Source organism: Phragmites australis, chromosome 1 (assembly GCF_958298935.1).
Source record: "Phragmites australis chromosome 1, lpPhrAust1.1, whole genome shotgun sequence".
NCBI lineage: Eukaryota > Viridiplantae > Streptophyta > Magnoliopsida > Poales > Poaceae > Phragmites > Phragmites australis.
The window spans coordinates 30,015,350-30,087,438 of record NC_084921.1 but is presented as its reverse complement, the minus strand read 5'-3'; the positions used below and the strand labels follow the sequence as shown (position 1 = coordinate 30,087,438).

Here is a 72,089-nt window from a genome sequence, read left to right as displayed (position 1 = left end):
CAAATATACCTAGAACAATTCTAGATCATCATGAAAAAATCTAGATCTAGATATTGTAGATCTAGCTATCTTTTAAAGACCAAATTAGAACACAAATCTAGATCTTAATTAAATTATAACATAATGCTCACCTAGAATAATAATGCCAACGAATCTTCAAGTTCTACCAAAATCTACCGATAGTTTGGTCAAAATTGTCAGCTTCTTCTCCAAACAGCACAGTACATGGTCAAGCTCTTCTATTTCAAACATGCTCGAGCTCGAGGTGGGAGATGATATAGACACAGCACAGACAGTTCAGTAGGAATTACTCGTTATTATTCTCTCAGACAATTTTTATTTAAAGCCATATGCGATATGGTCTGCACGAATAAATTCTATAGTAGTGTTGAGCACTGCTTTGACAAAAAAATAACACGTGCGTGCCAACCATATCTGCAACAGAATCCGCTTTTCTTCTGGAGCGGTCGCATGGCAGAAACAGTCGTAGTACTGCAGCACGTTCTCCTCGTATATTGCAGAGTGGCACAAACAGCAGCGGGATCGGGAGCAAATCTGCTATCCATTCGGTTGGGGTCCCCACCAAATTTTGCGCGGATCCCCTTGAAAAGCCGGTCTGCGGTACGTACGCACCCATCGGAGGCTCGCAGCCGAGGGCGACATCACCGACACATGCACCACGTTGTGATGTGCACTCCACTGCGTCCTGTGAGCGTGACGCCTCCCGCCTGACAGACTCGACTACGCCTGCTGCACCGCAACCGCTGCCTGCATGCTCTTCTCCGATGATCGTGTTGGGTTATCACAGGTTCACAACGCGTGCAGATATCACATCAGAAACCCAGAAATGCCTAACTATCCAATAGGATCGAATTTTGTAACAAGCCAGCGGTATATATAGGAATGTGCAGAAGAAAATCGTCTGCCGTTGTAACAGTAAAGGCACAGCCGTGCCGTTTCTTATTCTGGTCATTACATCAAACTTCGACGATGATGATGTCCCCCTTCAGAATTGCAACTACGTCCAAGCCCACGATAGATGCTCATTTCTTTGTGTCTTCCTAGCCCAGGATAGATTCGATACATACACGATGCCGCCATTCATGTTGTCACTTTCCCTACGCAGATCGCTCTCTACACCAACGCAACATTGGCCGATTTGGTGTCTGGGTCTATCAATCTTGCTGTCGGTGCTCACAGTTTTGTTCATGAGCTCATCCTAGTTTGCTTCCCATCGTTTCCCACTTCTGATTTGATCCCTCGAGCCAGCAGCAAGTAGGCATGGAGGCAGGCGAGCATGAGTAGCAGGTGTGCGAAGCTATGACAACGGGCACGCACCAGCGGCGAGTCGGGGGGAGCATGACCAGCGTGGCAGTGCGTCATGCGGCATTAGGCGAGCGGAGGTCGTTAAGCGACATGGTGGCCGCAAACAAGACGACAAGCATTGAGTTTATAGTGCTGTCTAGAGATGGCGATTTTACCCGTGGATTCGGGTACCCATGGGTATCGTGCCGATGAGCACGGGCATAGGTCCACGATTTTGCCCACAGACACAACGGGTCGGGTATCCACAAAGTCATGGGTCAGGTATGGGTATTATATTGCGTTCATAGGTACCCACGAATATACCCGTTAGAACTAGCCCAGCACAAGTCTCTACTCTATCTAACCAGTAACCCTAGCCTCCACCACTCGCCCGCTCCCCAATTCCCTATTCCCCAAGCCGCAGCCGCCTAGCCGTACGCACAGTGCCACAACCATCCCCAGCCGGCCATCACAACCTACCGCACGTCCATGCGTAGTCCCTGAGCGCCACCCTTGGCCAACTGCCACCCTCATCTGGCCGACAGGTCCGGGCGCCGCCTCCACCCGGTTGCCGTCCACAATCGGCTATTGTCCTCGCCTCCCCAGGCATCGCCTCAGCTAGCCGCCACTCCTTGTCGCTGTCGCCCAAATCCATCGTACTGGTGCCTAGATTCGCCCAGCCCAAGGCCGAAGGAGTAAGGAAGAAGACCGAGCGATGTCTCCCCTAGCTTCCCTTGCCAAATGCCATCAGTTTCCCCGCGAATTTTGCATACCACCTTCTTCACCAAGCTCGATGACCATCTTCCATCCCTCACCATCGACACGCCGCCACTGCACGCCTTCCGATCATTTTAGCGCACAATGAGCTCCAGCTGACCTCGTACATGCTTTTCTTTTTCGATTGAAATGGATTTGTTGCTTATGTGTGAATCATCGCCTCGTCAATCATGTTCCTTCAATGTGGCACGAGTTGCTTTGAAGGATGTTCATTTGAGGGTGTATGGCTGTCTATTGTGAATTGTGATATGCGAATACTACTGCAGCGTTGCTGCTGAGTGCTGACAAATAATTCGTGAGTGACCCGTGGGTATTAGATACCCGACGGGCATAGGTTGAGTTATCGAATTGGGTCTCGTGTGGAGCGCAGTTATGCTTCACCTACATTCGATCTGACCCGATACCATCTGTTGTCGTTAGCTCTATGGCAGCAAGAAATACACCTTTTCTCTTGCAGAATCGTGGCTTCATTGCCACCAGCCAACGTAATAATTTTTAATGGGCCTAATGACGGGCCTTCAAGGCCTAGGACTAGTAACAATCTCAGAGTGAATCGAGTAAACCATCGGTTTGGATGCAGAGTAATGGCACCTATGTGCCCTTGCTCATGTAACGGCAGACGATTTTCTTCCAGGGATGTGCATGTGTCATTGACTAGTTAAGTTAATTAAGTTAAATTAGAGTGGATTTATGGATACTCACGCATCGATCTATGCCCATCTCTAGTTATATGTAACAACTATGATTAGACAGGTATGATGATCTGATCTGCATAATCTAATCCACTAGTAATCATTATCTCCACTGGTTCTGGGCTTCTGGCCAGCTATATGCGTGGGATCTTCACCAAGTCAATTATCTATGGGGCTACCTGCAGGTGCTGGAACCTCCAATCCTTTTCCATGAAGCATCGGGCAGGAATCTTCGGCTCCCTTTTGCAGCTCCACTAACAGCAAAACTCGCGCGCAGAACCGGTCAATCAATCGGTAGATCTCATCAGCTTTTCCTCCTCCACCACCATCACCTGAAAAAGACAAAAGAAAAGGAGATCCTGTTTATTGCCGGACATGACCAGTACAGTGCTGCAGCCTGAAATTAAAGCAGAGGCGACTGCAGCAGCATTAGTACCATTTCTATGTTCAGAAGTACTACTGATTATGCATTAGTACCATTTCTATGTTCAGAAGTACTACTGCTAATCAATCAAACATAAAGGGAACAATTACTTCCATACCAGCATAAACTTCTCATATTTTGAATATATCATTGAAAACTTGCTAATCCTATAGATACCATGATTTTTAAACTTGATAACCAGAAATGTCACTGTCGTCAGATCTAAGTAGGTTAGACCGTTAGTCAAACTTAAAAATACCTATTCTACCCCTGACTATTCTTCTTCTTCCTCATTTTGAACTAACCCAACACAAATTGAGAGGGAGAGGGATACGGAGAGGGGGGGAGGGCTCAGCCACTGTCAAGTTCGACCTCTCCGCGATGATGAGTGGCGCTGATGCATTCGAGAAGGCGGCGTGCTACTGCTACGGCGCCAACTTTGAGATAACCGCGTGTGTTCCTCGACATGCAGCAGTCGACGAACCGCCCTGGCGTGGCACGCGGAGGAGTTCCTCATGCAGGCAGGGTTCCTCATGCTATCGAGCATCGTGGCTGTACGTGGGCATCGCAGTCAGGGAGGGCGCTAGACACAGGCGTGTTCGCGAGGCACGTGGCGCGGTGGGTGCTGAGCGTGCGGCTGTCACAAGAGATCATTTACGAGAACATGACACTGCTATTTGCAGAGCTGGCCATGGGGCGTGGCAGCACGACACCTGGTTGACCATCTCCTTCCCCTCCATTTTCCTCACACCCGAGCTCCCCTTCCTTCCCCACTGCAACCGAGCAATGCCGCTAGATCATGTGCTAATGAACAATCTTAATCAATTTAAGATTTTTTCCAATGAGTTTTACAATGATATGTATTCTCGCATGAATATGTTTATTGAGGAAATTAATTCTCTTGAACTTACTCAATTATCTCAATAAGACATTATTTGTAGGATCTTGATGGTGCTTCCCAAACTGCAATACAACATCTCCATGGCGCCCCAGGCCACAAGACGAAGAAGGAGGATGAAGATGTACCTTCTACTTCTAATTCACACACCTCCATGGTGCCCCAAGTTGATCAAGATGATGACAAACATGATCAACTGCTTCCATCACATGATGTACACATATCTCAAGAGGATGCTTAAGCTCAAGATGTTGGACCACCTCAAGATACATCTCAAGAACCACAAGTGAAGCAAACGCATATTTCCAAGGATCACCCTATTGACTTGATCATTGGGAGTCCATCTAGGGGAGTAAGAACATGTTCTCGTCAATATGCTTCATTTTATGAATATTACTTGTTTGTCTCTTGTTTGGAACCCATACATGTAGATAAGGCTTTTAAGGATCCGGATTGGGTGATTACAAAGAAAGAAGAACTAAACAACTTTACTTGTAATGAAGTATAGATTTTTGAAGAGAGACCTCAAGATAAGAACGAGATTGGAACCAAGTGGGTCTTCCACAACAAGCAAGATGAATATGATGTGGTGGTACGCAGAAAGGCAAGACTTGTCACACAAGGTTTTGCACAAGTTGAAGGTTTGGATTTTGGGAAAACATTTGCTCTCATGGCAAGGCTTGAAGCCATTCATATCATTCTTTCATTTGTTTCACATCATAATATTAAACTTTATCAAATGGATGTAAAGAGTAAATTCTTAAATGGCTTCATTAATGAACTAGTTTATGTTGAACAACCCCCTAGTTTTGAAGATCCTAGATATCCTAATCATGTTTATAGGTTGCACAAGTCATTTTATGGACTCAAGCAAGCCCCAAGAGCTTGGTATGAACGTCTACGTGACTTCCTCGTCAATCGAGGATTCAAGATCATAATGGTGGACACTACATTGTTCATAGATATCATCGATAATGAGATTTTCTTATGCCAAATTTATATTGATGATATAATATTTAGTTCAACTAACAAAGAGTTTTGCAAGGAATTTGGTGACATGATGTCTAGTGAGTTCGAGATGTCGATGATTAGCGAGCTCAACTACTTCCTTGGATTTAAAAACAAGCAATTAAAGGAAGGGATGTTCATCCATCAAGAGAAGTACACAAAGGACATTCTCAAGAAATTCAAGATGGATGATAGCAAGCCAATCCATACTCCCATGCCTACAAATGGACATTTCGACATGAATGAAATGGGTAAACCAATTGACCAAAAGCTTTATTGTTCTATGATTGGGTCATTTATTTATCTTACTGCATCTAGGTCTAATATTATGTTTAGTGTATGCATGTACACTCGTTTTCAAGCTAATCCTAAGAAGTCACATCTTAGCGCGGTTAAGAAGATCCTTAGGCACCTAAAGCATACACCTAGCATAGGCTTGTGGTACCCCAAAGACGCTAGTTTCTTACTCTTAGGATACTCGGATTTGGACTTTGCCGGATGCCGTGTGGATCGTAAGAGTATTTCAGGTGGGTGCCACTTGCTAGGGTAGTCTCTAGTTTCATGGTGTTCTGAGAAGCAAAATTTCGTAGCCGTATTCACTGTGGAAGCTGAATATATAGCCATCGAAGTATCTTGTGCTCAAATTCTTTATATGAAGCAAATCCTATTAGGCTTTGGTGTTCATCTAGAGAAGGTTTCACTCCTTTGTGACAACGAGAGTGCCGTAAAACTTAGAAATAATCCCGTTGAATACTCTTGCACAAAGCACATTGATATCTGTCATCACTTCCTTAGAGATCATGTGGCTAAAATGATATTTCTCATAGTAGTGTAAGGTCAGAAGATCAATTGACAGATATCTTCATAAAACCTCTAGATGAAGCCACATTTTGTAGATTGTGAAGTGAGTTGAACGTGATAGATACTTCTAATGTCATGTGATGCCTTTTCATATAAATGCATTCATGATAGGTGCTTGTCTAACCTTCTCATTATAGTGTTGAACATGGGTTTTGCTTGAGTTGGTGGTCTCCTAGTTTCACTCAATGCATGTTGTCGGGTTCACCATGATGAAACTTGAGGAGAAAAGTAATATGATAAGATAGATTTATTTTATGATAAGCATTCACATGTCATATAGCTTGCACTCATGTTTACTTTCATGCACTTGTTTTGCATTGCATGTGCATTGGCGGTAGAGAGATCACAAAGAAGGATATCACTCTTTGAGATTGTTGTTCACTCTCAATGTGGACATACACCTTTATAAGTGTGATTAAAAAGATATATGTGTTTAGTGCCTATTGAGTCGTGTCCTAGCAAATTTAAAGCTTTAATCTTTGAATTCACAGGCAATATGGCTCATATATTTCCTTAGAGTTTTCTTCCTCCTTTCTTATTGGTTCTTATTTCCTATTTTGAAAATTATGTATGGTATAGCCTTTTTAGGCAAATATTTGAAAATGAGTGTTTGAGAGGGTAAGATCTTCACTTGAACTGGTCCAAACATGTGTTTTTCATGTGTGTTCATTTGAAGTTTGGACTTAGTGAGAGATTTTAGTTTAGCAAAATGTTTCTCTTCTCACTGGATGGTCTGGTGTTTCCTGTTTTCTTCTCAGTGGATCAATCGGCACTTAGTGCTTTGTCAGATCTGCAGTATCCCTGGAAAAGGTTCGATGTTTGCTTAGAGTTCTTCACCAGACCTTCTGGCATTTGAATATCGGTTTTGGCTCAGTTTGGAAAGTGCTCTGGAAATATTTGTCTGGCGTAACTCTCTGGCATTCAGATGGTTAGCAGTGGATCATTCGACACTCACATGTTTCATGGGTCCCACCTGCCATATATGCTTTCAGGCTAGGCTACATCTCTCTTGTCCTCGATCTGTTGCATTGCCACCCGTCCCTCGAGCTTTTTGCCAACTCGCCTCACCGCCGCCGCTTCACCATAGCACCATGCCCTCTGCTGCCGTGTTGCCCAATGCACCACACTAGCCAACTCCACCACAACTGCTCGCCGCTGTCGAACCTTCTGCAGCCTATCACATAGAGCCACCGTGCCGCCGCCGTGCCCCTGCACCACCTCTGCTCCTCCGCGTCGCCGCCACCAGAGTCATCGCCTCCAGTTCTTTGACCATCACATCTCTCCTTAGCCTAGGGCCACCCAACGCTGTGCTGCACCGTAGTTCCCAGTGCCACCAAAGCCGCCAATCGATGTGTCTTCCTCCCTCACCCCCAGTTCCTCTGCAGATCCTTTGTGATGGGTCATGAGCGCCACGACAAGGGCAAGATAGTTGAGCAGCCTAAGAAAAAGAAGACAAAGGCACACAAGGAATGTGATCGAGCGATAGCTGCTACAGATGCATATGATGCTCAGTGAGGTTTTCAGATCAAAGACTGTTCTCAGCCACATCATGCCACCCACACTTGGTCTGCTGTGGGATTAGGCTTAACACCTTCTGGCCAGTCTGGCAGCTGGAAGTGGGCTCATCAGGAGCCAGCAACAGAGGAGGAGGAGCAGACAGAGCAGCCTCAGGTATAGGCAGATGTTCATTTGCATGACTTGACGTCTTTCAAGTCACCAAAGATCAAGAAATTGAGGTTTGTGCCAGTTAGAGAGTGGTTTACCCCGTAGAGTGATGAGGGGGTAAAAATCCAAGGTTCTGAACTCTTCTATAGGAGAGATTTCACACGTCTTACTTGAGGAGGAGGGTTAGTCTAAGCGAGCACAAGACACTCAACTGGCATTACATGCAGTTGGCTTTAGGAGGAGTGGACATCGGACCACCCTTTTATGTCTTCCCTAGATTATCAGCCTGCTCATGGATGTGGATAGATATGTTGAGGAGTGGATCAAAGTTTTCTATGCTACCGTTTGGATCTCACAGTAGAGGGATTTATTTAGTTGTTTCTAGGAGAGTAGTTCAGACTCTACAGGACAAACATCTTGGCAGCATTAAGGGTTCAGGCGAGTTCCAGGTACCTTCACGAGGTTGTTCACCCAGATGTCGCACCCTCATGCCATACTCTTCTTGGAGGCATCTTTCTGACATATGATGAGATCAGCCCTTTGTCCCAGGTTCACCTTGTTTGCCAGACGTTCTCACACATGAGGCAAAGACTATTCATATGGCCATGATACGAAGTTTGCTAGCTAGGATTTGCTATGCAGAGTCGATCACCAGTTTACAGCAGTGGCTGATCCTCTCCATCCTCACTCACCACAGTTTGACATTGTAGATCTTCTTCTTTGTGAGATAGAGGATGTTGTAGCAAACATGGCCCTCTTTGGGCATGTATGTAATTTTGCTAATTAATGACAACATAGTCAATGAAACTGTTAAGTATATGCTTTAGTAGGTTTCATGGATGCAACAAAAGAAAAGTCACCGCAGTCGAGACAAAACGATAAATGAATTGGATTTGTTCTACGAATTTTTTATGCGATTAAATTGGATGAATTTCTATACAATCTTGTAGATCCCTTCACAAGCTTTCCATAGAGCCCAAGTTCATCAAAATCGAAGTTCGGAACGAAAAGTTATGCTCAAAATACATATTGTTGTTTCTGCTAAAATTGTACAGGTTGGATATTCCAGTGCTCACAAAGAAAAAGCTCTTGGCGTTCACAATGAAGAATACTCCGACATTCACAAAAAGTCTACAGTGAAGTTTAATACACGCTGGATGTTTCGGTGTTCACAAAATAAACATGCCAGACCATTTTTTTCCAGAGAGGTTGCAAATTGCTTGGTTGGCATCGTATGCATGCCGGATGTTTCAGTGTTCAAAGAGGACAGTATGCCGAACCTTCCGGTGTTCACAAGAAAGAAAGTGGAGTTTCAATAGCTAGCTCAAACAGAGTACACTCCAGATGTTCGGCACTTGTAATGTTGCACAAGCCGAACCATCCGGTGAGTACAACGAAATGTAACCATTGAGGTAACAGCCACTCCGCAGGGTTGAGGCTACAAATACCCCTCCACTCGATCATTTGAAGGTGCTAGAGTCCAGAGAAGCTCACATACACTTGAGAAGACATCCAAACCATCAAAGTGCTTAAAGTGATCATTCAAGGTAATTAAGCACATGATTAGGGAGTGATTAGTACTAATAGACCTAGAGAGAGTCGTGTCAAGGTGTTGCTGCCTAGAGAGGGGGTCAAGGAGTGATCATAGCTTGTACCAAGTGGTACGTAGGCTCCCTAGTGTCTTGGTGACTCATCGGCACCTTGGGCCTTGATGACTCAAGCTTCTTAACCCTCTGACTTAGTGTGCAGTGGCGAAAATACTCTTGTACGGAGACGTAGAGACCCTTGCCTTGGCGGCTCATACTCCGAAGTGAAGACAGTGGCAAGTGACTAGAAGAGAGGCATATGGTGAGGCCTTGCCTTGGTGGCTCTACCCACTTGAGGCCTTGGTGGCTCAAGGGATGTGACCGGGTGCCGTCCGGGAGCTATAGCCTAGGTGGCTGCTTCAACGTGGATTAGGAGTGATGTTTATGCCCTTGATACCATGGGATAAAAAATCCCTTATGCCGAGTTTCCTCTCTCTCTACCATCTTTACGTTTCCGCATTTACTTCTTGCATTCTATCCTTATATATTTACCTTCATAGAGTAGTTTGCTAGGATTGGCTATAGGTTTCAAGCCTTTGAACGGTAAAATTGACACGCTAGATGAACCTAGAGCATATTTTGATATAAGTTTATCTTGTGATGTTGTTGGAGACGATTAGTTTTAAGTGTCCCAATTCACCCCTCTCTTAGGACGTCATCGATCCCTTCAGATGTGATAGCTGATGGGTGACTATGGTTAGACAGCAGTCGTCTGCACATTTTATTTCACATATGCTTGCACACTCGATCATGTTTCCTTAGTTTCTTCAGACTTACGAGCAGTCTCCCACTCACTTCAAGTAGTACTCACCTACTGCACATTCAGATAGACGTCGTGGTCAATATGCCATGTTTCACACTCAGGAGCAGATTCCTGTTGATGAGAGAGAGGGGGCAGCTACTAAGGACCAGGCCCTAGCTGAGGCCGAGGCAGAGTTATCACACGCCTTCTTTGATGTGGATAGTGACTCGGATTCTGACGACATTGAGTTCTTCCCTACAGTCGCTAGGTCACACGATACCGAGGCAGGAGGATCTTCTTAGACAGTACCACAACCATTAGTGCCACAGTCTTCAGTACATGAGATAACACCTCCAGTAGTTCCTATTGCATCACCTTCAGAGTTGATAGCTATACTTCAGCAGTTGCAGCGGCAGTAGGCCATTCATGCACAGACATGGGCCATTCATGCACATATACAAAGACTTCATGAGGAGGCTCAGATGAAGCTTTAGGTAGATCTTGTGCGCCAATAAGAGCAGCACATGGTGCTCATGCAGTCTCTTTAGTAGCAGTAGCAGGCTATGTTTGTAACAATTCAGTCTGACAGAGGAGGTTTAGTTTCATCTCAGGTTGTTTGGGATCTTTATTTCAGGCTTCAGTCCTTCAGCTGCCAGCTGGACCTCGAGCACCTGTTCTAGCCCTGAGTCCTCTCGAAGGCATTGTCAGCGGTCTTTTGGGTACTCTAGTGTCAGGCTTCCGGCTCTCAGCACTCTTCTCCACCAGAGTCTTCTCTCAGCCTACCAGGACTTCTTAGAGACTAGTGTTTACTCTGTTGATGACTCCTTTGACCACTAGGCCTCTCAGCTTCAAGGATTCACCATAGTTGACCATCCCTATTCAGCAGTCGCCAGTTGTGCCTCCCGCTGTCTCATAGCCTATGTTTGATGAGATAGATCCTACGCTTCAAGCAGTGCAGAGCCAGATCATTCAAAAGAAGACAACTCAAGGTCATGGTACTTCCAGCTTTGATCATCGTCCCGATGTAGTGTCATCAGAGTTTCCTCCTCTGTCCCTCTCTATCCAGCCTTCAGCAGGATCCCTCTCTCCTATCATCAACGCCGCTACCATCGAGCTCGATTCTTCTACATCCGACTCTAAGTCAGATACCGACTATTAGTTCATGGTGCGCCCTTCTTCGGTAGCGTCGACTCCTCCGTCTCCTCTGGCCTCGGGTGTTTAGTTGTGCTCTCTTTTTCGTACTTGATGCCAAAGGGGGAGAGTGTTTAGGAGTCTAGGGGGAGAGAGTGTTAGAGTTAGGGGGAGTCCTAGTTTTCACGAGGAGCTTGCGTAGTTAGGTTTGGAATGTTAGATCTTATTGGATTTTGATGTAGTGACGGGCTATTTGGCTCTCTCTATTGATGTGTTTCACTTGTCATCACATTGTGTTCCCTTTCGTGCATGTTTAATTCATATTCATCTTGCGTGATAGGGTATTGTAGTGCTAGGCTTTCTCTTGCTTAATCGTTATATGTCGTTAATTGCCTAATATGATAGGGTGTGTTTCAATTCATATCTTTATCTTCTTATTTGTGTTGTTATAAATCACAAAAAAGTGGGAGATTGTAGCATCTAGGCCCCTAGGTAAGTGATAAGTATTTCGGTAATTAATTACAACCGTATCATTATGACTAACAAGTTTATTTTGAAGAGTATCAAAAATTTAGTTCACAGTGATGCTTGGTCAATCTTGGTCCCTAAAATTGATTTCATAGATGATTAAAGAATATGAGTATCAATATTAAGGATCTTCTAGCTCTAAGTGTCACAAGGAAATAAAGGACACTTAGAGTATCGTAGTTTTTGTAGTTCTTTGACCATATTATAAAGAGGGTCTAAGAGTAGTAGCTTGAGCTAGTTAGATCTAGAATTGGTTAGATGCACACTTGTGAAATTCTACCATTAGGTAGCTCAGAGAAGCCAAGGGATAAGTTGCCAAGAAGACAGAACTCAACAAAGCTTGAATTGGATGATTTCAGGAAAGATCGCAAATGTTGGATTGTCCGACGCTCTGCAAATTGTACTCGCAGGAGTGTTTTGACTCAGCAGAGGTGCTTTAAGTCTACATGCTGGATGGTCCGGTGTTGAGGTTGAAACACGCCGGAGCATTCGTACAGAATTCAAATTTCTGCAGAAGAAGTGGTTGTACACGCCGGATAGTCCAACGTACCCATGGTGACTTCAGCGGAGCAATTTTTCTAGAGAAGATGTAATCATCCTGTCTGGCATGGTTGTGCACAACGGATGGTCCGGCTTATGAACAGCAGGCTTCGCCGGAGTATTTCAGAACAATAACAGCTAGTCATAGCTTATATTGGCTAGCTTTTGGAAAAGGTACACGCTGGATGGTCCGACGTATGCGAGCAAGTGCACGCTAGATCATTCGACGTTCACATGATACATGTGTGGTTAGGCACCGACTACATTTGGACCTCTAGCCTATAAATACCCCTCACTTCATCTCACTTCTATCTCTTGCTAACCTAGAGAAGCCTATATACTATTTGTGTCATCAAGAAGCAAGAGAATGCACTAGAGTGAATTTCAAAGTTCTTAATTGAAGATTAAGGGCATTTTTAGTGCATAGAGAGTAGCAAGTGTGCATCTAGCTATAATTTATCCTTGATCATAGTTATGTGAAGCTATTGTCTTGTTACTTTTGGTAGTTGGCAACAACTAGCCGGTCTTTGTTGATTTGAGGTGTCTTTGTGAGCTCTTGGAGTTCTTGTGGGAGCCCTAGGAAGATCATTGTATTTGGTTTGATACTTGTCAATCCGGAGATCATGATTGAGCACTTGAGTTTTAGTGGCTCAAGGGGAGCTATATCTTGGTTGATGCTCTAATGAGGACTAGGGGGAGTGACAACTCCTCGATATCCCAAGAAAAATCAGTGTCTTCTTGCCCATCTCGTTTATATTCCTGCATTTTTTTCAACCATTTACATTCATACAAGTTTTCAATTCTGCATTTACTTAGTGTTTTCGCTTACTTGTTTTGTTTTCCTTCTTCTAGCTTGTTCGTGTAACCGTATTATCTTTCTTATAGGATAAGGTTGCTACTTGTTCTATAAATTGATACAAGTAAGTTTTTATTTAAAGCCCAATCCACCCACTCTTAGGTTATTCGATCCTTTCAGTAGTAGTTGGTGATGATAAGGCGGTGGCGCGGAGCTAGGAATGGCATATGCCTGCAGCGGCATCCCAGTCAAAGGCGGTGTGGAGGAAGTAGAATGCATGATGAGGCCGTCAGATGTGGGGGAGCATCTGGCTACTGAAGCTGGAATAGGGAAGGGCATATTGGTCTTTTTCAATGCAGTTCACGGCTTGACTAGCGGCAGTTAGTCAAAAAATGGCAATTTTAACGTAAAGTGATGGTGGAGAGGTGAGGCACAATATGAAGACATCGTACTGTCATACACTATCGATGGACAAGAGGACTTATACAGGGGAGAAAGGGCATGTAATCCTATCCTCAGTTGTGATTAATTCTCTGATCAGTAATTCAGAAGAAGGTCCATCTTAATTGTCAATCTCAATAGCTTGTAAGTATGTCTTCCATCATCCTAAAATTAAACCTAGGTCCATAATATAGAGGAAACTCGACCAAACAACCTGACACTTTTAGAGTCAGTTTGCAGTTGCTATGCTGTGGTGCGCTGTTTTTTAGCTGCTACAGACATACAACTTAGAAAAACAAATTAAGATTTGATAGATTCTTTACATGATTGTTGTTCCTCACACATTCGTTTTGTGATTCGAAGCGTGTCAATATCTCAGTTTGCAATCTAGATTAAAAGAAAAGCTAGTCAAATTCTTAAAATTCTTAAAAACAGTCCCACCAAGCGAGATTATCATAATCCACATAGCTACCAAATGAAGCCTTGGTTTGAGCATTCATAACAAAAAGTCGCGGTTTGGTAAAGTTGGAGCACGGTGCCCTCCATAACCTCATAGAAGGATTAATGAGGTTGAACTAATAGGTACAATTAATACGAGCATCTTGGTGAATTAAAACTCACCACAGGAATAGAGAAATCTATATTTTTATATCTATATTCATATATAATTCACCAATTATGGCAGATTCAGATGATCTCCACCGTCCACCCGTGTTGATCAAACGATTACCATGCAAAGTTAGACCGTGTTTTCTTTTCAAAAATACTACCAATTACCTATTATTTGTATTCCATACTAGATATCCCCTTTCATCTGTTAATTCATCTCCTTCTATTTCAATAGACACAATTTTCTCACGACAATCGCTTTGAGCTGCTGCGCGGCTCCTCCGATCTCGCAAGCGATGAGGCGGCCATGGTCGGGAGGTCGATGCCCATACCGCCACCATGCACCACACCAACGAAGGGGACGACGGGGAGGTTGCCATGCCCGGTTTTTCAAAAGAATAACCAGGTGCATTCCAAGTGTATGCCAGGATCAGTTTCATCATACATGTCGTGACATATTAGCGATATACAGTTCTATATCGAACAAAAATAACTTTATTGAAATAAATACCAGAGTTTATAAAATAATAGCAGAAAAACACAGCACAGACAGTCGACTGGGGCAACACGACCTAGGACGCTTTATCTCCAATCAATGGTCTTCAGCTTCCTTGATCTCCTTGTAGTCTTCTTCAACTGAGCAGCATTTATTATTAGAAATAGCAAGTATGAGTACATATTGTACTCCACAAGTGTGAGAAAGTATGACATGCGGCTTAAGTCAAGAAATGATGAGACACTAGTTTACTGTACTAAGCAATCTTAACCTATAACTCCAACAACAGGCATCCTAATTACTACGTGTGAAGACACAACTTAAACAAGTGGAACATCTCATTGGATTCCATCCGACTACCAAACTCAGCAGATATTCCATATTCAGCTCCCAAAACTCACCATGTAATCCCATTACCTGGCTACCCAACCATCCATACCAAAACCCTGATCCCAACTAATCAAGAAGAAGTCCAAGCCACTCTTGACCGTGAGCACGGTTGGTCGATTAGTTTTATACTCTGTAAAGTTTGCACACTTTACCCATGAGTCATAATTTCATCACCCACATCAGCAGATGACAGTCTCCATGTTACCGTACCGACCAAGCACTTACACACTTCCAAGGTGTGCACCAAAAAATTACTACAAGGCCTTTACAAAGCTCCCGCCGACCTGCAAGCACCCACTAAGGTTTCACCGCTAACAGTGATTCCATCATTGCAGAAGCCCCCTCTTGTGCCACTCAACCGTCCACTGGTGCCTATAGAACTGAAGGGTGGCTAATTAATTGGTCAGGCTGTACCCATATAGGCCTCGTGGTTGCGCTGTTTAGCCAGGGTCAAGCTTCAAGAACCGGTTCTTAGGATCCCACACAGGAACAACCACAAACCAACTGTGCAGCACAACACATGCGCTTTGTCGCACCATTCTCAAACCAACCATCCTGTTAGAATCTCTAAACTCCATGTTGCTACAAAATTACCATTCCCGGTTCAGGTTGTATAGACATTAGTCATGTTTAAATTATAACCTAACCATGTCAGCAACTAGCATATCTACCCTTTATTCCTAGGACTCATCAAAGACGACAAGGAAAATGATACAAATACTAGTAAACCCTAATCATGGGATTCCAATTTATACAAGCATGCATGAAGGTTAAACAACTAACACAAAACCCTAAGTTAGGTGCAAAATGAGCAACGACACTTGCCTTCAAGATGTTGCTTAGTTATCTCAAGCTGTTGCTCTTGAAGATCCTCGTACTGCTTTGGAACATCGTCGTCTACTCGTAGGAACAACCGACAAAAGAGAAAACACAAACAACTAAGAACAGTACATCAAATAGGAGCATCACATCATAAAAACTCTATGGTTAGATAGGTCATGAGATTAGATGAACCAAGGAGTGCTTCTTGGATTTGAATGAAATTCACTGAACAAGATCTGAAAAGATGAATTCTATTCAAATTATAAGGGCTAGAATAGAATTAACTATAGAAGACAGGGGCTAACGTGTAAGCATCCTAAATAGGAAAGTAAATATATAAATAAAGGATTTCTGGAGGGGTTATTTGGGATTCTCACCAAGAGAGAGAGAGAGAGAGAGAGATCAGAGAGCAGAGCAGGGGAGTTCAGCGTGGAGGAGTCCGCCGATGGTGGGCTCTCGGTGTCGTCGGTGGGGCAAAAGGCTCGAGGTTGACGGAGGTGGTGCAGACGGGGTCGTACCACAGCATGAACTCATGAAGGGCTCAGCTTGACATGTGGTAGAAAAGGACACGTACACCGACGAGCTGAAGGCGGGTGCATGATGGGAAGCAATGGTGTTTAAACAAATAAAGGAGAGCACAGTGTAGAACATGAGAAGACAACCTCAGTTTTATGGTTGGTTTTGGTAGAGAGGTTCCGAGATAGCGGCAAAACAACAGCAAACACTCCCAGGTTCGGTGGTGGTCGCGCATAGACACATCAAAGAATATGTGCGCGTTACCGAAGATTGGTTGTGTTTTATGGAACCATCTGCACAAAAGTGTTTTCCTTGGAACACGATGCCACAGTGGTGGTTCGAACAGATCATCCCCATAGAGGGAGATCAATCGGGGACTTTAGCAAGATTGTACAATGACGTTGGAGGTTGGGACCGCATTCCTAGTGGCGTCACTGCAGAGCCGAGGGGACCCTCATGTGTACATGAAGAAGATGTGATGTAACACACCGTGATGCAGTCAGTGCACCAAAACCACTGCTAGATTGACGGGGAACACAATGCATGCACAGAACTTATCCAGACATAGCAGCGGCAACGCCGACATCGAGAACGGTGGCTGTGGTGTAGATTTGGACAACCCAAATTGGGAGGATGTTAAGGACTATCACAGGCATGTCTCGGCCAAAAGACTCAGGGATTGGAGTTTCGGTTCACCCGGGAATGCGATTTGAACCCACTGCACGCACAGAAATCATCTGGATGAGGGCAGTAGGCACAATGATCGTGATCCTGGTGACGTCAAGGCTCTAACAGCCGATCTGGTTGGTGAGGGCATGGGTAACATCTAGGGACATGTGCTGGTCAAAGGGCATGGCAATCCGAGCTCTGATCGGCCAGGGAACACCAATGCTATCCGCTATGGTGACGACCGTGGTGGCGCGATGATGGATTCGATGGGATGGGGTTCAGTTAGGGATCACCAATGGCGTCCTTACAGGGTAAAAGAGGAGGGGAAGGGGTTGGTTCAGGGTTTCTCACCTTGTTGTGATGATCGACTAAAGAAGATCCGTGGAGACGATGATGGCACCGGTGGTGGTGGCGACGGTACTAGCAGCACGACAATGCGGCCATGGTTGCATCGAAGAGCTCTGGCCAAAGGTGCTTTAGCCGGCCGATGGAGAGGATGGGGGCTCAGTGGTAACCTCCTCAGCAAGCTCCTCTTAAGGGTGGCATCCAAGTGCGGGGCATGCAGCACGCACCGCACGGAGCAGAGGTCGCCGTGTGGTTGCCGCTTGGGGTTGACGATGACGGTGAGCTTGACACGGCCTTACTGCTCCAAATGCCGGAGGCGGCAGCAGGATGTTGGGGCATGGAAACAGGACATTGGTGACACGTGAGTGGGGTCAGCGGCCATCATAAGGGTGGCGTCCAGCAAGGCTTCGTTGATCTGCTTTGGTAAGAATAGCGAGAGGATGAAAGAGAGATGAGCTAGGAGAGAGAGATCGGTGGGAGGAGGTGGTGCTGCAATGGTTTGGGGGAAGGGGAAGGGGCAAAGGAGGCTGTGAAGCTCCTATTTATGTGGTTGGGTGCTACTGGACACAAGGGGGGGGGAGGAAGAGTCCGGAGTTGGAAGATGAAGCGAACTGGTGCAGGAAGATAAAACAGACAGCTCGGTTGGAGGATGATATCTTCACCATCTGAGCTCCAAATTGGACGTTGTTTGATTCTATCTTGTAGTACTCGAAAAGATATACAACTTTAGTATTCATTGGAACTTCTGGAAATACCATCTTGATTTTCAAAAATGTGTCACAAGATAAACTATTTGAATTCAGTCTTATCTGCGTAACACTGATCTTGGGGGCAATAACTCCTAGATCCATTATCCAGATGGGGATTTCATAGGTGCAAATCTAAGCTCTCGACGAGACCTACTACTTTGGTATTGTCAAGATTTGCATTTGAGGCTGTATTGAACTCCGAAACTACATGAGAAAATGAGGCTATCCATGAGGACTAACGGCGGCCGGCTTCAATTGCCATTATTGCCATTAAAGCGGCAGTTTCCACTCTGAATTGTTGGGAATTAAAAGAGTATAGAGTGGCCACTGGTTTTTCTTACTTGATGGATGTCAATACGTTTTGATTGAGCACTTACTTGAGTTTAGTTGACCGGCCATGGCTACTATACAAAGGGACAATGTCGTTTGGAGGTGGATGGAAATGATCAGATACATGCATATGCAAATGAGCTAGTTTGGGCTGACTTTAGCACGCATGTGGGCCTTCCTACTATCAATCCAACGTGATTTAAGGTTGATGGCATGCTGCTAGTTTGGAGTTGCAGGCTAGAGAGAAAAACATTGAGGAAAGGCAGTGCATGTTGGGTTGGATCAAAAGGATGTGAGATGAGATTGTCCACAGAGGATTTTTGGATGATATGGGGAAAATGGAACAAGAATTTTTCCAACCTTGAAATCCTTAACCTATTATAATATTTTATAAATATATTTTTATCACACAAAACAAATTCTTTTTAAACTCAATTTTTTTGGAAAAGCTTTTAAATTTAAGGAAAAATGTTATTTTATTGTTTTAAAATGCTCACAACCCAAAATCAAAATTTTGGGGTGTGACAGAGGTCAAATTCGAAGGTGAGTACGGCGGATCATTAACGACCACCTACACGTCGACCATCTCCTCAAATCAGCTCACTGCAACTTACATAATGCCAGCCACCTCCGCGGATCTGCTCGCGCCTACCTACTCAATGTCGAGCACCTCCGCGTATGGCTCGCTGCCACCTCCGCGGATCTATGTGTGGGCACCTCCTCAACACCATGCCTTCCGTGCCTCCTGCCTCTATGTCCCACCTGGATCAATCTACGAAGCAGATGGTGGGCATCATACGGTGGCGGGAACGCTCCTCGCGGCGTCTGCAGACCACAGCCCATTTTATCTTGCCCTAGCATTCATTGGGTAAGATTTGTATTGCAAGTGTTTTCAAGGGAATTGTGGTTTACATTAAGCGAATTGGCTATCTGGATATGCACTTTTTTATAATTACAATGATATATAATGCACTTACAGGATGGACACAAACTAAGAAAGAAGTTATTGGATAACCTGCTAAAATATAATGGAAATAAATCTAAAGATAGCATCCCTGAAGTTGTACAAAAATTTATTAAACATAGCAAATTAGTTGTGCTATTGTTTTTGCTCATGACTATTGTACCGTTTATTTATCTCCTTTACATATTTAAAATCGTCTATGTATATGCTTGTTAGCTTACAAAATAATATAATCATATCGGTCATTTGACTTCAGTTTTGTACAATTGTAATAGGTGACCATAAACTTCTACACCGTAGTTTGTTTAAAATTTTGACTCCTGTTGCAATGTTACTAATTTCCTGTTGGTACTTTGACTTTGGGCACAGGACGGCAGTCAGACCTCAGACCCTTTCGGTCGGACCGCAGACCCTTTTGGTCAGACCGCAAACCCGTTCGGTTGGACCATCATAGCCCAAGAGCTTCTGCGCTAGGGCGGTTGGACCAAGCTACTCGGCCGGTCAGAACGCCGAGCAGGAACTGTTGTCATCGCTATACAGCGGTCAGATCGGCTGGAGGCCTGGTCAGACCGCCACACTGAGATACAGTGGTCAGACTGCCCTCAGGCCGGTTAGACTGCCAACAACCAGAGACACTCAGGCAGCCTTTTCATGGGGTTCTCACAAGCTAAGAGTTTTTATCTCTATATGAATGCAAGTTTGAGCAAATTGGTACTATAGAGACCTCAAGTGAACATACACCAACCCCTCTTTATAATACGGCGTTTATCCTACCAATCCGGTTATTTTCTTCTCTAGACACCTTTACCGGCAAAAATAAAATGCCCTACTAAAATACCTTTACTTTGAGCTAGCCTTTCCATGCCTTCCACTCATGCACTCTTCTAGCTCCGCAACATCTTTGTGACTAACCTTTTTACAACTCAATTAACCAAGTTAGTCCACAAAGATATATGCTCATTAATTACCAAAACATAATTTAGGGGCCTAGATGCTTTCAATTTCCCCCTTTTTGGTAATTGATGACAATAACTCAAAAAAGTGTTGTGTATAAGGTTTTGAGTCTACTTTTAGCACAAGCCATCAAGAAGACTCGAAGGTGAGTTTTCATAGCAAGAATTTCAAAGAAGTGAAATTTAAAGGAAATTACATGCTATTAAAACTCATGTAAGGTAAGCTCCCCCATATATGTGTCCATAAGAGTAAAAGAGAATAAATGGCACATGACATATATTAAATGAAATTTTGGCGGAGTTTACCTTACTATCTTGGATCCGAGAAAGAGAATATAACCAATATAACCAAGATATGTCCAATAAAAGTCATTTCAAATCATTCTTCCTCAAGATAACCAATAACCAATAAAGTAGGACATATGACAATAAACATAGTTTAAAAGTTCATCACATATGACAATAAACATAGTTTAAACATAGTATTTATGCAACACAAACAAATAAATAAAGATGTAATGCAACACATAGTTTATCACATAAAGTTCCCATACATAGATGACACTTCTTCATATCTTCCTTCTCCCCCTTTGGCATCAAATACCAAAAAGAGTTAGTCATCCTGTGGAGGAGGTGGAGGAGGCCTTGGATAGATATTATAGAAATCCTGGGAGAAGGAGTCAAAGCGACTAGAGAAACTGTCAAACTGTCGGTGTAGATTCTGCTGCTCAAGAGATACATTATTAAACATCTCAGTCAATTCTCGGTTCTGAGCTGCAATGTCCACTCTAGCAAGAGCAATAGCACTCTGATTGGCTTGAATGACCAGGTGAAAGAAGGATGGAGGAGGATTTTCCTGAAAATCTGTAAATTGCTGATGAAGCCCTGCAAACTGCTGCTGAATAGTGGCCATATATGGGTCAAACCACCTTGTTGGAGGTGTCCACTATGGAGGAACTGCCTCTAGAGCTGCCTGTGCTGGAGGAGGGACATAATGCTGAGGCTCATCATCTTGTCATCCCTGAGCTGCACCCTGACCTTTCGGACCTCTGTGCAGGATACTTGGATTCACTTTGAAAGGTTGATATCCCAAATTCTTGCAAGTACAAGATGATCGTTGAAAATTTGTCTTCATAAGCACAAGATACATAATGTATGGAGCAAAATAAAGATTGGGCAGGATGCTCACAGTGACATAATCAATTTCTTTTAAAATGAACTTGACAATATCAATTCGGTGTCTATTCATGACATGATGAATGATGTTCCAATAAACATCCCGAATAGCGTCATTGTTTCCACTCTTTGGGGCAAAAGTGGCTCGTACAATCTTATTGATAGCAGCAGGCAACACTTTCAGACCTGTCACTGTTCCAAGAGTAACTCTAGGAACAACCCCTACGAGTTCATAGAAAGAACTCCACATATTTTCACCCAAATGTTCTTCATCGTGCACATTGATGGATCCAAAAATATCATCAAAAGGAATTCTAAGAGCATTGGCAAAATCCATAAAAGAAGCCTCATACATCCAAGTCCTAGTCATCCACTCAATTCTCCTATTTTCATGAGAAATATTTCAACGGTTGCATAGAATTGTCTAATGACTCCTTCATCCCAATCACATTTGAGATTCATAAATTCATAAAGACCCAGCACTTGAAAGATATTAGCTAACTCAGTCGTGCTAGGTTGATTTCGTACATAAGCCCAATCAATCCATTTCTGTTTAAATATTGGCTTATTCATAATATGCCCGAAGAATGCATCTTGTTGTGTCATAGTATGAAATTGAGGTAGATTTGCATCATTATCCAAATCATACTGATAAACATTTCTGGCCCTAGTATATGCAGTTGGAGTCCATGATTTTCTATGACCAGTGTATGCTTGAAAATTAAATTCATGATCTTCATCACTAGCATTGTCAATCAAATCATCATCACCAAAATTACGAGCAAAGGACGATGCTTCCTCACCAAATGTGCCTTGAGAAGGAATACAATCTGATCCCTGATCATCATCATCAGAATCCGAGTTTACATGTCTCCTTTTTTATTTACTGGCCAACACCTTCTTCCACCTCTTTACAAAGCCACTTCCACCTCCACTGAGCATATAACATGTCACAATGCATTAGACAAAAGAAATTAAATTAAAACATGCTAAAACATAGAGTAATTAGCCATTTATCTTGTTGGCGGTCAAACCAAAACACACCTCACGGTCTGACCGTGAGCGTATGAACAGCCCCCTATTGGAGGAAATCGATGAGATTTGAAGCAATTCGTGATTTCAACCAACCAAAATATGAGAATACCATAGAATAGACACTAGCAACATAACTCCTCAAAGTTCTCTTCAAATCCATGCCTCAAAGATGAATCCCCATTCTCAAACCCTAGGCACCAAAATCCTTTAAAATCCATGGTGAAATGAGAGGGATTTGAGAAAATACCGAGATGCCATAGGAGAGAAGTCCGAGGTTAGACCGGAGAACCTCGCGGTTAGACCGGGGACCAAGGATTTGGAGTTCTTGAGTTTCTCACGGTGAGAGCTTTTGTGTGGAGAGAGAGAGAAAGGATGCTCGGTTGGAAAGTATGGAGATGGGGATCGAAGAGGATAGGGCTCGGTCAGACTTATCCTGTTGTGGCGGTCAGACCGATGCCATATGCGGTCAGACCATGGTGACTCAAAGAGATTTCTTCTCTGGAGGTCAGACCGACACCATATGCGGTCAGACCGTGGTGACTCAGAGAGATTTCCTCTCTGGCGGTCAGACCGACACCACACGTGGTCAGACCATGATGACTCAGAGAGTTTTCCCCTCTGGCAGTCAGACCGAAGAATCCCTGGCGGTCAGACCGCTGTCACTTGACTTTGCTGAAAAATGAAAATTGATCAGGGAAATAATATTCGATATAGCATATAAACTTAATACATGATATATGTGATAAAATCTATGCAGAAGATATAAACAAGTTCATTAAATATGTAAACTTGAATTTAAATAGCAACAAATTTAACATACAAAAGAGAATAAACAAGGACAAAAATAAGCATGTGAGACATTGTAAACAAGTTACTCGAACATGTTAATGCCCAAACTTCATGTGTCCAATGTTTCAAGCAACATTTGAGAAGTCGATGATGTTAAGCTCATTTCGCAATTTGCAAAAACAACTCTCATCTAGTGGTTTGGTAAAGATATCCACTAATTGGTCTTCGGTCCGAACACTATCAACTAGGATATCGCCTGTGCTAACATGATCTCTAAAAAAATGATGGCGAATATCTATATGATTGGTTCTAGAGTGTTGGACTGGATTTATGGCTATTTTCACGGCACTCTCATTGTCGCACAAAAGAGACACTATTTTGAAAATAACACCATAATCTAGCAAAGTTTGCCTCATCCATAGCAATTAAGCACAACAACTACCCGCGAAAATATATTCCACTTCGGCGGTAGAAAGTGGTACGGAGTTCTGTTTCTTGGATGACCATGAAACTAGCGATATACCAAGGAATTGGCAACTACCGGAGGTGTTCTTTCTATCAACTTTGCAACCCGCATAATCGGAATCTGAATATCCGATTAGCTCAAACTTAGCACCTTTAGGATACCAAAGCCCTATACTAGGAGAGAATTTTAAATATCTCAAAATGCGCTTAACGGCCATCAAATAACATTCTTTAGGGGATGCTTGAAACCTTACACACATGCAAACACTAAACATGATATTAGGCCTAGATGCTGTAAGGTAAAGCAAACTACCTATCATTGATCTATAAAGCTTTAAATCTACCGGTTTACCTCCCTCATCAAGATCAAGATGACCATTTATTGTCGTAGGAGTCTTGATAGGCTTCGCATCTTCCATACCAAACTTTTTCAATAAATCCTTCAAATAATTTGATTGACTAATAAAAGTCCCATATTTGAGTTGCTTGATTTGTAGTCCGAGAAAGAAACTCAATTCATCAATCATGGACATTTCAAATTCCCTTGACATCATTTATCCAAATTCATCACAAAAATCTTTGTTGGTGGATCCAAATATAATGTCATCAACATAAATTTGACAAACAAAGAGATCATTGCCAATAGATTTAGTGAACAAAGTAGTGTCAACTTTCCCAATATTGAAACCCTTTGAAACAAGAAAATTTTCTAAATCTCTTATACCACGCACGTGGAGCTTGTTTAAAGCCATAGAGAGCTTTAGAGAGTTTATAAACATGATTGGGTTTCTTAGGATCTTCAAAACTGGGAGGTTGTTCAACAAATACAAGTTCACTAATTCTATTATTCAAAAAGGCACTTTTAACATCCATTTGATATAACTTGATATTATGAGATGAAGCAAAAGCAAGTAAAATTCTAATAGCCTCAAGTCTAGCTACGGGAGCAAAAGTTTCTCCGAAATCCAAACTTTCGACTTGAGTATATCCTTGTACAACCAATCTTGCTTTGTTTCTCACAACAATTCCATCTTCATCTTGCTAATTCCGAAAAAAACCCATTTAGTGCCAATAACATTATGATCCCTTGGTCTCTCCACTAATTCCCATACATCATTGCGGGTGAAATTATTTAATTCCTCATGCATTGCATTCACCCAATCTAGATCACTTAGAGCTTCTTCTACATGGTTAGGTTTAATAGAGGAAATAAAAGAATAGTGTTCACAAAATGAATCAATGCAAGAACGAGTTTGAACACCCTTACTAAGATCACCAACAATTTGATCAATAGGATGATCTTTGGAAATAGTATGATGAACCCTTGGATGAACTACCGACTCTTGAGATGGAGTTGATGAAGTGGTAGCTTTTTTAATTGATCATCCAAGTCTTCCACATTTTGAACTAGAGCCTGATCATTTGTAGAAAAAGATGGAATAGCTTGAATAGGAATAGATGGATCATCCTCTTATTCATCTTCTTCTTTTGGCTTGATGCCACCAATAGACATATTTTTTATAGCACTTCTCAAGCATTCATTACCTACATCATCCAAATTTTCTTGCTCTTCTTGAGCCATTAGTTTCATTAAATTCAATATCACGTGTCTTTTCAACCAAATTGGAATTTTGGTTATAGACACAATAAGCTTTACTATTAGAAGAATAACCAAGTAAAAAACCTTCACCATATTTTCTTTGAAATTTTGATAAACGAGTACCTTTCTGTAGAATATAGCACTTGCATCCGAATACCCGAAAATATGAAATATTTGGCTTCCTTCCAATAAGAAGTTCATATGGAGTCTTCTTTAATAACCGGTGACAATATAATCGATTAGATGAATGGCAAGTCGTATTAATAGCTTTGGCCCAAAAATTATCCGAAACATTATAATCCAAAAGCATTGACCTTGCCATATCAATGAGAGTCCGATTCTTCCTTTCAACTACTCCATTTTGCTCCAAAGTATATTTAGCCAAAAATTCATGTTTGATACCCTTATCATCACAAAAATCCTCAACCTTTGTGTTCTTGAACTCGGAGCTATTATCACTTCTCATTTTCTTGACCTTGAACTCAAACTCATTTTTGGCCCTTTTTGCAAAACTTTTGAAGATGTTAAACACAATGGACTTATCATGCAAAAAGAATACCCAAGTATATCGAGAGAAGTCATCGACAATGACAAGACAATAGCTATTATCTTCAATACTTACATATGTAGTAGGACCAAATAAATCCATATGCAATAATTCCAATGGTCTTGAGGTTGACATAGAGCTCTTGTAAGGATGAGAATTCCCCACTTGTTTTCCAGCTTGACAAGCACTACATAGCTTGTTCTTCTCAAATTTCACATCCTTTAAACCAACTACAAGATCATGCTTCAACAAACAGTTTAGTTGATTCATACCAACATGACCAATCCTTCTATGCCAAAGCTATCCTTTAGATGTCTTTGTAAACAGACATGTACTAAGGCTTACATCATTAGAAGAGAAATCAACTAAATAAAGATTACCATATCTAAAACCTTTGAAATGACACTATTATCCTTCATGCTAGATATAATCATATCATTTGGAGAAAATGTGCATGTGAGATCAAGATCACATAGTTAGCAACGAATAGTAAGTTGAAATTCAAAGATTCAACTAGTAAGACATTTGAGATAGCAATTTTACCTAACCCTTTTACCTTTCCTTTGCTATTATCATAAAATATAATCTTGTCATACTCTGATCCATCATTGCTCATAGAAGAGAACATCCTTTGATTTCCGGTCATATGTTGAGTGCAACCACTATCTAGCACCCAATGTCCTCCACTAGACTTGTAGTTTACCTACAAAACAAAGTTAAGTTCTTTTAGGTACCCAAACTTGTTTGGGTCCTTGGATGTTAGTCACCAAGGCTTTAGGCACCCAAATGGCATTCTTTTTAGCATTGATTATAGGAGTACCAACAAATCTAGCTTTGACTATACCATTAGAACATATTTTAAGAACATAGCATGAGTCAAAAGAAGCATATGAATTATCCTTAACATTTTTGCACTCTTTTTCAACATGCCCGGTTTTCTTGCACTTCATGCAATAACCTCTACCTTTCACAAAAATAGTTTTGTGATGCACAAATGCTTTCTTACCCTTCTTAGGAATATACCCAAGGCTTTCCTTCTTGATGGAGAACCTTTGACTATCCAAAACTTGCCTAATTTTGGATTCTCCAACATAACATCTTGCAAGATCATGAATTAGCTTTTCAACCTTTTCTTTCAACATGATATTCTCATCAATAATCAAAGAATCATTGCAAGATATGACTTTAGACAAGGTAAGTAAATAGTCATGCATGATAGATGAACTCATACAAGGCAAAGTTGATGCATCATCTAGAATATTACAAGATGTGCTCATATCTACTTTTATTTTGTTGGTTTCATGCGCAATAAGAGGGTCATGAGCTTCCTTAAGCAACTCATGAGGTTCTTTTAGACCCTCATGAGTCGTCCTTAGCTCTTCATAGGATTCTTTAAACTTAGCTCTTTCTTTGCCCATGAAATCATCAAAACCATTTATAAGTTCAACAAGATCATCATATTAATATTCATCTTCATCATTTAATACCTTTGAATCACCTTTTGCCATGAGGCAATGTGGAGTGGAGAAGAGAGAATGTGATTCCTTGATGGCAACACCGGTAAGACCCTTTTGAGATGGCTTCTCATCGTCAGAGTCGGAGCTTGAGCTTGCATCCGAGTCCCACTCAACATAGCAAGCTTGGCCATCTTTCTTGTTTTTGTAGTATTTCTTGAATACCTTCTTGCCATCACCTTCCTTCTTCTTCTTGGAATGTTTTTCTTCCTTGTTCTTGCAATTTGTGGCAATGTGACCCTTTTCACCACATTCAAAGCATCTTCTTTCTTTGAAGCGATTCCCTTTGGATGATTGTCCCTTCTTGTTAAATCCACCTTGATATTTCTTTTTCTTCATGAATCTCTTAAATATTCTCACAAAGAGAGCCATTTCTTCATCACTTTCATTATCATTATCACTCTCTCCGTGATCATTCTTGTCTTTTGATGCTTGAGCCTCGAATGCGACATTCTTCTTCTTGGCATCAATAGCATCATCATGAAGGTCCTCTTGAGACTTCTTGAAGATATCATGAGTGAGAATTTCACTCAAAATTTGCATTGGAGTCGTCTCCTTTAAGTTGGACCTCACAAGCAAAGTAACAATTGTATCATATTTGTTAGGCAAAGCTCTAAGAAACTAGTGAGAGAAATCAACATCAGAAACATCCATGACAAGCCTCTTGAGCTCATTTATTATGTTGTTTAAACGATTGAACACTTCTTCAATGCTCTCGTTTTGCAACATAGTAAATTTCTCAAGTTGCCCTTTATAAACAAAAAGTTTTGCATCCTTAACCATGGTTGTGCCTTCATGAATCTCTTTAAGCCTTTCCCAAATTTCATGAGCGGTCTCAATCTTGCAAATGCGATTAAACTCATTAAGATCTAAAGCACTATAAAGAACATTCATAGCTTGAGCATTTGCAAGAGTATTCTCCCTATCTTCATAGGTAAGATTAGTGGGATCAATAATTGTATAATCCTTGTCCACTATATCCCATAACTTACCACCCATAGCCTTAAGCTAAACGGTTATTCTAACCTTCCAATAGGCATAGTTTGACCCCTCAAAGAACGGAGGCTTCCCCACATTGACATGAGCGTCACTAGCCATAATCCTACTCTCGGATGGTTAAATTCGCGATAAAAAGGAGTCTTAGTCTCTGATACCAATTGTAGGATCAAGGATACCGACTAGAGAGGGGTGAATAGACGGTTTTAAAACTAATTGTCACGCGATCAAGAAAACTTACGAAATTAAACTTATGAGCACTATAGCAATAAAAAAGGGACAACTAAGAGCTATGTCGAAGGTTTGCAAATTAGGGTGATATGCAACAACTTAAAGTTTAGGAATATAAATTGCTTGAAGTAAATTGCATGAAACATAAATAGCTCAATAATAAAGTAAATGCTCAAGGAAACACAAAGGATTTTTCCTGTGGTATCGGTGATTTGCCGATCACCTCTAATCCACGTTGAGGTGAGTTCAATCTACAATCCGCTTCTCTATCAAGTATTCAATTCTCTAAGGAGAAAGGACTCACAACGAGCAACTTGATCTTAAGCCGGAATTGACAAGAACTACTCAAACCTCGATTCCACTAGCGATGCACTTCGCGGCTCCTGCAAGGCGTGCTCAAACCTCTCACAACTACCACTGCGGCTCCTTCACAATCTCCTCGAAGGCCTCAACGGTGCCACAACCTCTGAGCCTTCTAGGAGGCGACAACCTCCAAGAGTAAAAAGCCGATGCCGCTTGCTTGAAGAATCACTAGTGCCTAATTGCTCAAACTCTTGAAATTATGCACTAGATGCTCTCAAACCTCTCAAAGATGAAACACTAAATCAAGAGAGCGAGAGGAGGAAGTCAAGAACTCCAAGTATGTGTATTGAATAGCTAGAGTGCAAGAGAGAGCTCACAAGGACCAGCCAACCTCATATTTATAGCCTTCCCATTAAATTCGACCGTTACTGTGGTTCTGACACGCGAGCGACTCTGGCGGTCTGACCGCAGGCAACCTGCCGGTCAGACCACCGTCTTTCCAACGGCTACTTTGACTTTGGGCACAGGACGACGGTCGGACCGCAGACCCTTTCGGTCGGACCGCAGACCCGTTCGATCGGACCGTCACAGCCCAAGAGCTTCTGCGCCAGGGCGGTTGGACCAAGCTACTCGACCGGTCAGACCGCCGAGCAAGAACTGCTGTCATCGCTATACAACGGTCAGACCGGTAGGAGGCCCGGTCGGACCGCCACACTGAGATACAGCGGTCAGACCGCCCTCAGGCCGGTCAGACTACCAAGAACCAGAGACACTCAGGCAGCCTTTTCATGGGGTTCTCACAAGCTAAGAGTTTTTATCTCTATATGAATGCAAGTTTGAGCAAACTGGCACTATAGAGACCTTAAGTGAACATACACCAACCCCTCTTTATAGTACGGCATTTATCATATCAATCCAGTTATTTTCTTCTCTAGACACCTTTGACTGGCAAAAATAAAATGCCCTACGAAAATACTTTGCCTTGAGCTAGCCTTTTCATGCCTTCCACTCATGCACTCTTCTAGCTCTGCAACATCTTCGTGACTAACCTTTTTACAACTCAATTAACCAAGTTAGTCCACAAAGATATATTATCATTAATTACCAAAACACAAATTAGGAGCCTAGATGCTTTCAGGCAGGGACCTAAACCCCCTTCCCCCTAAAAAAGAAGGACTCTCTCTTTCTCTCGGCTATTGGAGGCAGGCATCAGGACCTTAGCATAGGAGGAACTCGGCGACTTTAGTCCTAGGTTAGACTAGATCCGACTACTCCTTATAATAAGTTAGCCACATTACCTATACTCGAGTAAATACATACACATAATCATCCACATAGGACGTAGGGTATTACTCCAACCGAAGGCCCGAACCTACATACATCGTATGTGTCTCGCTTCATGTTCAATCTTTGATACACAAAGGTAAAGATACATTATAAGGAGCAAATCCTCGATAGTTGATGCGCCAGGTAGTGGCTTCTTCTTTTCAGAATCGACTATGTCTTGAGTGCACATCGACACTGGATTCTTCGACGTCGGCTTCTATGATCACTTTGGGTCAATAGAGATCATCCTCGAATCGCCCCTAGCCGGATCGGAGATTATATTCAGAACTATGATATTCCACTAGGACCATCAAAGTGAACTGATCTGCACCAGTATTGTTGAGTCTAGGTCATTGGACGCATATCGCAAGGTGGGACATCTCGAGTGGGATCCCAAGGAGCCTAATGTTCTGAAGTGCATGGACACTGACACCGACGAGGGTGGCAACGACAACTCCGCCACCAGCCAGAGAAATCGAATAGGTCGATTCATGTTCATGGCCAGAGGAGTCAATATCCCACCTGCTAACCCAATGGTGATAGATCCAAACACCATGGTAAATTATGGCACAGGAATTCCCGAGGATCTAGCAGTGGTAGCCGTCGCTCATGGTACCCACGTTGCTGGTGATATACAGCCAGAGACATCTACAGCTAGAGCCTTATGTGTCCCTGACACAACTCTCTTTCAATGGATCGTAGGAGGTCAGGTACCTCTTGGTCTTCAACGACAACTTTCGGTGGGCACACCTCCACCGCCAATGGCTCAAGCATCGAGGAACAAGCTCCCTCAGAATAGCAACCGCGAAGTAGCATCATCTTGACCACAGCCAAGTCTGGGCAGTGGTGTTTTCAGCACTCTGGATGCTAATATCCAAGGAGCTCATCTGATTCTAAGATCTCTTCTAGAGTTGGATCCAACAAATCCTTTTAACCTCTGTGGTTAATCAGGTCAGGATCCTACTCGATGCGGTATAGATCCAAGCTGCTCGAGTGAACAATTCTAGCAACTCTAGGCGCCCCAGTAGGCAAGGCACCAGCTTGAGGAGCCATGAACGCAAGCATCCCTAAGTCGAGGGATCCCAGGCGAGAAGCTCAGGTGATCGATCTCGAGCATCACTTTGCGAGCCAAACTGTAACTGTCCTACCCACAGGTGTAGGAACCAGGAAGACCAGAGGAATCGCATTCCTCATAATCGGCATGATCTATGTACAATAATAGACAGCCATCATGAGGAACGCCACAAGGATGACCGCCGTTATTACGACTACAGATCTCTAAGACAAGATGGTCGATGTGACTCCCCTACTCTAAGGAACAGGCATGATAGTCCTCCCCCACATCCTATTGAAGAATTCGATAGAGGCTGTGAAGCTTTCGTACACGAGATTTAGTCGATATGGTGGCCCGAGAAGTTCAAGGCAGGTCCGATCTAGAAGTATGATGTTTTAGTTGATTCATCTCTAAGATGGGCGAGCAAGGGATGTCTTTCTTCAAGCTGTTGAAGAAACATGACCGGTTCGAGTGGATAGAAGAAACAGAGCGTGGCTTCTAGGATTTAAAAAGCTACCCCACAAGTTGTAAGCATGGTCCCGATGGTCGAATGGGAAAATCTTGAGAGAAAGGCCAAGTTACCATATGCAATCTTGATGTCTTCCCGGAAGCTATAGCACTATTTTTAAGCACACAAGATCACCATCATGATGACGTATTCGCTGCAAGATGTCATATGCAATAGGGAGGCTACTGGACAAATCGTGTAATGGGCGGTCGAGCTCAATGAGTTTGACGTTGGATATGTGCCACGCATAAGTGTGAACTCAGGAGTACTAGCGGAATTCATCGTCGAATGGAGAAGTGTTGAAGAAACAAGGCCAAGTGTGACCGAAGACCACTCGACGCTCTTCTTCGATGGATCGCTCACGCTTCAAGACTCGGGAGCTGGCATTGTACTTAAATCTACAATAGACGATGAACTCAAGTACGTTGTTCAATTTGATTTTAAAGCTTCTTACAATGTAGTAGAATGTGAGAGACTGGTAAATGGGCTCCGCATAGCTGAATGACTTGGAATCAGTGACTTCCCGTGAAAGAGGACTCATAGCTAGTTTGGAACCAAATACAAAAGGAGTACCAGTGCTCAGACGACAACACATCAGCTTACTTGAACGAGGTGTGAAAACTCAAACAGAAGTTCGAAGGGTTAGAAGTAACACACATCAAGAAGAGTGACAACTCCGGTGCAGATGAACTTACGAGACCCGTTTCTTGCCGAGCTCCAATACTCATAGAAATTTTTATTGAGAAACTTCTCAAACATATAGTTTACATCCCTACACTCGGTGATGAATAACGTGGCAGCCTGAAAAAAAAAATGAGCTGCTCCAGCCAGAGTGGAAAACGAGACCACGGTCTCGCGATCACGCTAGCGGTGTCCAACAAATGGAGACCCACGAGGGGCGGCACAAGCATCCAACAAGAAGGTCAGCAAGAGTGGAAAACACCTCACATGCAGCAGTACTACTCGGAAGCAGAGCTTGTCAGATGTCTACTCCGATAGAATTGACCAAGGGATTCATGCTCATGCATGTCTGTGCAGTCACACCAGCGACTTCTGACCGGTCTCAACACTTGTTGCCCAAGTTCAGCCCAGCACAAGCATCCTCCAGAGCATTTTTTTCTTTTCTTTTGTGGCAAAGCTGGCAGGTGCTCAGTTCTCTCTGCCTTCGACATTAGGTGAGTAAAATGACTCTGACCAGAACGATTGAACAAGCTATATATGATGTGCGAGAGATTCTGTACCGCAGATTACATCGCATCTTTTTTCACTATCATAATATCGAGGAGTTGTCGCAGAGAGATCGAGAATAACCCACGTTCTGTTGCAAGATGAGGCGTACAATCAGCTGCAGTTGCAGTGCACCCGTCCTCCACCGATGGTGACACAGCATACTCAGATGAAATGAAATGAAATGTTCCTCAAATTAATCTTCTCTCTCAGCTTCTTTTTATGCAAATTGAACTGTACACATAAGTATCTTGCAACAATGGAGCTTGGAACAACAGCTGCCCAAATTTTCCACAAGATGTTTACATCACATCGCTTTAATTACACCACACTGTCTTGTGTTTGTTTCCCATATAGATCAATCAAGTGATTGTGATTGATCTGCATGCTAACAGCAGCAATCCTACCAAAATCTTCTAGGCTAAAAGAATCGCTACTCGTTCCAGTTCAATTTGTACCAAAGAAACCGCTCGAGGCAGGAAGAGGGAGAGTGATCAGAAGAATGTGGTGCCGGCGAGCCCGTGGTGGAGGAGGTTGTGCGCGATGTTGTCCCTGGCGCACTTGGCGGCCTCGGAGCGCACGGGGTTCTCCGGCGTGGTCTCGTCGTCCACGAGGTCGCACCGGATGTCCGGGTCCACCTCCTCGCCGCGCAGCTCGCAGATGTTGTGCAGCACGCAGCAGGCGCCCAGCACCACGGGGAGGTCCTGCAGCTTCACCTCCGTGCGCTTCTGCAGGCACGCCCAACGCGCCTTGAGCCGCGCGAAGGCGTCCACCGCCACGCGCCGGAGGTCGCCCACCTTCTCGTTGAACGCGTGCTGCGTCCACGTCAGGTTCTGGTGCGTGTACGGCACCAGCACCCAGTCCATGAGCGGGTAGCTCGCGCCGCCGACGAGCCACGCCTCGTGCATCATCCCCGCCGCCGCGCGCTGGTGGAGCATCGACTTCTCGAGGACCTGGTCATCCGGCATGGAGCCCGGCCACCCGATGCACACGTCGGTGAAGGCGCCGTTGGGGCCGACCACGCCCTGGAGCGTGATGGAGTAGGAAGTCTTCTGGTTGCGCTCCGTGTGGCGGCGGTTGAAGTAGGCGGCCACCGAGATCTTGGGCGCGATGATGGGGATGTGGGTGGTGTACATGGCGCCGATGACGCCCGGCACGCCCGAGGTCCGCTCGAAGCTCGCCTTGAATCGCGCCGCGGCGTCCTCGTCCGGCCACTGGAGGAAGCGTGGCATGAGCACGGACTTGATGGCGGCGCAGACCTCGAGGACGAGCTTGTGGCAGGTGGAGATGCCGAGGCCGAAGCGCTTGGAGACGAGGCGGAGCGGCTCCCCCGTGGCGAGGCGCCAGATGCAGACGGCGACGCGCTGGCGCACGGGGATGGCGGCGCGGAGCATGGTGTCCTCCTTGGCCACCGCGGAGCCCAGCGCGTCGCAGATCATGTCGAACGTCTCCCGCCCCATCCGGAACGCGCGCCGGAACTCCTGCTCCGGGTAGTCGGCGCTGTTACACTTGTCCCACCAGGCGCGCGACCGGTCCTTCACCCACAGCCGCCGCTGGTGGTGCCCCGCTGCGCGCGTCGGCGAGCCCGACGCCGTCGCCGCCGTGGCCTCCTCGCCGGCCACAACGGCCGCCGCGGCCGCCGATGCCACGAGCCTGGAGCGCTTGGACCTGTAGGCGGCCTCGGTCTCCGCGGCGGCGTTGAAGCTGCCCTCCATCTTGGCGTGGTAGTCAATCATGGCCTGCGACTTGGTGTCGGCGTTGGACTCGAGCAGCGCGAGCTCCCGCCTCGACGCGTCCGCGGCAACCGCGCGCTCGGCGTGCTCCTCCGCCTCCAGCGAGGCCAGCGAGGTGAGTATCTTGGCGATGGAGCGCTTCCTACTGTCCTTCTTGGCACCAGCGTCGTCGTCGTTCCCAGCGCCTCCTCCACCGCCATCACCCGCACGCTGCTTCCGGCGCCGGCCGTTGGGCATCGCGACGGCGACGGCGTCGGCGTCGAATGCGAGCGGCGACGGCACCGCGGCGTCCTGGAGGAAGGAGTAGTAGAAGGCGAAGTCGTCGTCCCCTGCTGCCGCACCTCCACCGCTGGTTGGGGCGCGGCCGTTGGATGGGGATCTCATATATCTCTTGGCTCGCACACCACACACGACGCAAGCTCAGAGGCTCCCCGCCCCGGTTCAAGGCTGCGTCGGCCGGGTCAGTCTCGCGTGCTGGTGGCGGGTGCGCGTCAAAGGCAGGCAGGCAGGCAGAGAAACGAGCGAGTTGGAAATGGAAGTCCGTCCGTGTGATTGGCGCTAGCCGAGGTTGGGGAGACTGGTGTGAAAGGGGGCGATATAAATACCCTCCTAGTCTGTGCTGGGGAAGTTGCAAAGGCCGGGGGCCGACGTGTGAACGCGGCTGGACTTGCTTTTTGGACAAGGAAAGGAAGGGGGGACCGACCTGCCTCGGACAGCATGCGTGGAGTGCGTGCCGCGGCCGCGGGATTACGCGGTTTCGGGCAGGTGGGATGGGGTGGGGGGCTGGGCTATGCTGGGCTGGCGCGGCACGACAACGCGTGGACCGGCCGGATGAGCCACCGGTCCCCTTGGCGATGCGTGGTCCATGGGCAGAGGGACGGCATGCCGATCCGATGGTTGCCGTGTCTGGATTCGCGTGCGAAGCGCGGTGTCGCATCCCTTCGCCGACATGCCTGACGCGACCGGATGCGGTGAGTGACGTTTCGAGGCTGCCAACGGCGACAACTCGGCATTGCTGATCCCTGCGCTGGCGGTAAAAGAAAAATCATACTCCTCCGTTTACAAATACTTATTACTATCTTTTCATTATAGCAAATATGATATTACGCTTTTGTAAAAATATTTATAAATACTTAAAAAACATAGAATACTCAGACTGGTGTGGATGCAATACAACTCCACAGAACTATTGTTATCGAACGATTACAGAAAATGTTTTTTTTAAAAAAAGAGGATAAACTCTCGACCCCCTGCTTCTCGCTTATCCGAGCCTTATGCTTGCCCGATTGTAAATCTTCCTGCCACCGCTCTTAGTACCGAAGTTCAGGTGGGAGTATATGCCGATGGATAAGGATATCTGCAACTTAAGTTCAGAGCAAAATATTGGTATGTGACAACAAGGATGCTGTATATGCTGTGTTTATTCATCTAGTTTGTTGTTTGATAAATTAACTTAGCTGTTCAAATTTTCCTCGCTTTTGTCGAGAGAACAAGTGGTCTTAAAGTATAAAAGTGCCACACAGCTGTGTCGTGTCATAGTCATGTACCCCTAACTAGCACAGGAGAGATGAGCACATATACTGATTTGTCTTTTTGGACTCAGTTCTAGTACGGCACTGCCATTTACTAGTATTCATATGTCCTATTTACGTAGTACTATAGTAGTTTGAAGGGGAAAAAAAAAAAGCAAAAAGGTCGAATCGAGTATGAACAGTAAGATAGGACTTCCGGTACAAGTCAAACAAAGCGCATATGTTCAAACTGCGCAAGGATGACAGAAACCCCTTGGAGAAGTCAACCGAACATAAAGCAAAAGCACTGCAAAGGGAAAGCACGGCCCGTACCCACGGTAGGTACGACGAGTTCCATTGCATCAAATTGTCACCTAAAAAAAAGACATCAAATTGTCACCTAATAAAAAACGCCAAAACAAGAGAAATTAATGGATAATAATATAGACTGCTGCTGCCTGCTGTCTGCCCAAAACGACGTGGTCCAGAAAAGAAAAGGCCGGGCATGCCGAGGTGAGAGATGCGTTTCTGATCAAATCATCGGGTTAGGTCTGACTTTTGACTCGCGTCTTTTTATAGCAGGTCGGTAAAAACTGTATCAGCTGTGAATGGGTTCAGTATCTTCGAGACTAGGTTCCGGACCTCCCATGGGAAATATGAGGATTTCATAATGACAGAGCTCGAGAAACTTTCTGGTTTGCTAAAATTCAGCTGAAGAATTTAAATCAAATCCAGAGGATAGATATCTGCTGCCAAGGCTTTGACAAGAAATCAAATCCAGCGAGGACTTTTCATGTTTTACGAGTGGGAAACGACATCAGGGACGCCGAAAAGCACGTATGGTCTGACGAAAATCATTTGTCTCACCCCATCGCCATCGCCATCCCGCAAGAAAAACCGCGTAGAGACGCGAAGACCGGGCATTGCCGTCAGCGTGACGCAGGGCTGACGTCGGGGGTCAAGTCGTGCTGGCTAAATATGACAAGTTGGCTTCATCGATCCAGGTGGTTAGCGTCGTAATCGTCCGCAACAAAGAAGCAGCAATTGCTTGTTAACTGTCGCCTCCTAATGGATGGATACATTAATATGATCCGGACTGTTGAATATGTTTTTTCTATGGATTTGGGCCTCTGCTTGCGAATTAAGACGGTTCAAGATTAGTTTCTAACAATATTTCTAATTAAACTAGAATACCTTCGAAATCAGGATCAAATAGAAAATAAGACACACGATGTATACAGATTTAGACCCTCGAAGATGAGTAATACTCTACGTCATGTGTGGTTAATGTTGTATATAGATTGTCTCGAGCATCAGCAAGGTGGATAGACCTATTACAATATAGTAGATCGGATCTAAACTAATCTAGAGTTTAAGTTGCTGAGTATCTCCAAAACTAAGGTTTTGGTGCTTGTGTCGAGTTATGTAGGCGTGGATTTGTTATGAGTTATCCTTGGAGATCAGGGTCCCTATCTTATAAAGAGGTCCTGATGTTGTCTTAGTCCTAGCCGTAATTGATAGGGAATCTTTCCTCTTGTCAGTCAGAGCAAGGCAGTCGAATCCAGCTTAGATAACAATCATGTTTAAGTCGGTTAACTCAATCGAGACCTTCCTAGCATAGGCTATCATGATCTCCGGGTAGACAGAGCTCCACATATTCGAATTCGCAAAATATCCGAAGGTGTCCATCAGGTATATGGTGTACCCTATCTATGTATCGTATACTTCTTATGCGCATATACCTCATAGTTAGATATTTGATAGTAGCCCCTAACTCTGCTTAGCAAGGAGGATTTTCATAAGCGCCTACTTGAGTACTGTCAAGCTCAAACTTGGTCAAGTGAGGTAGATCAAGCTTGTAGTCGAAAGAATCGAGCAAGGAAAGTCATATTTCGAGTATCGAGTGGAAACGCTATTAGGCCAAGTGCACTCCTGTTGTCTGCACTTGAGACTCAAGGAAGATTTTAAAACTCAACTTCTTGACACCTGTCTCTAAGTAGAGTTAAAAAGAAATCTCGAAAATTTGGAACGTGTGGTATAGGCACATTTAATGCACTTGAATGACGTGCAGAGATTCACATGACGCCATCATCCTATCTTTCATGCTGAACAAGATGCCACCGTAATGGGAATAGTTACCAAAGTAAACATCAATTACCAGGCTATATATCCTTACAAACCTGGACTGTAGCTATTCTTCATCCTCTCGCCATCAGTCCCTACTTCAAGCTCTCACCTTTCTTCACCCAAGCTCGCGCCGCCGCACGAAAAATTTTGTTCATGGTTTCCAACCCTTCAGGGAATGCCACCTCACCTGAGAAAGAATCTGACTTGAAGACTGTTGATGCATCCCCTAAGCAACTGGATGAGATGAGGCTCCTGACCGAAGCTTGGGTGATCTCAATGATGCCAGAATGGAAGCTCCAAGAACTCGAAGGTGAAGGAATCGTTTCTCCTCGCGATCTAGCCAACTGGAGGCTAGCATCGGCTGAGGAATTCCCATCCTGGTAGTTTGATCATGAGATTGTTGTTTTTGAATCCTTTTTTCGCTACAGTTTTAATGTTCCCCCTTCCATGTTTCTTCTCAATATACTCAACTGTTACCAAATTGAGCACCACTACTTGAATCCAATCTCAATCACTATGCTTAATGTCTTTGTCTATCTGTGTGAAGCCTTCCTTGGTATCGAACCAAGCTTGAATTTGTTCCAGTATTTTTATCATCTGAAAAGGAATATTAAGAATAAATATGTCAAAGGTTGCGGTTTCCAACTATGGAATGGAATGAAGAATTCTTATATCTTGGTTGCTTTCATCTTCTCCTGGCAAAAAGATCAAAAAAGCTTTGGTTTTATGTCTCCAACCCTGACCCTATCGCCTCTCCATTAGTCTATAGGGGTCTCCAGCCCCACCCAAATTCATCCTGGTCGAAGAAGGACTGTGAGCTCGACCATATTGCCCACTACGTCAAGAAGATTGGCGAACTTAAGTAGAGTGGCTTAACCGGGTGGCATGTGGCCAAAGACTTCATTAGTCGAAGGACAAGCCCCATGAAAACGCGGGATCACTTCGCTTGGGGTATATGCTGGAGATAATGATAGCTGCCGGGACACGGCCGGATGTAAGATTTGGCTAGCATTTTACTTCTTTTGTAGCTGCAATTGAACTCTTTCGAGTGACTCCTTTTTCTTTCAGCCTTGTCCCTGCAGGACACCAATGCACGATTGAGCAAACTATTTGCTAAAGAGGCATAGCCATGCTCCGTTCAACCTTACTCTCTCAAGAATCCTTGACCATTGGTGAGAATTTGCTTAGATTGAGGAAACAATGCTGATAATTATTTATTCGACCTAATTTGTCTTTTTTATTTCAAATTCCAACCCTCCATCAAGAGGATACTCCCTCCTCTAGCGCCAGGGACAAGGGGAAACGCCAACTGGTCAAGATGACGAAGGGTCTCTTCAATCCAAGAGATCATCCTCACCATGCGACCCACTGCCCCTCGAACGCACTTGGGGAAAGAATCTACTGGTATTAAAATCAGGTTCTTCAATGATCACTTGTTCATCTGAAACTCTGACTATCGAGTATATACCACCTGATATCTGGTCTGTATGGGTGGTCTTTTTCTAGGGAACAATTGGTGCACCCCCTTAATCGCCTCCTTAAGAGACCACCACGCCTAACGACTCAGCAAAAGATGTAACTCTTATCAAGTTATTGCCCTTTCATTGGTCATTCTTCTTAAGGATTCATTTGATAATTCAGAATGATGATGTTTTATTGTTGGTTGGTTTCTTGCAGACAATGGCTTTTTTAGCTTCGTTGGACTCCATGGTTATCCCTTCAACCCACCTAGTCTCTGCTGCTGGTATGATGAAGAAGAAAGTCACCATCAAGAGACAAAAGTCGAACATTGTTTCACGTATCCCAATTGCCAAAAGGTTTTGCTTGAACAATTATACTGTCTTACAGCCTTCCTTTTCCTTCCTCACCCTGTTTAATCGCAGATCATTCTCCCCAGAGAAGCTAAAAGAACAAACGACGATCGGTCCAACTGGCCAGCTGATTCTGTCCTCCCTAGTGATGCCACATTTGATTCCTCGAGTAGAGAAAACTCATGCGGGAGCACTTGAAACAAGCCTGCAAACCAACAGAGCTGAGATCCCAGCATCGATCCCAAGGCTCTATACATGGCGATTGATCACACTAGCTATCGGAAGGCTCTCGAGGAGAAGGATGCCCTGTTAGCAGCTTGCCAAGAAAAGATTAACAACCAGTTTAATTGTTATTCACTGGTATATGATCTGAATGCCAGATAACTGATACTGAATTATTTTCATTTGCTTTCTTAGCTCTTGAAGCCAACTTGAGGATCCAACTCGATGATGTCGCTGAGTTAATAAAGATACACCAGAAGGATGCAAATCAATGAGAAGAACTTAGAGGTGCTTAGAAAAAAAGCAGAAGCTGATCAAGACATCATGGCTGCTGAGCAGGGCACCATTGCTACTGCACGAGACGCTGTGATTTTAGCGCTTTTGAAGCTGAAGGAACAGACCCTCGATCGTATGAACCAGTCAACCTCTGTAAGCGCTGAGATAATTCTTGGTCTTCTCAAAGCTACAACCCTGACCTCGACACATCAGTAGTGATGGAGGGGTTCGAGTGTTTGGTAGCAGAGGCAACATACATCATTCTCGACATCAAACCTCTGATTCCTACCTTCATTGAGTCCCTAGGGCTCAGCATACTTGATGATGAAAGTGAGGGCAGTCTTTCTGGCTAATTGTTCGAAGTGCTTGACTCGAAACACTTAAAACTCACTCCATGGGTTGGAGATATCTATAAACATTACTATTATTTTGCTTGTCCAGTATTCTCTTACCACTATTCACTTCTTGATGAAATAGAGTTGGCATAAGTAGATGCAAAAAAAATAGTACATGCCAAAACCATCCTCGAAACCTACTTATGAAATATTCGTTGATACCTGAAAGCTCAATTGAATATTTTATTAAATGCATTGGACCTCGAGTGACCACTCGAAGTATCCTCAATAACAAGAAAAAGACTAGTATAAAACTAGAAAGAGAAGAAATAACATGATAATTTTTCCAAACTTTTAGCCGACCTGCGTATTTGACTAGCGGGCAAACATGAACTCGATGGAGAACACATATGAGATCGACTAGAACTTCAGAACCTTGTTGGCTGTTAAGTATGAGATGTCTGACAATCTCTTGTGTTGTTATGCCTTATGAGGTATAGTTGTTCGTCATCGACCCAACACATGCCTCTATTGGTTCTATCCAATGTAGTCAATGCAAAGCTAGATAAGTTTTTGCAAAAAAATGTGTAATGATATTACTGTGTGGCCCCCGACTCTCTGGTCGAGGAGAAGATTTCCTAATTAGAGAGTAAGAAAGAATATATCTGTACCATCAAAAGCATATGATGTAGTCCCCGACTCTATGCTCGATGACTGAAGCGAGTGGAGAGTAAAGCCGCAACATCGAAAATATATGATTAGCCCTAGACTCTCAATTTGATGTGATAATCAAGTCAAAGAGTAGAGCTGTAGCATCAAAAGATACCTGATGTGGCCCCTGACTCCTCACTCAATAATTGAGTTCGAGTAGAAAGTAGAGCATTAGCGTTGACATTAAACAATGTAGCTCCTAGCTCTTTGGTTAGTGTAATAACTAAATATAGAGGGAAGCATAAGCATCAAATTATGTGATGTAGCCCTCGACTTTCTTCTCGATAACTGGATCGAGTGGAGAGTAGAGAATAAACATTGAATCATTATGCTCGAAGGTGTAAACCTACAAGGGTGGTCATCAAGTGAATTTGAACAGATGGGTAGGTGAGAATTAAAAACCAACTCCCGTTCGTGCTAGTTTTCACCGCAACCTCTGATTTAATGTATCATAATGACGCGACATCCCTCTGCATAGAGATTGGACATGCCATAATGTCTTGGTGACGTCTTGGCTTCCGCCCGATGTGCCAACCTTGAATTATCGCACACCTGAGGCAGCCTTGGAAATTCAACAATCATTATCGGATCTTGATGGCTCTAAACCTTTATGTTTGACCCGTTTCCATGACTATAAATAGTGGGAACCTGAAGCCATTCATTTCTCAATCTATTTTCGCTCTTCCCTACACATTGCTTAGTAGCATTCATGGATTTGAAACCATGGCCTCCACTTCACTGTCGTCTCCCAAGCAATATCCAAAAATCAAAGAAGTGGGATCTCTCACCCTAAAGCCTCTCGCCATTGTTCCACTGTAAGTCATCATCGTTTCCTCCGATGAGGAGGAATCGAGTAACAGGCATGGGAAGAGAGTGAACAGAATGTTCATTGGAGGTCATCGACCCTTCATGTGGCACCTACGGCGCTTCCTCGATGCTGATGCCATAGAGCGAACGACGCAGGAGTCAGATGCAGGCTACACAAGGAGGAGATGAGGATGGTGGTGATCTTGATGAAATCATCGACCAGGTCAACTATGTGGTCTTTGGTGATGAAGCCCCTAAGCCTCCGGTGGTGATGAAATCTCAGTCATATTCTCCATCGATAACTGCCAGATCACCTCTGCGTCCCACAGAGGGTCACTCGGCATTACTGGCGCTGGTCAGTAGCTCTAGTAGGGTCTTCGCCTCGGCCACTCTCCCTGGCCTTTATGCTGGTCGGCGGATGATTCCCACGACGATTAGCAAACCCCAAGGAGGAGCAAAAGACGTTCCTCAACTCATTTGAGTGCAAGTAGGGGTTGACATACTTCTGAACTCTTGGAGCTAGGATAATCCTTTTTGTCAACTTCACGCTAGCCATCCAGGTTGGAAAGAAAAATATGTAATAGGATAGTCAGTCTGATCAAAATATAATCGACTTACCTTTATCCTACCTTATCTATGAATGAAACTGTCAGAGTTGATCGATGTTCCACGAGTTGTCGAGTTCTTCACCATTTAGAGTAGATAGTCGTACTGATTCAGGTCAAGTGACTTTGACTACTATGTAGGGTCCTTCTCACTTAGGTGGCACCTAGCCTGTTTTTGCACCTTTCGTAGAACAAGATCCCCAGCAATGAGTCTCCTTGGCTAGATTTTCTGATTGTGATATCTACGTAACGCTTGTTGATATTTAGCTGCTCGAATGAATGCTCGATCATGGTACTACTCGAGTAGATTGATATCGTCCAATCGTAACTGCTTTTGTGCTCCTTCTGAGTAACTTTCCACTCATAGTGACCCAAACTGCAATTTAGTCAAAAGCACTGCTTTTGTTGTGTAGATTAAAAAGAAAGGAGTTTCACTGGTGGTCCTGTTAGTCGATGTACGAACGACCCATAGTACCGAGGGAAGTTCCTTCACCCATCGTTTCAAGTAAGCTTTCAGCCTGTCGAAAACCTAAGTTTTGATACCCTGCAAGACTATACCATTAGCGTGCTCAACCTGATCGTTACTTTGAGGGTGAGCTACTAAAGCGAAATAAGTTCTTATGCCAAATTCTTCACAGAACACAATAAAGGCTCCGCTTCTGAATTGGCGACCATTGTTTGTAATTATCCGATGCAGAATGCAATAATTATGCTCCTCATGAACTTCTTAGCCACTTCTGCGGTTATCTTTCCCACGAGCTCAGCCTCAATCCACTTAGTGAACGTGTTGATAGCCATAAATAGGAATTTGAAACCATATTGGACCCTTTAGAATAGTCCCAGGATATCCAAGCCCCAGACGGAGAAAGGTCAAGAAAGAGGAATTATTTACAAAGATTGAACTGATCAAGTGGTCAGTCTTTCAAAAAATTGGTAGCTTTCGCACTTTTTCACCAGCTCGGAAGCATCCTGGAGGGCAGTTGACTATCCTTGGTGGAAAACCTTTCGAACCAAGGAGCGGTAAGATGCATGATTACCACATATGCCTTCATGGATATCGAGCAATATCTTATTGCCCTCTTCCTGAGTGATGCACTTCATCAAGATTCCGTTACTCCCCTTTCGGAAGAGTTTGCCATCTACCAAAGCCTATAGCTCGGATTATGAGAAATTTTCTCTGTAGATGCCTGAACCTTCAACATAGGCTCGGAATGGAGTCATCCAAGTAGGTTCACATTTGAGTAGTGTAGCTTCCGTGTCTGTGAATTCTTCCTTGCTGACTCGACCAAACTATTGGCCTAGTTGGGTAGCATCAACGCTCGAGGCTATCAAGACAGATGGTTTTAGGAGTTTCTTGATGAAAACTCCTACAGGTGTGGGCAAACGAGACGAAGCAAACCTCGCGAGTTCATCGGTAGTGGAGTTGTCACCACTGACTGCTCAAATAACAGTGGTGTAGATCTGTAACCACTCATTGGGGTTGAGCTTCACATTGTTCTTCTGGATCGAACCTACATTGAACTTCTCTAGGCATCGTATCAACCGGAGCTCAGGTGTGAAGGCTTCACAGCCTCCATCAAATTCTTCAGGAGGAGATGGAGGAGGACTGTTATGCCTATTCCTTCGAACGGGGGAGTCACATCGACCGTCTAGTGCCAGAGGTCTGCAATCGTTATAAAGACGGTCGTCATCACGACGTTCTTCATAGCTATTGTCTATCACTCTTCGTAGGTCATGCCTATCATGAGGGATGCAGTTCCTTAGGTCTGACTGGTCCCTACGCATATGGATGGGGCAGTTATAGGCATGCCTACAGGATTGTGCTCGAGCTCGACTACTTGAGCTTCCTATTTGGGATCCTTTCGCTCGGGGATGTCTGCATCCATGGCTCCTCAAACCAGCGCCTTACTGGCTGGAGTGCCTAGAGGTGCTGTGGTTATTCACTCAAGCCTCTTGGGTTTGGGTCGTATCAAGAAGAGTCTTGAGCTGATTGACCATTAGGGATAGGGGATTCGTCGGATCCAACTTAGGGAAGGACCTCAGAACCATATGAGCACCCTGGATGTTAGCTTCCGAGGTACCGAAAACACCACTACCTAGACTTGGCTATGGTCGAGATGATGTAGCTCCACGTTTGGTATGTTGAGTGAGTTTATTCCTCGATCTTGGAATCATTAGGGGTAGGGGCACCACCTGAATAGCAGGCGTTCCTAGGCTAAGTCAACATCGAATATCATGGTTCCCCTGATTTTCCTTTGCCCATCGATGATGGGTGGTATCGAGGGCCCGTAGAACCTCAACTGCTACTGCTGATACTGCCTCACCATCATTCAGCACAGTGTCCGGATCCTCCAAATTTTGCTCAATAGGTGTGCCATTGGCTTCGGACATAAACACGAATTGATTTGTTCGGCTACTCTAGCCATTGATAGAAACACTGTGGCCACTTTCTTGACTCTCAATGTCATTGTTGTGTCCATGAACTGAAGAACATTAGGCTCCTTGGGATCCCACTCGAGGTGTCCCACCTCGTGCTATGTATCCAATGGGCTGGTCTCGATGATACCAGTATACATCAGTTCACCTTGATCGTCCTAGTGGTATGCCATCATTTCGAAGGTGATCTTTGAATCGGTAGGAGGTGATGTGAAGATGACCGCCGCCGACTCGAAGTGGTCGTAGAAGCCACTGTCAGAGAATCCAACATAAATGCACACTTGAGACATGATCGATCCTGAAAAAACAGATGAAGCCCCCTACCTGGCGTGCCAACTGTCAAAGATTAGTTCTTGAAAATATGTCCGTAATTGAACTAGGGCACCTTCGAGATCAGGGATCGAGTAGGAAACAAGACATGCGATGTATACAGGTTTAGGCCCCCGAAGATGAGTAATACCCTACGTCCTGTGTGGATGATGTTGTATATAGATTGTCTCGAGTACAACCAAGGTGGCTAGACTATTACAATGGAGTAGATCAGATCTAAACTAATCTAGGGTTGAAGTAGCCGAGTATCTCCAGAACTAAGGTCTTGGTGCTTGCGTCGAATTGTATAGGTGTGGGATCTGTTATGAGTTATCCTTGGATGTCAGAGTCCCTACCTTATAAATGGGTCCTGGCACTGTCTTTGTCCCAGCTATAGTCGATAGAGAGTCCTTCATCTTGTCAATCAAGGCAAGACAGTCGAATCCAGCTTAGATACCAGTCGTGCTCAAGTCAGTTAACCCGATTGAGACCTTCCTAGTATATGTTTTTGTGATCTCTGGGTATACTAGCCTCCACATATTCCGCAATATCTAGAGGTGTCCATCAGGTATATGATGTACCATATCCATGTATAGTATACTCCTTATGTGCATATACCCTATAGTTAGATATTCGACAGTAGCCCCCTAACTCTGCTCAACAAGGAGGATTTCCACAAGCGCCTAATCGAGTACTGCCAAGTCCAAACTTGGTCGAGTGAGGTAGATCAAGCTTGTAGTCAAAAGAATCGAGCAAGGAAAGTCCAGTTCCGAGTATCGAGTGGAAACACTATTAGACTTTTGTAATCTCTGGGTATAATGGGCTCCACAGATTCTGATCCGCAATATCCTGAGGTGCCCATCAGGTATATGGTGTACCCTATATATATATATATACACACACACACACACACGCATATACCCCATAGTTAGATATTCGACATATACCATAACGGTTTTTTAGAGCGCTACAATTGAACTATTTATTCTTGTGAAATTTTTGCAAAACCCACGGTTTTAGACTTGCCTCTATCTAGTCGGAAATTACCATTATCATAATATTTGAGAAAATCACCACTAATTAAAATAGTTTAAAAACCCATACTGGTTCACTAGTTAAACTAGAAAAAAATCAGAGCCAGCTAACTCAGTGGTTTGGTCGCTTGAAAGACCACCATGCAAAGGAACCGGTGTGAACTGGTTGAACCACTGGTTTTTGGATCAAAATCGATGCAAGAACCAGTCTGTTGGAAAGGTGGGTGAAAAATGAATAATTAAATGCTGTAGGAGCGACAAGACTGAGGGAGGAAGGGGCCTCAACACACAACTACATGGTTGGAAGCCAAGATGCCCACCACTCCGCTAGCATTTTCATTGTGATTGGGTTGAGTAAAGATTATTTAAGTACCATATGAAAAGGTTGTTTACTGGTTTGACCACTAGTTAGACCAGAGTATTTTGAACTAGAGACTTGACCGATTCACTGGCCGGTCCAGTTTTTAAAACTGTGCTACCATCCCTAAGGGCCAATATAATTAGGTATTTGATTCTCTTGTTCTCTCAAGATGGCGTTGTCGAGTCTTTCTCTCATTCCGATGTCTTTCTCTTGTTCCGTCGTCGATGCCACAAAGCTCAAATCAACATTGCACCCACCTGAAGCCCGGTATCATAGGGTCAAGTCACGCGAGCAAAGCTTTTTGCGACGCGTTTAGGTGGATCTAATGACAACCTCACTGAGCTGGCCAGCTGTCGCCCCCTTGCCACTTGCGCTGTCGTCCAGCCTCCTCCACCCTTCTCTCGCGAGGCCATTGCGGGGATCTCATGCAACGTGCTCGACCCTTACTTAGACATCCTATCACGCGGCGCCCAACAACCGAGTTCGGGGCACCAGCCGAGTTCTGCCCCCACCTTGGCTCACCAAGAACACCAAGTCCAGCGACGACGTCATTGTCATGTCCATGGCCGACGTGTCGCTTAGGTTGGTCTTCGTAGGTAGGATGGCACAGTTGTTGACAATTAGTAAAGTCAATTAGACAAATACTTATTTAAAGTAGGGAAATCTAATAATCAACAATGCACATCGAAGAGGAGGACACACAACTTCATACATGTTTAGGCCTATATAATCTAGTTGCTCATGACCAACCTAGTTCATTTTTAGTGTAGTTTTATCCATGGCATGGTGAGATGGCTTGATCTATATACTGCGCTTCAACTCTTAAGTATGCTAGTTGGATCAAACAACTCCTATGCATACTAGTACAAGAACTTAACTGCACATGCACTTGCATTTGTTCATCTACTCTATCATGTCTATTATGATTGCCACTCTTATTATTGAACTCAGCTCACAAATTAAGTCGAAGAAAGAATAAGAGGAGGATGCTAGATGATGTGTTATGCTCCCCTCAATCCCTTCTCTTCCTTGTTTCCTTCATGGCATGATCATTTGCATATTAGCTATGAGCTTAGCAAGAAAGAGGGAAGAGATCAGAGAAGGAAGAGCTCTCCCTTGCCTCCACCGAATGAGGATGGTGACTAGCCAAGGTGACCTCCCTTCCTATTTATGCTTGATGCCTAGTCCTGATTCTACTAGGATTTGTACAATTGTTTTAGAGTTTGTATGTCTTGGTAATTTTGTGGAATGACACATCACCATTGTTTGGAGGCATGATAAATTGGCATTTGGCTCATGATGTGTCATGGTAAACTTGGCTTTCAAGGAAAGGGTATTTTGGTAATTTGGTTGTGTGTCAATGTTGGTAATTTGTGGTTTTTGGAGGCTAAACTTGTAGGTCAGTTGGAAATGTGTCATTCTTGTATTTGGACCCTTGGTAATGATATGAGATTGCCCATGAGTCCTTGCGCTAGGTCGGTTCGGGCTAGTTTGTGTACAGGCTATGTTGGTTAGTGATTTTTATAAAATTAAGGGGCTTTTATGCAAATAGTTCTTGGCTTAGAAATGTCACATGGTGAAAGGATCGAATGACCAAAGAGGGGGGGTGCATTGGGCTATTAAAAAAATTACTCCTACCGAATTCTAGAACAAGTAGCAAACTCAGCCTAGATGAATTAAAATACGACTACACGATCAAGCTAGATGGAAGCTAGAAAACAAGTAAGCTAGAACACAAAGTAAATGCGGAAAGTAAAGCTTCCAAGTAAGTAAATGCTCAAATGTAAATGTTCGAAAGTAAGGAAATGGACACGAGAACACCGATTTTTTCCCGAGGTATCGAGGAGTTACCACTCCCCCTAGTCCCCGTTGGAGCATCCATAAAGGATATCGCTCCCCTTGAGTCACGAAGTCTCAAGTGATCACTCATGATTGACACTTCTCTATCTCCGAATCGGCGGACATCAAACTAAGCACATAACTCTTCCCGTGGCTCCAATGAGAACTCCAAGAGCTCACTGAGACACCTCTAATCACCAAAGACCGGCTAGGTGTTGCCAACCATCAAGAGTAACAAGCCAATAGCTTCACTTGATCAAGATCAAGCCTAGACTACAGCTAGATACACACTTGCTACTCTCCAAGCACTAACGATGTCCTTAATCTTCAACTAAGAACTTTAGAATTCACTTAAGTGCACTCTCTTGCTTCTTCATAACACACATAATATATGAGCTCTTCTGGGGTCACAAGAGAGCAAACTGAAACCATAAGGGGGGTATATATAGGCTAGATGTCCAAATTTAGCCGTTGTCTAATCACCCACTTTTCTATTAACACCGAATGATACGGTGAGCATCTTCTTACTCACATCGGATAATCCGGTGAGTACAAATTTCGAAGCCACATTATGCCAGCTGTCATTAGCTGTTACTCTGAGAAATAGTGTCACGCCCGATTTTTCAAAAGAATAACCAGGTGCATTCCACATGTATACCAAGATCAGTTTCATAATATATGCAGTGACATTATAAGTGATATACAGTTCTACATCGAACAAACCAACTTTATTGAAATAAATACCAGAGTCAACAAGACAGCGGCAGAAGAACAAAAGATGACTCTTATGGATCTTTTGGGCACACCATAGGCAATTGACTGGGGGCAACGTGACCTAGAATGCTCCATCACCAATCAACGGTCTTCGGCTTCCTTGATCTTCTCATAGTCTTCTCCAACTGAGCGTCATTTATTTTTGGAAAAAGAAAGCATATCGTACTCCGCAAGTGTAGAAAAGCATGACATGGGGATTAAGTTAAGAAAAAGTTAGACACTGGTTTATTGCACTAAGCAAACTTAACCTATAACTCCAAGAATCAGGCATCCTATTTACTAAGTATGAAGACACGACTTAAACTAGAGGAACAACTCATCTGATTCCATCTGACTACCAAACTCACCAGATATTCCATATCAGGCTACCATAACTCACCAGGTAATCCCATTACCTGGCTACATGACCATTCATACCAGAACCCTGATCAAGAAGAAGTCCAAACCGCTCTTGACCGTGAGGACGACTGATTGATCAATTTTATATTCTGTAGAGTTTGCCCATCTTTCCCCACGAGTCGTGATTTCATCACCCGCATTACCAGGTGGCAGTCTCTATGTTGTTGTGCTGGCTAAGCACTTACACACTATGGTGTATCGTCAGAAGATCACTATAAGGCCTTTACAAAGCTATCGCTGACCCGCAATCACCCACTGAGGTTTCACTGCTAATAATGATTCCATCACTGTATAAGCCCTCCTCTTGTGCCACTCAACCATCCAATGGTGCTCACAGAATCAGTGGGTGACTAATTATTGGTCAGGCCGTACCCATATAGGCCCCACAAATGGTTGCAGTTTAACTTGGTTATAGGCTTCAAGAACACATGCGCCTTCTTGCACCATCTTCAAACCAACCATCCTATTAGGATCCCTATATCATGTTGCTACAAAATTACCATTCCCGGTTCATGTTGCAATAGACAATATTCATGTTCAAATTATAACCTAACCATGACGACGACTAGCATATCTACCCTTTAACCCAAGGACTCATCAACAGCGAGAAGGAAGATGATGCAAATACTAGTAAACCCTAATCATAGGATTCCAATTTACACAAGCATGCATGAAGGACAAACAACTAACTTAAAATCCTAGAGTAGGTGCAAGATGTTCAAGGACACTTGCCTAGATGCTGCTCATGATCTTCGTAAACTCGGTTTTGGCATACCTCGAAGTCTTGACCTTGTAACTCATCGAATCTCTAGAAATATCATATTCTTCTCACAAGATCTACCGACAAAAGGGAAAGCACAAAACAACTAAGAAACAATACACCAAACAGAGACAACACATCATAAAAACTCTATGGTTGGATAGGTCATGAGATTAAATGAACCAAGGAGTGCTGCTTGGATTTGAATGAAATTAGATAAACAAGATTTGAAAAGATGAATTATGTTTGAATTATAAGGGCTAGAACAGAATTCACTATAGAAGGTAGAGGTTAATGTGTAAATATCCAAAATAGGAAAGTAAAGATAGAAATAAGGGATCTTTGGAGGGGTTGTTTGGGATTCTCACCAAGAGAGAGAGATGAGAGAGCAGAGCAAGGGAGTTCGGTGTCGAGGAGTCGGCCGACAGTGGGCTCTTGGCATCGCCAATGGGGAAAAGGCCTGAGGTTGATGGAGATGGCGCATACGGGGTCGCTGTGCAGCCATGAACTCATGGAGGGCTTAGTTTGACCCAAGGTACAGAAGGACACGCATACCGGTGAGCTGAAGGCGGTGAAGTACACGATTAGATGGCAACGACGACAACAATCCCTGATGTTGATGTTGGGTAGCAATGGTGTTTCAACAAATCAAGGATAGCATGAGTGTAGAAGGCGAGAAGACAAGCTTGGTTTTATGGTTGGTCTTGTTAGAGAAGTTTCGATATAGCGGTCAAAATAGAGATGAACGTTCTCATCTTCGGTGGTGGCCGTGCATAGACATAGCAAAGAAAACTTGCGTGTTTCCGGAGATTGGTTGAGAGTTTTTAGAAACCAACTGAATAGAAATGTTCATATTTCTTGGGAACACAATGCTAGGGTTGAGGTTTGGAAAGCAATTTACCTGAAAATGATATCAAACTGCGGAGATGAGAAGGGTGACGATTGTGGCATGCTTTGGTTGGCAACCACGTTCTGGTTGTGTCGCTTCACAACCAGTGAAGAGCTCTTGGGTCACGTAGAAGACTCTATGAGACACGCTGTGACGCAGTCAGTGCACCCATACGGTCGCTAGATCAACGGGGAACGCGGACTAAACCTGCAATGCATGTGCAAAACTTATCCAGACAGGGGCAACAACAACCGTGATCCCAATGGCTTCAGGGCTCAAATAGTCGATCTGGTTGGTGAGGGAATGGGTAACATATAGGGACACGTGCTGGTCAAATGGCATGGCGATCGAAGCTCTGATCGACTGAGGAATTCCAATGCCATTCGTGATGGCACGTCTGTCCATGACGGCGAACCGTGGCAACGCGACGATGGATCCGAGGGATGAGGGTTTGGCTAGGTGTATCATAGGATTACAACATAAGGGAAAGGAGAAGAGAAAGGGGCTGGTCCTAACTTTTCTACGATGCTCGGGGATGTGGTCATCGGGGTGGCGAACGACAGCATCAGCGGCGACCGTGGCGCTAGAGGTCCGACTCGTGTTTCTATTGCATCGCTGCCAATTTGAGTGAGCCCTCCTATGGTCGCATAAAAGAGATGATTGGACACACTGTGATGCAGATGGTGTGGCTAGATCGTCTTTGAATCATCAGGAACACCAATGGATTTTTCGGTTCTCACCCTAGACGTGAGCAACCACAGAGCAGCGCAGATGGCAACGTAGATCCCGGTGTCATCTGTCCTCCTCTAGAAAAACTGTCTTGGGATATGGTGGGGGACAACCTAGGGCACATCTTGGCAAAATATCAAGGTATTTGGCCAGATGGATAGCCAAAAACATGGATGCCAACTGGCAACGATATGGCTGCCCGCGACGACGAATGGTGCCTGGGCAGGACAACAACGGCGAATAGGGTTTCCAGGAATGGGAAAGGGCAGGGGAGGAGTTCTGGTCCTATTTATAGAGCTAGGGGCGGCTGGCCACAGAACTGGGAAAGGAAATAGCCAGAGTTGGAAGACGAAACGAACGGGTGGAAGACGAAACAGATAGCTCAGGTTCGAGGATGATATCTTCGTCGTCTGAACTCTAAATTGGACATTGTTTGACTCTTCTTGTAGTACTTAAAAAGATATACAACTTTAGTATTTATTGGAACTTCTGAAAATGCCATTTTGATTTCCAAAAATGTGTCACAAGATAAACTGTTCGAATTCAGCTTTATCTACGCACCACTGATCTCAGGGGCAATAACTCCTAGATACATTATCCAAATATGGACTTCCATAGGTGAAAATCGAAGATCTCGACGAGGTCAACAACTTTAGTACTATCAAGATTTACGTTTGAGACAGTATTGAACTCCGAAACTGCGTGAGAAGATGAGGCTGGGCGACGAGGAGTAACTGGCAGCCAGAGTAATGGCCATTAGAGACAATTAAAGCATCAGTTATGACCTTGAATTGAGGGAAATAAAGAGGGAATTGATGAGGAGATTGAATGAGGATAACAGCATGTTCAATATTGACAAATAAACAGCTCGAGTGCACATTGAATTCATCGGTTTTGGGAGCTCCAATGAGCCGCCATGGAGTCGAGAAGGTGAATAGCATTGTTCATGTCATCCTCTCAATCTGGAGATGGACGAAGGGACATGACAGCTTGGGGCATCTTTGGTATGAGAAGTAATTAGGGAGAAATAAAGATACAGAACTTTGGAGCTTTAGAAAAATGGTGACAAGATATAAAATGAAAGAAATTGATATAGCGATTTTGGATAATATTGAGAAAATGGAACAACGATTTATCTAACCTTGAAATTTCTTAACCTATTCTAATATTTTATAAATACATTTTTCATCACACAAAACAAATTCTTTTTAAACTCTAAAAAATTAGAAAAGCTTTCAAATTTCAGAAAAATGTTATTTTATTATTTTAAAGTGGTCACAACCCAAAATTGGAAATTTGGGGTATCACAAACTACCCTCTTTAAAAGAAATCTCGCCTCGATATTTGGGTGGACTAGAGAGAGATTAGAAGGAAGAGCATGGGGCCTTAGGGTTTGTCTTGCGACTTAGCTACCCTCCTTAATTTTTTTAACAAAACACCACGCAACGTTTACTATCTCATTGTGTATAAGGATGGGCTTTCACTCACTAGACAAAGAGGGAACCTAAGTAAGTGGAGTATATTAGTCATTAAGGAGAATCTTCAGTGTTGAATCTTTATCTTCAGAGGCGACAAACTTTCATCTTCAGTAGCACGGGTTCCAAATATCCATGCTAACTAGGGTCATGTGCCTATAGCCAATATATAGCTCTGATACCACTTGTCACGCCCGGTTTTTCAAAAGAATAACTAGGTGCATTCCACATATATGTTAGGATCAGTTTCACCATACATGCGTTGACATTATAAGTGATATAGAGTTCTATATTGAATAAAATAATTTTATTGAAATAAATACCAGAATCTACAAGACAGCGGCGAAAGAACAGAAGAGGACTCCTATGGATCTTTTAGGCATACTACAGGCAATCGACTAGGGGCAACATGACCTGGAACACTCCATCTCCAATCAATGGTCTTCAACTTCCTTTAATATCCTCGTAGTCTTCTCCAACTGAGTAATATTTATAATTGGAAAAAGCAAGTGTGCGTACATATTGTACTCAGTAAGTGTAGGAAAACATGACATAGGGTTTAAGTTAAGAAAAAGTTAGACACTGGTTTACTGCTCTAAGCAACCTTAACCTATAACTCCAAGAATTAGGTATCATATTTACTAAGTGTGAAGACACAACTTAAACAAGAGGAACAGCTCATCGGATTTCATCCGACTACCAAACTCACCAGATATTATATATCCGACTACCATAACACACCAGGTAATCCCATTACCTGGCTACACAACCATCCATACCATAACCTTGACCCCAACTAATTAAGAAGAAGTCCAAGACGCTCTTGACCGTGAGCACGACTGATCGATCAGTTTTATACTCTGCAGAGTTTGCCAATCTTTCCCCACGGGTCATGATTTCATCACCCGCATTAACAAGTGACAGTCTCCATGTTGCTGTATCGGTCAAGCACTTACATTTCCTATGGTGTGTCACCAGGAGATCACTACAAGGCCTTTACAAAGCTCCCGCTGACCCGTAAGCACCCACGAAAGTTTCACCGTTAACAGTGATTCCATCACTGCAGAAGCCCCCTCTTGTGCCACTCAACTGTCCAATTGTGCTCATAGAAACAGAGAGGTGGCTAATTAATTGGCCAGGACGTACCCATATAGGCCTCGTGGATGGTTGCGGTTTAGCTCGGTTACAGGCTTCAAGAACCAAACCTTAGGACCTCACACAAGAACAGACACATTCTCACCATGCTACACAACACATGTGCCTTCTTACACCATCCTCAAACCAACCATCCTGTTAGGATCCCTATACCATGTTGCTTGAAAATTACCACTCCTGGTTCATGTTGCAATAGACATTATTCATGTTCATATTATAACCCAACCATGATGGCGACTAGCATATCTACCCTTTAACCCAAGGACTCATCAACGGCGAGAATGAAGATGATACAAATACAAGTAAACCCTAATCATATGATTCTAATTTAGACAAGCATGCATGAAGGATAAATAACTAACTTAAAATCCTAGAGTAGGTGCAAGATGTTCAAGGACACTTGCCTGGATACTGCTCATGATCTTCGTAAACTCAGTTCTGAAATATCTCGAAGACTTGACCTTGTAGCTCATCGAATCTCTAGAAATGTAATATTCTGCTATGAGATCTACTGACAAAAGAGAAAGTACAAAACAACTAAGAAACAATACACCAAACAAAGATAACACATCATAAAAATTCTATGTTTGGATAGATCATGAGTTAGATGAACCAAGGAGTGCTGCTTGGATTTGAATGAAATTCGCTGAACAATATTTCAAAAGATAAATTCTATTTGAATTATAAGGGTTGGAATAGAATTAACTATAGAAGGCAGGGATTAACGTGTAAACATCCTAAATAGGAAAGTAAAGATAGAAATAAGGGATCTCTGGAGGGGTTTTTTTTGGGATTCTCACCAAGAGAGAGAGATCAGAGAGCAGAGCAGGGGAGTTCCGCGTGGAGGAGTTGGCTGACGGTGGGCTCTCGGCGTCGTCAGTGGGGAAAAGGCATGAGGTTGACGGGGACGGCGCAGACGGGGTCGCTGTGTAGCCACGAGCTCATGGATGGCTCAGTTTAACCCAAGGTACAGAAGGACACACACACAGACGAGCTGAAGGTGGTGAAGTGCACGATTAGATGGCGACGGTGACAACGATTACTGATGTTGACGTTAGGCAACAATGGTGTTTCAACAAATCAAGGAGATCATGGGTGTAGAACGCGAGAAGATAAGCTCGGTTTTATAGTTGGTCTTGTCAAAGAAATTCAGATGTAGCGGTCAAAACAGAGATGAACATTCTCATCTTCGATGGTGGCCGCGCACAGACATAGCAAAGAAGACACACGTGTTCCTGGAGATTGGCTAAGAACATTGAGAAACCAACTGAATATAAACGTTCATATTTCTCGGGAACACAATTCTAGGGTGGAGGTTTGGATAGAAATTTAGCTAAAAAGGAGATCAAACAGCGGAGATGAGAAGGGTGACGACTGCGGCATGCTTCGGTTGGCAACCATGTTTCGGTTGTGTCGCTGCACAATCAGTGAAGAGCTCCTGGGGTCACTTAGAAGACTCTATGGGACACGCCGTGATATAGTCGGTGCACCCATACGATCGCTAGATCAATAAGGAACGCGGACTAAACCTACAGTGCACATGTAGAACTTATCCAGACAAGGGTAGCAACAACACTGATCGCAATCCCGACAGCTTTAGGGCTCAAATAACCGATCTGGTTTGTGAGGACATGGGGAACATCTAGGGACAAGTTTTGGACAAAGGGCATGGTGATCCGAGTTCTGATCGGCTGGGGAATGCCGATGCCATTCACGTTGGCATGCCTGTCCACGACGGCGAAGACTGTGGTGGCACGAAGATGGATATGAGGGGATGGGGGTTTGGCTAGGGATCACATGGGACGACAACATGGGGAAATGAGGAGGGGAAGGGTCTGGTCCTCACCTTCCTACGTTGGTCGGGGAGGTGGTTGTCGGGATTACAAACGGCAGCATCCGTGACAACCGCAGCGTTGGAAGTCTGACTCGTGTTTCCATTGCATCGCTGCCGATCCGAGTGAGCCCTCCTATGGTCGCATAGAAGAGGTTTGGAAAAATGGTGACAAGATACAAAATAAAAGAATTTGAAGAGTAGCATCAAGCTCATCAAAAGCTGACTACACAACATAAGGTGGCTTGATTGAGGGCTGCTGAATAGGGACAGTCGGCTATGGATAATCCTCGAAGCTGAGATGTCTAGTGGTTGGAGGTGATGTCAACGAAGAAAGCACTAGCCTCTGAGAAGTCCTGACAGGTAGAGAGGAGACTCCGGTGGTGAAAAGTACTAAAACTGGGAAGCCTATCACCGAAGTATCCAAAAGACGACTGACCCTGCTTGGGAGAGGACTCAGAGTTGGAGCAGGTGCTAGAGGTGCAGCTAGCAACTGAAGACCTGTATGCTGAAGTAAGAATGACAACATCCTAGAGTTATTCTTCCTGTCTGTCTGAAGTGCTGCAAACATGGCCTGCTACTGCTGCTAGAGTGACTGCATGAGCACCTTCTGCCGCTCCTGCTAGAGAAGCGTATCAGCCTAAAGCTTCGCCTGCATCTCTGCCTGGGCTGCCATCTGTTGTGGCATCATCATCCACTGCTACTCATCTACTGAAGAAGAAGGGTAAACTCTGAAGGTGGTGCAGTAGGAGGTACAGAAGGTGTCATCTCAGGTGCTGAAGAGAGTGAAACTGAAGTCTGCAGTGTAGCCTGAGAAGAACCTCCTGCCTCAGCGTTGTGAGACCTTGTGACCGGAGGGAAGTACTCAATATCCTCTGAGTCTGAGTCACTGTCGCTGTCTACATAAAAGATGGCATAAGGGAGCTCTACTCGGCCTCTGCTAGGACCTGGTCCTCAGCTACTGCTCTCTCCCTCTCCTCAATTGGGATCTTCTCCTGAGCGTGAACCATGGCATGCTGACCACATCATCTGTCTGTAGAAGCACTAGAGGCATACTCCTGGAACTATGTAGGAGAGTCCTCATAGGTCTCGAGGAACTCAGGATACCCGATCGTGTGAGCTAGCAAATGTGAAATAAAGTCCGCATATGGTTGTTGTCTGGCCAAAGACATCCCTATGCTATGTCATCCTTAATCTCACAAAGAATAAGGTCCACGATATCAAATCGCTGGTGAGTGAGGATAGAGAGGATCAACCACTACTGCAAACTGGTGATGGCCTCTCCGTAGCTAATCCTCAGCAACAAGTGGATAGCCTTCACCTCAGGTAGAGGACGACGATTGGGTTTGGTGTTTGGATGAACAATCTTGTGCAAAAACCTAGAACTAGCCTAATCCCCCAAAGCCTCAAGTATCATGTTCTTGTATAATCTGATATGTTCTCCCTGGAACATGAACTCGATGAAGTTCCTCTCTGGTGTAATCCACAATGTGGCGTAGAAAACTCTGACCCACACCTCAACATATCTGTCCACACATGTGAGCAGAGCTGTAAGACATGGGATGGTGTCAAAGTGCTGCCTCATATCCACTCTCCTTGCAGCAACTGCATATAGTGCCAGTTGAGCGTCTTGTGCTGGCTCAACTTGACATTCTTCTTGATATAGAAGATGAAGAAGCTCTCCTACAGAACTATCCATAACCTGAGATCCACTCCATCATCTCTAACTAGGGAAACCATTCATGGATCATCACAAACCTCAGCTTCTTGATTTTTGGTGACTTGTAAGAGGTCAAGTGACGCAAACAGATCTCTCTCTAGGGTTGAGGTTGCTTTATCAGAATTGGCTCAGACTGCTCCGACTCTTCCTCCTCCTTTGCCACTAGCTCCTCACAAGCTCTCTTCTGGCCACTTGACTGATAGGAAGGTGTCAAGTCCAACCCCGTGGTAGAACAAGTGCAGGTGGACCGACGCGATGGAGAAGAAACGTCTCTGATCTCAAAACCTCTATAAGCATCAACTGCATCTATGATGGCAATGGCACGATCCATCTCTTTCTGAGCCTTCGACTTGAATTCGACCCGAATTTGAATCCAATGCAAGAAATTGATATGAATTGAGATGAACATGCTATGGATTCAAGATTGTGACACATGTATATGAACAATTGCAGAGAATTTGACTTTTATTTGAACAAATTGATCAAATTTGACATGAATTTGAACAAATGTGCATGAAACTTGCTCAAATTTGAATAAACTGAGCAAATTAGGCACAAAATTGATGCTACATGAGCAAAATTCATGACAATTTAATGAAATTGCAACCAATTGTAACAAATTTGCATAGAAAGGATAGAGATTTGACAAAATTTGAGGCAAATTTCCTAGAAATTGGGTCTAGGGTTTGCAAATTTGAAGAACCGGCGGAATATGATGCTCACCACGTTGAATTGGAGAGAGAAGTTGGTGGTGAGGGAGAAGCACATCGGCCGGTGACCTGGACGGTGATGTAGGGCACAATGCGTTGGCTTCAGCGACTCTGGCGCGGTGTAGCTGCAGGCGGCAGTGCGGTGGAGTGACAAGGATACAGCAGCGACTCCAGTGTGCGGCGATGGAGCAGGGTAGTGCTGGGTGATGGGAGCACGACAGCGACATGGTTCTTGAAGAGCGAAAGATCATTTTTCCTATCCTTGTGATGACCCTACCCAAAAGGCCCCACACCTAATCAGTTTCAGGGTACTCTCTTACCTGTTTGGGGATCTTGCCTGGCTAATGGCTCTGGATTACGCCGCAGAGGTCGTATTGGCGCAGAGTCACACAGGTTAGAGGGCTAGTTGTCCCAACGTGGCAGGGGCCTCCGAGCGCTCCCTATTACCAAGAGATAACGAGACCTTTCCTGCTGTGGGGCCTGTCATGATTCTTGGCGATCGCGACCTTCATCATTCCTATCGACAGACATGGTGTTTGCCACCACAGTTTTTGGCGTCTGGAGGTCTCAACCTAAAGGGCGAGGTCACACAACCATGGAGCTAAAGGCAAACCCTCTAGTACTGCTACCGGTGGGTGGCTAAGAAGGATTCATATGGTCTGCAGATTCTATGCAGGTGTCGTGGCCTCATAGTTGAGCTGCTAAGTGCGGAGTGGCAACATATCGCGAGGGGGGAGCCCCTGTCATTTGTACGACGTAACGGCCTTGACGATAACACCTCCAAAGACCATGTCATCTGGGATAGCTTCTCCAGGTGACGCTGTGGTGGTTGGGGCTGTGTAAGAGCGTCCACATGTCCGGTGCCGGTCTGGTTCTCCTCTGGGTGCATGGCCCAGGGATCATCGCTGGCACTCGGTACACGAGAGCCTCCGCTACCTCCTGTTGCATGAACTGTCATGGAAACTTCCCTTTGAGCCTTAGAACCTTCAGACTCTGATTCGGTATCCCATACCTGGAGCACACTGGGCTCATCTACCTCATGGTGACCGGGGTCCTCGGAACCGGACTCTATGGTTACCGTGGATCTGGCCATGGGTAGCCTAATCTAATCTCTAACACTTACCGAAAATGTAGAAACACGCCCCCTACATGGTGCACCAACCATCAAGGATTAGTTCCTGATAATGATTTTGGGGTATACCAGTTTATGGGCACATGAACAACGCTTGCAATGTACGTGTGTTTGTGATGAACTCAAGAACACATGGGTTATCTAGGTTCAGTCCTCCTGAAAGATAACAACTATATGTCCTGTGTATTTTGTTATCAATATTTATGAACTGATTACAGATGAGTCTCTCCTTTGCTAGACCCGTTCTCCTCTTTATATACAAGAGAATGAGAACTTACAAGTGAGCTCTTTTTCACTAACTCATCCTCTCTAAACCTTCCACCCTTAGGCTATATAGACAGCGCATGTGCCCCTTTTGCCCTGATGAAGCTGCCGAGCTTGTCCCATTTGCTGGACACCTCCATGCTTATCTCACCCCAGACAGCTTATCTACCCTGTCCCATCATCGATCTCGCATGCGCGCCTATGAAGTAGCCTGACACGCCTGTCCCATAGCGAGTAAAAGAGCACCTTCTTAAGCAAAGTCTGTGTTCCCGGTGGAGCTAGAAGAACCTATGAGAATCCATGTGCCCTTCAACATGTCCACGCGCACACAGAGAGCATTCAAATCTACGCAAACATAGAAAGTAGGGGCGGATCCACCTCTAGGGCGAGCATGGGTGGCCGCCCGAGCTCCCCATCGACGGGAACCCCCCTCCAGGACAAGCATGGGCTGTGAGGCCGATGTACGGGTGCACGGCCCAATGGCCCACACCACAGTCCACAAGTAAATCTCCAACCGCAAGCAAGCGCAACCATAGCTGGCTATCTCCCAGGCTCCCGGCGGCAGGCGGGCAAAGGCGGTGGCCTGCTGTGGCAGCCAGTGCCAAGCGGCGCTGCACTGGCGGATTGCCAAAGCAGGTGGGCTCCCAGGCTCCCGGCGGCAGGCGGGCAGTGGTGGTGGTCTGCAGCGGCGGTGGCGAGCGACAGTGGTGGCCTGCGGGTCAAGGAGATGGGAGGGAGGAAAGCAGAGAGAGAGACCCGTACCTTGGGAGGGCACGAATTGTGCAGCTGATGAAAAGGCCCCCGTCGAACCCAGTAGTGACGGGAGGAGGCATCCGCCGCCGTAGGAGCCGGATCCAGCCCTAGGAACAGTGGGTGCCGCCGTGCCGGAGCGCTCCTCATGAGTAGGCGAGGCCTCATCATCAGAGTCGAGGCCTGGTCCCTGTCCAGCTACCCCTGCGTAGCAGCGTCGCAGCTGCCGTGCTCCCCATCGTGGCTGGCGGCGGGCAACGAGGTGGCTTGCAGGCTGCGGCGGCTGGCTAGCGCCAGGCGGCACTGCACTGGCGGGCGGCGGATTGCCAAAGCAGGCGGCCAGCTCCAGGCGGCAGCCGATAGCGATAGGGGCAGCCCGCAACTGGGCAAGTGGGTTAGTGGCCAGCCGGCCAGGCGCTACTCTCCCTCGGCCGCCGATACAGGGTGAATTAAGGTGAATTGACTTGAGCCATTGAGGTGAATTTCATTTTGTCCCGCATCTTGCAAGCACCAAGAAAACCTCCAATAACATTACCATTTCCTTCACAGGACATCAATTATTAGATCATCAAGATATCAATAATGAAGAGATTTTTCAAACCAACATCTTTGAATACCCAAAGTACGAGGGAGAGTGGAGTTGGTGAAAGCTATGATGCAGAAAATGAAACATTAATTCCCACTCCTGCTCCTGCAACTACTCGGATAGAATACAAAGGTATTGAGGAATTTAGGCAAGAGTTTATTATTGTTGATTTCGTGACTTCGTATTCCAATAGATGAATTTGATCATGATATTAGAGATGAAGTTAGAAGAGCTTATGTATTGAAGGGTCCGACTCAACCAATTGGACATACTTTTCCAAAAAATAGTTTGGTAAAGATTCAAGGATTTTTTGTGCAACATGGTTTACTAAATTTGATTGGCTAGAATATAGTGTGGAGAAGGATACAACTTATTGTTTTTATTGCTATCTTTTTAGATATGATCCCTCAAAGTCTCGTTTTGGGTATGATATATTTTCAAAAGTAGGATTTAGAAATTGCAAGAATGCATATAAATCATTACCTGAACATGTTGGTGGGCCTAATAGTGCCCACAATTGTGAGGAACCACCCAAATAATATTCCAATTAATCACTAGAAGGATCATTATTCATAATCACGACCTCGATGATTAACCAGAATATCATCCCAGTAGTCCCGACACGTGTTTTGTGCCTAAGATCGGAACACATGCATTTCCAACATGTACATCATAACAAAGCTTAAAAAAGAGCGAGTAATTAACATTATATTACAAAATCTTAAGCATGCAACAAGTTATCATAATTTACAGCAAAAGAGAGCTAGGAGGAGACTAAAACCTGCATACGATCGATTCACCTTACCATTAGATCGACATGTGAGGAGTAAGGTAAATGCTAAAGCTAACTACCCCGACGATCGGCCTTAAACGAAGCAAGCGGCCTAAGGTGTTCGGGTTCCCTTCCCGAACTACCCCTGGATTTTCCTTAAGGGCAGATGACACCCGTAACACCGCCCACACCTCATCTCACACTCACCACTCGACCAACCAACACCAACAACCCAACACGGTAACCATTGTGAAAATAATTTAACCTATAGCTCGCTAACGATGGGACGTTCCACCGCTCGACTTCTACCGAGGACCTATGCATTGCTAAGCATCTTGCATCACTTTTAAGTTAGACATTATCATGAATAAACCCAGGCTACAAGGATATAGATCAACAATAATTCAAGGTGGAGACAATGCAATCAACATAGATTCTACCCATAAAAGCTCGACATCGATTTCCTATACATGGAAACCTATACATAAGCATAATTTATCAATATTTAGATTTCATTCAATTCAACTGACAGAGTTCAATATGATAGATGCTTGCCTTGCTATTCAGGTGGCTGCCCAAAATTTCCCTTACTCTCCTGGATCACCAGCTCAACGTTCTCTAAAAAGAATAACGCGTGCAATACCAAAAGTATGAATAAAGTGCAACAATACATGCCATAAGATGCGCAAAATATGTTAAAAGTGCAAATATGCGAGCAAGAACAAAATTGAGACTCAAACCAATTTGAAAAGTTGCTGAAAGAGCGGAGCCTCCGGAGAATTCTCCAGAACCTCCGGACATATGCGGACTATCCACACAATTATGCGGAACCTCCGAACATTGCGCGACTCAAGCAAACTCCGGACTATCCGGAGAATTCTCCGGACTATCCGGAGAATTCTCCAGCTACTCCGGACATGTGCGGACCCTCCGAACTTTTGTTCGGACACTCCGGGCCTGGGCTAAAAAAGTGTTTTTTGATGATTCGTCGACGATTTAACACCAAACTTGAATCTATGCTGCATACCCCTGCGCATATACCATACCAAGGGTTCTAGACTAACTTTGTAGCTTAACCCTAAGAAAATCTTGAATACAATTCAAATTTCCATTTTTCTAGAAAGTACGGACCCTCTGCACTTTGGTGTGGAACCTCCGCACTTTTGCGGACTATCTGCACTTTTATGCGGATACTCCGCACTACCCAGAAATTCTCTGATTTAGGGAAAAATTGCCAAATCGAATTGTGATCTTTTCCAAAATAAAGAGGAACATGTTTGAGATGGTTTATGGAGTCTAGAATTCACTCATCACCCTAGCTACTCGATTTCTAGCTCAAATCTCATCTAAATCCTCATTTGTGGTCCAAAACCTCAAAAACTCATGAACTTTGCTAAAACCTGAAATCGATCAATCAAATCACGAATTCTTGCCATGAGGAGCCTAAGGGACTTACTCAAGATGCTTGTGGAGCTGGGTGACCATCGGGAAGTGGAGGAAATGCTCAGGAAATGAAGAACTCCGGTGTTCCTTGTGCTTCAACCAAGAACACTAAAAGACATCAAATCCGGCTCGAATCTTTCGAGAAAACGAAAATGAGTTGGATGGATGAGTAGCTTATGAGCTCTAGAATGCAATGGTACCACATGCATACCTCCAATCCTTCACTTGAGCTCGGATTTTGGAAGAAATGGAGAGAAGGAGTGAGAGGGGAGTGAGAGCTCTAACTCTCCTTGCTTAGGCCGGCTGGAGGACGGGAGTGAGGGTGGGAGCAAGTGGGAGAGAGAGAGAGAGGGTAGGTGGGCTGCCCATTTGAGTGGTTGAGGGTGGGGCCATATGTGGGGCCCACAGGTAATTGAAACGGGTCCATTTTCGCTGCGAATTCAATCCTTTTCTCTCCCGGATTTCTTTCTCTCATCCAAATAATTTCAAACGAATTGCATTAGTATTCTAAACTATATTTACGCTAAGTGAACATAATGCTTAAAAAGCATGATTATGCTTAATTGCGTGATTAAGAATTTGGGACGTGATTATGCTTAATTGCGTGATTAAGAATTTGGAACGTGACAATCCTCCCCCCTTAAAAAGAATCTCGCCCTGAGATTCGGTACGAGTTGGGGAAGAGCACGATGAGCCTAGGAACCATGCTGTCGGTGATATGAGAACCGGGGGTTCCCGAGTCTCGAGGTTAGGACAATGCAGTGCCACATGGCGCCATCCTTCGGGGACCATCTCCCCGAGGGCCTGAGAAGAGCCAGGTCTAGGAGGGGGTGCTCGGGGCCAAGAACAGTTGGTCCTCGAGTACCCAGAGTTCCCCGAGGACCCGAGAAGAGCCAGGTCCGGGAGGGGGGTGCTCGGGGCCAAGAATAGTTGGTCCCCGAGTACCCAGAGTTCTCCGAGAACTCGAGAAGAGCCAGGTCCGGGAGGGGGTGTTTGGGGCCAAGAACAGTTGGTCCCCGAGTACCCAGAGTTCCCCGAGGCCAATCTCGAGAAGGGCCAGGCCCGGGAGGGGGTGCTCGGGGCCAAGAACAATTGGTCCCCGAGTACCCAGGGTTCCTTGAGGACCCGAGAAGCCCCTTACTGGTGGACCCCGTAAGGACTCTACGATGAGGTGTCGATCGGTGAGAGGCCCGATGCTGCATTTAAGGGGGAGCGTGGCCGGTCACATCCAACCACTCCCCCCCACACCTGTCGTACAGAGTACGTCAGTCCCTGCCACTGCGTGGCAGGAAGGCGTGGGAACAATTAATGCGACGGGTCCCATCGCATGTCCTCTCGCGGGGCCCATAAAGATAGACGGCTTGAAGATATCTTCGATGAGCTCAAGGCTTATTGCCTATTGCCTCGTTGCATCAGACCGTGTTAGACCTACTCTGACCAGACGGGCATGAGAGTGTACTCAGAGGCTCGCCGGTGGGCCCCCCTGCACCTGCTAAAGTTGGGGCGTGAAGGCCGATGGGACCGTCCGAGAGGCGTATTTTCAACCCTCTGTAACATCAACTATAGACCTATGATGGTTGTTTTCTATTTATAGTTTGCGGGAACTTGTGCCCTCGTTCTGGGCACGCCCTGGAGGGCCTCCCCCCGGTAGGATAAAAGAGGAGGAGCACTTCGTAGAAAGGGCACTTGAAGCTCACAAGATCCTGAAGACAAGCCAACAAGCGAAGAAGGCACTTGATAGATAGACCGAAAAACATAGCCGGTAGAACAACAGCTCCTTGTAACACAGAGAAAAATAATAGACTGCTAGAGATCCAGAGAAAGGAATTCAAAGAGCCTTGATAATACACCGGACACACAGGAGTAGGGTATTACGCCTCCGTGTAGCCTGAACCTGTCTAAACCCTTGGTGCATTTACTCCTACTAGCCGACGATCATTCATCCTGCCTAAGTCCCATACACACGCATTAACCCCACATACGAGGTAGATCCAGGACCAGCCCCCCGGCTGAATCTCAAAGGAGGTCCCTCAGGATCCCCGCTTGCGGTGTTCATCCACCGACACACGCTATGAGAGAAATCACGCGGGGAGATGCGGAACCTAATGCAATACTTTCGTTCACATAGTGATGAACATAGACATGCAAGAGATTCCAAATGTACAACATTTACACAATGCTTACAAGCTCTCAAAAAGCTCGGGATACTCGGAGCGGATCTTATCCTCACGCTCCCAAGTTGACTCGTCTTCCGAGTGGTTGCTCCATTGGACTCTGATGAATTTTATAGATTGACGCCTTGTCTTGCGCTCCGCTTCATCCAAGACACGGATTGGTCACTCACAATATGACAAGTCTGGTTGCAATTCTTGGGGTGCAACATCAACGACCTCAGTTGGAACTCGGAGGCATTTCTTCAATTGCGACACGTGGAAGACGTTATGCACAGTGGAGAGAGACGGAGGCAAGTCCAGTTGATATGCCACCTCTCCACGTCGAGCAATAATCTAGAATGGTCCCACGTATCGGGGTGCTAACTTGCCTTGGACCAATTCAACGGCGTTCGACATCTTCGGCCATAAAGAGCTTCAAATGGCGACATCTTGATGCTCGCTTGAAAGCTGTTGTTGTAGGAGAATTTCGCGAATGGCAAGCATAGGTCCCACCTCTTCCCATAAATGAGAACACACGCACGGAGCATATCTTCAAGAATCTGATTCACCCGTTCAGTTTGACCCTCTGTCTGAGGATGATATGCCGTGCTGTGAAAAAGCTCGGTTTCCATAGCTTCTTGGAAGCTCCTCCAGAAATGAGAAGTGAACTGCGTGTCTTGATCGGAGACAATCTTCTTCGAAATACCATGAAGGCAAACTATCCTGGTGAGGTACAACTCTGCATATTGCTTGGCCGAAAAGGTAGAGACAATGCAATCAACATAGATTCTACTCATAAAAGCCCGACATCGACTTCCTATACATGGAAACCTATACATAAACATAATTTATCAATATTTAGATTTCATTCAGTTTAACTGATAGAGTTCAATATAATAGATACTTGCCTTGCTGTTCAGGTGGCTGCCCAAAATTTCCCTTGCTCTCCTGAATCACCAGCTCAACGTTCTCTAAAAAGAATAACACATGCAATGCCATGAGTATGAATAAAGTGCAACAATACATGCCATAAGATGCGCAAAACATGTTAAAAGTGCAAACATGCGAGCTAGAACAAAATTGAGACTCAAACCAATTTGAAAAGTTGCCGAAAGTGCGGAACCTCCGGACATATGCGGACTATCCACACAATTATGCGGAACCTCCGGACATTGCGCGACTCAGGCAAACTCTGGACTATCCGAAGAATTCTCCGGATACTCCGAACATGTGCGGACCCTCCGGACTTTTGTTCGGACACTCCGGACCTGGGCTAAAAATGTGTTTTTCGACGATTCGTCGATCGATTTAACCCCAAACTTGAATCTATGCTACATACCCCTACGCATATACCATACCAAGGGTTCTAGACTAACTTTGTAGCTTAACCCTAAGAAAATCTTGAATACAATTCAAATTGTCACTTTTCCAGAAAGTGCGGACCCTCTGCACTTTGGTGCGGAACCTCCGCACTTTTGCGGACTATCCGCACTTTTATGCGGATACTCCGCACTACCAAAAAATTCTCTGATTTGGGGAAAAATTGCCAAATCGAATTGCGATCTTTTCCAAACTAAAGAGGAACATGTTTGAGATGGTTTATGGAGTCTAGAATTCACTCATCACCCTAGCTACTCGATTCCTAGCTCAAATCTCATCTAAATCCTCATTTTTGGTCCAAAACCTCAAAAACTCATGAACTTTGCTAAAACCTGAAATTGATCAATCAAATCACGAATTCTTGCCATGAGGAGCCTAAGAGACTTACTCAAGATGCTTGTGGAGCTGAGTGACCGTCGGGAAGTGGAGGAAATGCTCAGGAAATGAAGAACTCTGGTGTTCCTTGTGCTTCAACCAAGAACACCAAAAGACATCAAATCCGGCTCGAATCTTTCGAGAAAACGAAAATGAGTTGGATTGATGAGTAGCTAATGAGCTCTAGAATGCAATGGTACCACATGCATTCCTCAAATCCTTCACTTGAGCTCGGATTTTGGAGGAAATGGAGAGAAGGAGTGAGAGGGGAGTGAGAGCTCTTGTTCTCCTTGCTTAGGCTGGTTGGAGCATGGGAGTGAGGGTGGGAGCAAGTGGGAGAGAGAGAGAGGGCCGGTGGGCTGCCCATTTGAGTGGTTGAGGGTGGGGCACAATGTGGGGCCTACAGGTAAGTGAAAAGGGTCTATTTTCGTTGCGAATTCAATCATTTTCTCTCCCGAATTTCTTTCTCTCATCCAAATAATTTCAAACAAATCGCATTAGTATTCTGAACTATAATTATGCAAAGTTAAACATAATGCTTAAAAAGCATGATTATGCTTAGTTGCGTAATTAAGAATTTGGGACGTGATTATGTTTAATTACGTGATTAAGAATTTGGGACGTGTCAACAATAAAGCAAGAACAGCATGCGAAGATTTCAAAAATTAAAAGGCTAGTATGTCATATAAGGTGATGACTCAAAGCAAGGAATTAGAAGCCAAATATGAAATCCGTTTGACTACATCTTTAGATTGTGCAAGCTATCTCCTAATGCAAGGTCATGCATTCCATGGACACGATGGATCTTCTTCTTCATCGAACAAGGGCAATTTTCTTGAGATGATTGATTGGTAAAAAAAGAAACGAGGAAGCTAGCTCCTAAAAATGTTCATATTCTTGCACCATCAGTTCAAAAGGACCTTACAAAGAGTTGTGTACAGGAGATAACCAAAGAGATAAAGAAAGAGATTGGTGATGATTTTTTCTCTATTCTTATCGATGAATCTCGCGATACATCAATCAAGGAGCAGATGGCTGTGATTGTGAGGTTAGTGCTCTTATTTATCTGTTAAATTGTGATATTGTGAGGTGTGTAATGTTGTAGTAATTATTTGTGATGTTGTGCAGGTTCGTGAACAAGAAACAAAAAGGTTATGGAAAGATTTTTGGGTCTTAAGCATATCACAGAAACAACATCAGATGCATTGAAAAGAGCTTTGTTTGAGTTGCTTTCTACACACGGTTTGGACATCGCTAGTGTTCGAGGGTAGAGGTACGATGGAGCTTCAAATATGAGAGGTGAATTCAATGGTCTTCAGAAACTCATTAGAGATGAGAACCCGTATGCTTTCTATGTCTATTGTTTTGCATATTAATTGCAATTGGTAGTCGTTTCTGTCGTAGGTAGTTGCATATCTATTCATGAGTTCTTTGAATATGTTAATATGATTGTGACCACCACTAGTGCATCTTGCAAGAGGAAGGATTTATTGTTTAGCAAGTACCGTGAGAACTTATTGGTCAAGTTAGATAGCAGTGATATTTTTTCTGGAAGAGGGAAACATCAAGAAACTACTTGACCAGACTTGGAGATACTAGATGGGGTTCTCATTATAAAACTTTAATTCGTATTGAATCCATGTGGGTTGCAGTGATAGAGGTGCTAGAGCTTGTGCAAGAAGATGCCTGAAATCCAATATCAGTGGGTGGTTTGATGAGAATAATGGAGAGCTTCAACTTTGTGTTTATTATGAAGATGATGTTGAAAATTTTTCATATTACAAGTGAGTTATCTCTACTCTTGCAAAGAAATGACCAAAATATTGTTAAGGCCATGTCATTGCTGATTGATGTGAAAACACATTTGCTTAACTTGAGGAATCATGGTTGGGAGCCATTGTTTGCGGAAGTCAAAATATTTTGTGAACAAAATGAGATACCAATTTCAAATATGGATGAAGCAGTACCAAGATGGGGCCAATCAAGGTGAAGTAAGATCGGTGTCACTCAAGACCATCATTATCGTGTTGACACCTTTTAGGTAGCTCTTGATGCTATTAATAAAGAGATGACTCATCGTTTCAGTGAGCTATCTTCAGAGTTGCTTATATATTTTTCTTGTCTTGATCTAAGAGACAGATTCTCTAAGTTTGATGTGCACAAGATTGCTAGACTTACGGAGATATATGACATAGATTTCTCTATCAGCGATTATGTCGTTATAAAAGATCAACTTGAAATATTCATTCTTCATGTTCAAAGAGTTGAAGATTTTATTGTTCATCACGATCTTGCAAGTCTAGCAATGAAGATGGTAGAAATCCAAAGATATATTGTATTTCCATTGGTGTACTATCTTATTGAGTTAGTATTGGTACTACCAGTTACAACGGCATCTGTTGAAAGAGTCTTCTCGGCCATGAACATCATCAAGACTAATTTGCGTAACAGGATATGCGACAATTGGCTCAATGACTTGATGTTGTGTTATATTGAGCGGGATTTATTCAGAGGACTTGATTCTAATGCTATTAAGAATGGGTTTCAAGACATGAAAAAAATAGAAGATAAATTTGCCCAAGCCTTCTAGCTCTAAACATAATTAGTGGTTGTGATTCCGTAAGTTTCTTTACTTAATTATTTCTATTGTCTTTTGTTACATTTATTACTTTGCTTAATTGCATATATGTTTACCTTCGGTTATTTTTTTATTTTGCTGGTTCATATGATTTTATCGACTTATGTTGGGGACTTGTTCGCTTCGTTTAATTATTGTTTTAATTAAGATACTTTTATTTAATCTCATCTTAAAGTTCGTCTTACCTATTTATCTGACTGGATCCGCCACTGATAGAAAGTGCCTTTCACAGAGTCACTTCCATTCTCTCAAAATATCACATTGTTGTATTGCACTATGAAATTTAATTAAATACGAACTTTGACTGCACCGTTTCACGCCAACGCCATCTAGCTCCCTCAAGGAAATACAGCCGGTGCCAATGGTCTAGCTAGTCTTCTCGATTAATCGTCTAAGTATAAATGTCTTGCTACCTGAGTGATTAATCATTGTAATCCTGATTTGTTTCGTCTTAATGGAATGTCACATGAAGCTTTCGCGTGTTCCCCAATTTAAATAAGAACTTCCCATGGTTACGAATCTGCTCCTATAGTCCTATCAACCAGTACTTTCATCACACGAGCAGAGAGCCAGAGAACCGTCACATTCCCTACTCGCGACGAGAAAGCGTATATACTGTTATACGTTTTTGCGAACCGGAAACAGTTCATGCCTTCTCTCCTCCACTCCTGGAAATCCAGCCCCCTCGGCCTCCTGAGTCCTGACTCGATCCGACCCAACCACGAACAAGAACCCGAGCGCCCGACGCACGCGTCACCGAGGAAGGCCGAGCGGCCGGAGAGCGAGCACGAGCGAGAGGTAGAGCGTCGAGGCGGCGGCGGGAGGCCGGAGGCGACGAGGAGGCCCACAGGATGTCGTCGGTGTACGTGCTCGAGCCTCCGACGAAGGGGAAGGTGGTGGTGCAGACGACGGCCGGCCCTCTCGACATCGAGCTGTGGCCCAAGGAGGCCCCCAAGGCGGCGCGCAACTTCGTGCAGCTGTGCCTCGAGGGCTACTACAACGGCACCCTCTTCCACCGAGTCATCAAGT

General features: G+C 44.4%; 2 protein-coding genes across 2 annotated transcripts in view; one reads left to right on the top strand and one right to left on the bottom strand.

Annotated features, from left to right (window-relative positions):
• Window positions 1-33,183: 33,183 nt before the first annotated feature.
• Window positions 33,184-35,320, bottom strand: LOC133914807 (protein ALP1-like). Its single transcript, XM_062357816.1, has one exon. It carries the CDS (start codon window positions 35,123-35,125, stop codon window positions 33,503-33,505), a length of 1,623 nt encoding a protein of 540 aa, XP_062213800.1. The 5' UTR covers window positions 35,126-35,320; the 3' UTR covers window positions 33,184-33,502.
• Window positions 35,321-71,781: 36,461 nt separating this feature from the next.
• The window catches only part of LOC133914797 (peptidyl-prolyl cis-trans isomerase CYP57-like), a 4,056-nt gene continuing 3,748 nt past the window's right edge, over window positions 71,782-72,089 (top strand). Inside the window, exon 1 of the mRNA XM_062357813.1 lies at window positions 71,782-72,089. This exon is cut by the window's right edge and continues 42 nt beyond it. Within this exon, the coding sequence (XP_062213797.1) occupies window positions 71,912-72,089 (178 nt within the window). The 5' untranslated portion in view covers window positions 71,782-71,911.

Coding starts and splice junctions, on each gene's coding strand:
- LOC133914807 (XM_062357816.1), bottom strand. CDS start 35,125: ATGAGATCCCCATCCAACGGCCGCGCCCCAACCAGCGGTGGAGGTGCG.